The sequence below is a fragment of the Sorex araneus genome, chromosome 7, assembly GCF_027595985.1.
Source record: "Sorex araneus isolate mSorAra2 chromosome 7, mSorAra2.pri, whole genome shotgun sequence".
In the NCBI taxonomy this organism is placed as follows: Eukaryota; Metazoa; Chordata; class Mammalia; order Eulipotyphla; family Soricidae; genus Sorex; species Sorex araneus.
Genome location: NC_073308.1, coordinates 56,716,230 through 56,788,318, shown reverse-complemented (window position 1 = coordinate 56,788,318; position 72,089 = coordinate 56,716,230). Strand labels below are relative to the sequence as shown.

General features: G+C 38.0%; 1 protein-coding gene across 1 annotated transcript; it reads right to left on the bottom strand.

Annotated features, from left to right (window-relative positions):
- Positions 1 to 18,893: 18,893 nt before the first annotated feature.
- Positions 18,894 to 47,115, bottom strand: ASIC5 (acid sensing ion channel subunit family member 5). The gene is made up of 10 exons (XM_055144907.1): positions 47,076 to 47,115; positions 43,700 to 44,006; positions 36,221 to 36,458; positions 35,372 to 35,497; positions 32,830 to 32,979; positions 31,033 to 31,180; positions 28,029 to 28,085; positions 25,804 to 25,972; positions 20,809 to 20,900; positions 18,894 to 19,084 (listed from the first exon to the last, which is right to left on the bottom strand). The coding sequence occupies exons 1-10, from the start codon at positions 47,113 to 47,115 to the stop codon at positions 18,894 to 18,896; spliced, it is 1,518 nt and encodes a 505-aa protein (XP_055000882.1).
- Positions 47,116 to 72,089: the final 24,974 nt, after the last annotated feature.

The following is a 72,089-nucleotide window of genomic DNA, read 5'->3' as shown; positions in this document are numbered from 1 at the left end:
GTAAAACAGACTGGGGTCAGATTCTTGCAAGGAAGACACTTAGCCATTGTGCCATGTTCAGGACCCCAACTATACTTTTCAGTAAATAGTTTTGAACAGAGCATTTCTTTTTAACTTAAATATCATGGAATAAAGCAGAATCTAAATGGTGCCAAGAATTATAATCAAGGGAAATAAATACAGAGAGGGTTTTAGAAAAAATATTTAAGAAAAATGGAATTGGACCTTTTTGTAAGTTGCTAACTTTAACAACTTAATATTTTGAGATGATAAAGGACCTTGCATGTTCACTTGACAATTCTTTTGAAATTTTGCAGAAGAAGCAATTATAAAGCACTAAGCAATATCTATTATCTTTTGACAAAGCAAAGACTCTTTATAAAGTCTAGTTCATCATTCAGTATCCACCTACACCCCATTTCTCTTTTTCATTTGTATTCCTGTTAAAGATTGTTCTTTCCCTGTTGACTCAACCTACTATTTTTGTATTTGACAGGAATATTGCCAAACTAATAAGTATAAGAGAATTTATGCCAAGGGTAAAGTACTAGAAGTTTTGCATACCTGTGTACACAAGAAAAATGTCTTGACTTATGCTCAACTAAATGTTCCAGAAAGGTGAGAATTCATCAGATTTAAGAGGGAACAAATATTCCTACCATATTTTTTTTCTCTAAGTTTCTAAAGTTGATCCCTATTTATAATCTTTATGGCTTGAGATGCTTCTCATACAACCCTTTCCATTTATCAATATATAAATCTCCTTAAAAGGAGTTGTTTGAATGTGTTGTTATTATGTAAGTAATGAAAATTCTATTTATATTTTATTATTTATATTTTCATCTATTATATTTTAAAGAGCTAACTGATTCATAACACTATAAGGATTTCAGATATAAAAATACAGAACTTATCAAATGTCCATCACCAAAGATAATTTTCATTCATAACTTTCCAGTAAACAACTTGCCAAATTGGCCCGCTCACTTTTCCAGTCCCTCAGGTAACTACCATATTGTTCTTATATTCTAAAACTATTTCTTTTTGTATAAAAAAGGATGGAGTGATAGCACAGCCAGTAGAGCATTTGTCTTGCACGCAACCGTCGGGTTTGATTCCTCTGTCCCTCTCTAAAAGCCCAGCAAGCTACCGAGAATATCCTGCCCACATGGCAGAGCCTGTCAAACTACCATGGTGTATTTAATATGCCACAAACAGTAACAAGTCTAACAATAGAGACATTACTGATGCCTGCTCTAGCAAATTGATGAACAACAGAATCACAGTGCTACAGTGCTACAGTGCATAACTTTTTAAAATCACTATTAGTGGAACATAGTAGGATGAAAAGCAGAGACCAAGGCTGATAAGAGAAATTCGACCTACCCCATCTCCATAAACAGAGCACAATCAATATAATCAGATGGCAATTGGGGTACAATACTACCATCACTGAGCTTCCTTTTGTAACCCACAAAAGGTCTGAACAAGTTTTATGCGTATAATCTTTGCAGGGATCCAGGGAAAGACAGTTTAATTATCACCATCATGTACTTCAGGGAGTACATGAAGTAACCTGTCAAAAGTCAGAGAATGAGTGGGAAATCCACTAACTGTACACGGCAATGTGCTGCCAAAGTCTTTTCTCCTAAGCAATCTCCGGCATTTGAGATAAGCAATGTCATCAGCAAATGGGAGACTTCTGGTGTGGGTTTTAACACTAGTTCAAGTTCTTGTGGGACAGCAAGCCAGAATATGAGGAAGAGATGACAAATGATTCGGACTCTGAATGCTATCAATAACCCAGAACAGGATGTACAGACCTAGGGCAAGGGCAGGTAGCCAAAACAGGGCTAGAGAAGTTTTATTAGGTCATGGTACAATTAGATATAGCTCAGGATGAATGAATGATAAAGGATAGAGTTAAAGAGCATTTATGGAAAGTAGGGGATCAATGGATCTATTAGTAATTGGTTTATCTAAATATAGAAGGCTTATATTTTGCCCTGAAGCCCTGATTGCCCCTAGACTTTTCAGCATGTGGAATTGATAATTTAAATAGTAAACTCTGACTCAGTCTCAACCCAAGCAGGCTTGGAGATCTCAGCCACAGTTCCCATATACCTGGATTCCTCTGTTGGTTCCTTCATGAGTGAGGCTCATTCGAGCATGTGGAGTATGGCCTTGAGTATGGAACAAATAGAGACATTACTGACACCTGCTCAAGCAAATTGATGAACAACAGGACGATAGTGACACAGTGATACAGTAAACTCTGATGATTGGGAAAGAGAGAGACTTTAGTCCCATTAAGGCATTAAACTGTGAGCTAAACTGTGACCTCTTATACTTATCCACTAACACCTTTATTTTATTTATTGGTCATGCAATCTTTGTAGCTCATTTTTCCTTTTTAAAATGTCTAACAAGATCTTGCAGAACTTTAGAATGGATATGGATTTTTCTGCTTTTACAGCCTAAATCATGTCTTTGCTTTCCTAATACCCACTGCCATTCTTTCATATTTTTTTCAAGCATCTGTAAAAAGAATATCACAGACTGCATATCCACTGATTAGCCCCTCAGCCAACCCAGAGTTTGGCTACCATATAGGAGATTATGGTTGTCAATGCCATTGTCCTCAGGACGGGATATGTGTTGGGAAAGAAGTTATAATTTGATTCTTTGTAAATATACTTCCTTTCTGTCCTGATGTGGCTTTACTGAAGCAGTCTCCCATTCACAGACATGCACGTTCATTACTACTCTAGGTTGTGTCTTTTTGACAACTTTTCATTATACATTTAAAGGCTTGCATCAAAGGTATATAGTACGTAAGATGTAACAAATATTGGAAGAAATATTATTAATATTATCCTCTAGTTATGCATTTCACTTGCTGTACTTATTTACAGAAAGTCTCACATCAATCAGAGGGCTACTTTCATTGAGGAAAGTCTGTTTTCTCTTCATAAAGTCCCAATGTACATTAAATCTCTCTTGTCCTATTTAGAGGGGTTTTTTGTATTTTTGAATCTGGGAGAAAAAATGTCACTATATTATTAAAAATGAAATTTTATGGGCCATGGAGAGAGTACAGCAGGTGAGGCTCTTATCTTTTATGTAACTGACCCACGTTTGATTCCTGGCACCACAGAGAGTGATCCCTGAGCACAGAGTCAGACATACACCTTGATAACAAATGGTTGTGGCCTAAAATCGGGAAAAAACAGAAGAAAATAAAACTAATTTTTTTAGCAATAATTCTTACTTTTTGATGAAATATTATAGCGATATATAAGTAGATATCATTATTGAAAGGTATAAGTGTACTTCCGTATAAATGGTGACATTTGATAGAGTACATATTTAGAAAAAATTCTTGTATAAAAGGTTTATATTTTTATTATGGCTTAATATGCATATGAAATTATACCACTTTAGTAAAATGCTATTTTTAAGACATAGTGATTTTACTAGCTGGGTTTGAACCTGGGTTGGCTGCATCCATGGCAAGTACCCTACCTGTTGTACTATCGCTCTAGTTCCCAGCATATTTTTTTTTAATTTATTTATTTTTAATTAGAGAATCACCGTGAGGGTACAGTTACAGATTTATACACTTTTGTGCTTATACTTCCCTCATACAAAGTTCGGGAACCCATCCCTTCACCAGTGCCCATTCTCCACCACCCGTAAACCCAGTGTCCCTCCCACCCTCCCCAATCCCATCTCCCCCCAACCCCACCCTGCCACTGTGGCAAGGCATTCCCTTCTGTTTTCTCTCTCTAATTAGCTGTTGTGGTTTGCAATAAAGGTGTTGAGTGGCCGCTGTGCTCAGTCTCTAGCCCTCATTCAGCCCGCAACTCCCTTCCCCCACATGGCCTTCGACTACAATGTAGTTGGTGATCGCTTCTCTGAGTTGACCTTTCCCCGGAACGTGAGGCCAGCCTCGAAGCCATGGAGTCAACCTCCTGGTACTTATTTCTACAGTTCTTGGGTGTTAGTCTCCCACTCTGTTATTCTATATACCATAGATGAGTGCAATCTTTCTATGTCTGTCTCTCTCTTTCTGACTCATTTCACTCAGCATGAAACTTTTCATGCCCATCCACTTAACTACAAAATTCTTGACCTCCTTTTTTCTAACAGCTGCATAGTATTCCATTGTATAGATGTACCAAAGTTTCCTCAACTAGTCATCCGTTCTGGGGCATTCGGGTTTTTTCCAGATTCTGGCTATTGTAAACAGTGCTGCGATGAACATACATGTGCAGATGTTGTTTCGATTGTACATTTTTGCCTCTCTGGGATATATTCCCAGCAGTGGTATTGCTGGGTCAAATGGGAATTCAATATCTAATTTTTTGAGAGTCGTCCAAATTGTTTTCCAGAAGGGCTGAACCAGTCGGCATTCCCACCAGCAGTGAAGAAGGGTCCCTTTTTCCCCACATCCTCCCAGCATATTTTTAACAAAAAAAATTCATTATTTTCAAACACTTTTATCCAAAGCAAAAAGACAAAAAAGTATGACTTCTTGTGATTGCAACGACATCCAAGGGGGAAAGGAGAGGTGGAGGAGCCAAATTTCTCTCACATTATATGCTCCGAGGAAGACATTAGGTATATTTATAGTAATCTTAAGCTTATATATTCTGTATTAGAAGTTAGACAATTTATGTCTCCTATATTTTGTTCAGTATCATATATTAGAGTCTCTTGCCCCCTAGCCTGGCTATCTTCCCTGGGGCCCCTTGGAGGGGGAAGGCTGAGTTTCCCTCCCCCCCCCCCCCAAGCAGAGCACCGGCAGCCAAAGACCTCCGGAACCTAGCCAGAGTCATGCTCAAGGAAGCCATCCTCATGCATGAAGGAACCTTCAGAGCAACCGAGGTGTGCGGGACCCAGGGCAGAGATCTCCAAACCGGCTCGGATTGGGACTGGTCCTCCTCCACCCAGATCCCCCATTTTCCATTAGCTTGGCAGCCACACCCAGCAACTGCCCCCGTACAGTGTAATCCCATCAATGGCCAAGATCCAGAGACTAAAAAACATAGCTTCAAGAAGCGCATGGCCACATTAGTGGGTGCAAGACCTCTTACAGCCTAGTTCTCCCTCTCAGAGAACCTGGCAAGGTACCGAGAGCATCCTGCTCACATGGCAGAGTTTCGCAAGCTCTCCATGGCGTATTCCATATGCCAAATACAGTAACAATGATGTGTGTCATTCCCTTTACCCTGAAAGAGCCTCCAGTGCGGCACCACTGGGAAGAACGAGTAAGGCGGGTCTGCTAAAAATCTCAGGGCTTGGATGAATGGAGAAGTTACTGGCACCGGCTTGAGCAAATCAGTGATCAATAGGATGACAGTGATACAATGATACAGTGATCTCATATTAGCCTTTCTTCCATGACTTCCAAGTGTATCCTTAAGAATATCTTATGTTTGCACAAAATGTCATCTTGTGGATGGACCATGATTTTCTCAACCAGACCAGCAGCATGGTGAAGCATCAGCACTCAGTGAGAAGCTGAGTCCACAGTGAATGGTAAGATTTAGTCTCTTCTCTAGCATGGGTCAGTTACCTACTCAGAAAAACCCTACTACTAAAATGCAACCTCCTCATTCCTTCAGCACAATACTAGAGTCCCCTAAATGTGCCAAACTCAGGTCGAAGAACGTGAGCAGAACTTCAAAGAAAGGTTCTCAAATTTGTATAGTCCACCATCCCTTTTTCAGAAAAAAAAATCCACTCAATAACCCCACAGAACTTGACCTTCTTTAAATAAATAGACAAAAAGTGCCCATCACCTGCACCCAAGTCTACTACTGCCCTCCCTGGCTTATTTCATAACACCGCAGGAGACAGTAACACCCACTTTGGGGGACACGTTAATATGAGTTAAATGTGCAACGTTAATATGAATGGGCAACATTCAAAGTCTCTTGCCCCACCTTGCCCAATCCCTCCCCCAGGGTCCTGCATTTTACCAGGAGACAATAAATCAGAAATTAAACATAAAATTAAATTAAGTTGTAGAAGGTGATCTTTTCTGCAGGGCAGAAAGGAAAAAGAGCAAGGGGAACCAGGAGGCAAGGGATGAGAGTAGGATGGTAGCAACTTGAAAACAAACACTAGGACGGACTTGGTGAAATGCCAATGGTTAAATACATGAATGAAGTAAGGCAATCAATACAAATATTTGAAGGAAGACAGCTCATAGAGAGCACTGCCAGTACTTGAACCTGAGGCCTGAACAAGTACTGTTCCTTCCAGAACCCAAAAGGACAGAAAACCCGGACAATCAGGTCTGGCTTTCCACCTCTGTCCAGATCCTCTAATGATAAGAGAGGAACATAGAGGGCCAGAGAGATAGTATGGCCAGTACTCAAGTTTTCCTCTGACACTGCCAGAAGCATAGGCCGAGCCAAGAGTAAACCCTGAGATAGTTGGTCAGGGCCCCCGAACCAAAACCAACAAAGAAAGAAAATGCATGTCTTAGGTCATGTGAAACGGTTCATAGGACTGCTTAAGGCAACTAATAATTGTAATAAATGTTTACAGTAATAATTATAACATTATTGTTACCAAAAATTATGTTTTATGCTTTTTGCAACTTCCTATTTCCTCATTGTGGTATTTTTTAAAAATTTCCTTTTACTTGAAAAGGTGATGCGGGCCGAATACAGACTAGAGACTGAACACAATGGCCACTCAACACCTTTATTGCAAACCACAACACCTAATCAGAGAGAGAGAACAAAAGGGAATACCCTGCCATAGTGGCAGGGTGGGGTGGGGGGAGACGGGACTGGGGAGGGGGGGAGGGATGTTGGGTTTACGGGTGGTGGAGAATGGGCACTGGTGAAGGGATGGGTTATCGAACTTTGTATGGGGGAAACATGAGCACAAAGATGTATGGATCTGTAACTGTACCCTCACGATGACTCTCTAATTAAAAATAAACTAATAAAAAAAATTTCCTTTTACTTTTTATTTTTAGTTTCTTTGGATTTCATTTTATTTTTTTTTAAATTTTTTGTTAGTGAATCACTGTGGGGTATAGTTACAGATTTGCAAACTTTTGTGCTTGCGTTTCAGTCATACAATGATTGAATACCCATCCCTGCACCAGTGCACATTCTCCACCACCAATGATCCCAGTATCCCTCCCAGCACCCCCAATCCCTCCCCCCGCACCCCACCACTGTGGCAGGACATTCCTTTTTGTTCTCTCTTTCCTTTCGTGTGTTGTAGTTTGCACTAGAGGCATTGAGTGGCCATTGTGATCTATCTATAGTCTACATTCAGTTCGCATCTCCCAACCCGAGCTGGTTCTCCAAATACGCTTTACTTGGTGTTCCCTTCTCTATCTGAGCTGCCTTTCCCCCCAGCATTTGAGGCCTGCTTCCAAGCCTTGGAGTTAATCTCCTGGATCCTTATCTCTACTATTCTTGGGTGTTAGTCTCCTATTCTGTTACTCCACAGATGAGTGCAATCTTTCTATGTCTCTCCCTCTCTTTCTGATTCATTTCAATTAACATGATACTTTCTATGTTGATCCATTTATATGCAAATTTCATGACTTCATCTTTTCTAACAGCTGCATAGTATTCCATTGTGTAGATATACCAAAGTTTCTTTAACCAGTCATCTGTTTTTGGGCACTCGGGTTTTTTCCAGATGTTGGCTATTGTAAACAGTGTAGCAATGAGCATACAAGTGCAGATGTCATTTCTACTATACTCTTTTGCCTTTCCAGAATATATTCCCAAAAGTGGCATAGCTGGGTCAAATGAGAGTTGAATTTCTAATTTTTTGAGAATTGTCCATACTGTTTTCCAAAAGGGCTGAACCAGTTGGCATTCCCACCAGCAGTGAAGGAGAGTCCCTTTCTCCCCACACCCATGCCAACACCCATTGCTTTTGTTCTTTTGGATACGGGCCAGTCTTTGTGCTGTAAGATGATATCTCATTGTTGTTTTGATCTGCATCTCCCTGATGATTAGTGATGAAGAGCATTTTTTCATGTGCGTTTTGGCCATTCGAATATCTTCTTTGAGAAAGTTTCTGTTCATTTCATTGCCCTTTTTTCTGGTATGGTTGGGGCTTCTTGATGATATGATACTATATTTAGAGAACCCTAAAGACTCTACAAAGAGGGGCTGGAGCGATAGCACAGCGGATAGGGCGTTTGCCTTGCACGCGGCCGACCCGGGTTCGATTCCCAGCATCCCATATGGTCCCCTGAGCACCGCCAGGGGTAATTCCTGAGTGCAGAGCCAGGAGTAACCCTTGTGCATTGATGGGTGTGACCCAAAAAGAAGAAAAAAAAAGACTCTACAAAGAAACTCCTAGAAACAATCGACTTGTATAGCAAAGTTGCAGGCTATAAAATCAATACTCAAAAGTCCATGGCTTTCCTATACACAAATAATGAGAGAGAAGAAAGTGACATGAAAAAAGCAACACCATTCACAATCATGCCTCAGAAAATCAAGTACCTTAGAATCACCTTAACTAAGTTGGTAAAGGACCTCTAAAAAGAAAACTACAAAACTCTACTTCACAAAATGAAAGGGGACACAAGGAAATGGAATGATATCTGTTGCTCATGGATTGGGAGAATTGACATTGTTAAAATGGCAATACTCTAGAATAACAGTACATGTGGCTGACACCCAAAGATAGTAGATACAAGGGCCAGGAGGATTGCCCCATTGCTGTAAGACTGCTTTATGAACGGAGGGGAGAAGGCAGATGGAATAGAGAAGGGATCACTAAGAAAATGATGGCTGGAGGAATCAGTCGGGATGGGAGATGTATGCCGAAAGCAGATAATGAACCCAACATGATTACTTCTCAGTGTCTGTGTTGCAAGCCATAATGCCCAAAAGTAGAGAGAGAGTATGTGGAATATTGTCTGCCATGGAGGCAGGGGGAGGGTGGGAAAGGGGGAATATACCGGGGATATTGGTGGTGGGAAATGTGCACTGGTGGAGGGATGGGTGTTTGATCATTGTGAGATTGTAACCCAAACATGAAAGCTTGTAAGTATCTCACAGTGATTCAAAAAAATGGCAATACTCCCAAAGCATTGTACAAATTCAATGTGATCCCAATAAGGATACCCATGACAATTTTTAATTTCTTTTCATTTCCCATCTACTAAATAATAAACTTATTATTTAATAATTTAATCATATATGCCACAAATCACATTTATTCAGGGCATTTGAATGGTCACTAGTAGAGGTTATGATAGAATCACATACCGTGGCTGTTGTCTTCCTGCCATTCCTCATCCTTCATTCTCGTTTGGATATAGGAATTCTCATGAGGTCATTTTTATTCTTTATCAGGCTTAGAATAAATTTCTATTACCTTGAACCCCAAGGCAATAACTCACATGTTAATATTCACTGAATTTTTAAAAGAAGTCTAAGTTTCTAGTAGGCACCAGACTTTGGCAATGAGATCCCATAGATAAGTAATAGGGTAAATAATTTCTCCATTCAGTATTATTTCAAAAACAACCATTTGTTTCTTACTTAGTAGATGCATGCAATAATATTAAATGATGTTTTAATTTTTTAAGTTTTAAAATAATTTCTAAATGTTTAATGATTTTTAAAATGTTTTAAAATTAAAAAACTTAAAATATAAAACAGTTGTAAAATATAATTTTTTAAAATTTTAGTCATTTTAAAAGTTCCTTGTTTTGAGTATAACACCTTAATCTTTCTTCATAACAGGAAAAATTGCAATATATTATTATCTGTAAAGATCATTATTTACAGAAGAATAATCAGAACATAATGCACTGACTAATAGTTTTCTGAAGTACATTCTCACAATACTTCCCCACATTACCCCTTATTGCTCCTTTCATTACACATTAAATAACCCTGCAGTTTGGCCAAAATCTATGATAATTTCCTCTTAAATCAGAGTCATGCAACATATGCTTAATTATGATAAAAGGGATAAGCTTGAAGATGGATTCCTCACTCACTCTACTCTTTTACTATTATAGTCTCTAGAAGTTCTATTTTTCTAAGCTGAACCAAAGTGACATAAAATTTTAAACAAATGAAACTTATTTATGACAATAAGTACACAGAAATATGATCATATGCCTGTAAGTACTCATACTTTCCAAACAAAACATTACTATTAGATGGTAATAATATATATGTCAAGAACCTGGCAAGCTCCCCGTGGTGTATTCAATATGCCAAAAACAGTAATAATGATGGGTCTCATTCTCCTGACCCTGAAAGGGCTTCCAATGTGGCACTGTTGGGAGGGATGAGTAAAAAGAAGCTGCTAAAATCTCAGGGCTAGGACGAATGAAGATGTTACTGGTATCCCCTTGAGCAAATCAATGAACAATGGGATGCCAGTGGCACAGTGATCTGAAAAATAGTTACTAAGCTATACAAATTCTGAAGGTCTGAGGAAAAATAGTCTTTTCTAGACATATTATAGCAGGGTTTCTTAATTTTTTTTTTCACTTGTGACCCCTTTCCCCCAGCAATTGCAACAAACAGGAGTGCTGCCAAAAATACTTTGCATTCTTTACACAACTGATTTTTAACTGATTTTTTTGTCATTGAGTATTTAGAATTATTTTACGTTGCCAGTGGTTTCACAACACATAGTATACAAAATCAGGCTATGTGGTATCTAAATTTATATTCTACCCCATAATTTTCACTGAATTTTTACAGCAAAAATAAAGTACTTATGCTTATACTTCAGATTTAATATTAAGAAAAAAATTCAATAACATTTACTATCTTATACTAGACATTTACAATCTCACATGTTACAATGTAATTCTAAAAGTTCAGTAGAGCCCGAACTTTTTCTTTTTTGGGGGGAGGGTCACACCTGGCAATGCACAGGGGTCACTCCTGGCTCTGCACTCAGGAATTACCCCTGGCAGTGCTCAGGGGACCATATGGGATGCTGGGAATCAAACCTGGGTCGGCTGCGTGCAAGGCAAATGCCCTACCCGCTGTGCTATTACTCCAGCCCTGGGTCCGAACTTGTTCTGTTCTATTATTGGTTATAGAATTTGATAGCTATGCCACAGAGTAATTTGATAATTATAGAAAAATTTTGATTTATATAGCAAAATATCACAACAATATCACTTGAGGTACACAATGGAAAGAAAATGTTCAGAGTTTCATTGTAGTATCTTTATTATATAAAAAACTAAAATAATTAAATATGCATTTGCCAGGAAATGAGTAAATAAATTGTATTATAGTGATGGTTGTGTAACAATTATACTATGTCTTCATGTGTTAGCATGACTGTCCAGCAAGCATAAAACAAAAAAGCTGTTGTCAGATTTATGACACTTACGTGTCATAATATATGTCACTTAAATGGAGAGTATCAACCTGAGTAAAATAAATCAGAAGGAAAGAGACAGGCAGAGAATGATTGTACATATATATGTACACACAAACACACACATATAATATATATATACATACTATACATTATATGTGCATAATGGTATATATAATATATAGTATATTTATAATTAGTCTAACAGTACAAGACTTACAAGACTAAATATCCAAGGACAGTAAAAACAAGAGCCAGGAGGACTGGAGCTTTTCACAACTAGAGGGGGCCACTAGGATATAGAAGGGACCATGTGACAATGACAGTTGGAAATGCTGAAATGATCACTCAGGACAAGAGTGCTGAAAGTAGATAAAGGGACATACATGTTAACCTGTCAATACCTTTGTTACCCAGAAGGGGTGAGATAGATAGATAGATAGATAGATAGATAGATAGATAGATAGATAGATAGATAGATAGATAGATATTGAGAGAGAAAGAGACAGAGAGACACAGAAACAGAAAGACAGAGAGACAAAGATAGAAACAGAGAAATAGAGAGAGAGAGACAGAGAGAGCTGAAATGTCTCTGCCATAGAGGCAGGCTGGGGCAGGGGTTGGGGATCGGGTGGAGGGAATAAAACTGGGGAAACATTGGTGGTGGGAAATGCACACTGGTGAAGGAATTGGTATTGGAACATCCTATGACTGAAACTCAATCATGAACAACTTTGTAAATGTGGATCTCATGGTGACTCAGTTAAAAATAATAATAATGAAAAGAAAACACTCTTATATTTATCATTCTTCAGAAACACTACTAAAATAGAGTGCAGATGTGTCCTACCTCTCATAGGCCTTGATTTGATTCTCAGTTCTTTGGATCCGTCCCCAAATAAGCCGGCAATGAACAAAAGTCTCTCAAGTTTTCTATTTCTCTACCACGTGAGTGATTCATTCCTGTCCTTATTTCACTATTTGTTGTACCTTTTATAATGAAAAGTAATCTTGATAGTGAAATCGAATTATATGTTCTACTTCTTAAGACTTAATTTTATGTTTTCCTTTGACTAATCCAGCACCACGGATGACATCAATGGGAGTACTTAGAAAAGTCATGTTTTTATTGTAAGGAACATGCCTTATTTCAGCCTCAGATTACATGGTGTCCTAAATTTATGATTTGAATTAGGATTAATTCTTTGTGTCATGCAATCTGTGGAGTCTTAAACATCAAGTAAGATGTATATCATGGCAGTATGATGCGGAAGAGATTTACTATGGTAACTGCCCCTGTCTGTTTTGCCATATTTATTCCTCCCTGGACCAATTTCCTCCATAGGAAGAAATTTTTCATAGGCCTTTAATGAACAACTTTAGTGTGAACTTCAATGCGGTATGTTCCTCTGTCCCCGCTCCCGTGCTGCCAACACACTGCTGACACAGTTCCATTTCTCACTGAGTTCTGCTGAGTCATCATCTTTCTTTAATCATCTCTGTGACTGCAACTATTTGGAAAGCCAAAATTACTTGAAGCTTGTAACAGGATCAGTTTCCCTCAGAGCCCAGTAACAGGACACTAGGTGACTCTCAAAAAAATTATGTGTGGCTGCTGCAACCAGTGACTTAAGAGTTCTGAATTTCATGCCACTCTAGGCTATATACATCTAATTTATAATACTTCCAAAATGATTTGTGTTTTAATTAATGTAAAAGTATTCACGGTAGATGGAAATTGTGCTATTATAAGTGTTCTTACTTAGCATGACAAATTAACATTAGGCAAAGGGTACAGTTGATCAATTTTAGCTGTAGACAAACCACTAAGGACAAAGCTATTTGATTTTACATAATAAATGCATTTCAACTATGCACAGAGGTGATACTGCAAGATAATAATTTTCTTTCTTTTTTATTTTTATTTATTTATTTTTTCCCACCACCATTAAAGAAATGGTCTTTAGTTTGTATTTATTTGTTCATTTATTTGATATTTGGTACACACCTGGTTCTGCACTTAGGAATCACTCCTGGCAGTTCTCAGGAGATCATATAGGATGCCCTCGGATGGCCTGAAGGAAGGCAAGTGCCTTACCAGCCCAGCTGTACTATCTCTTCAGCCCCAATTATCATTTTCTTGCTTGCTTTTCAAATACATTTTTTTTTGCTTTAGAATATCTCTGCAATAAGGCCCTAGAGTGGTAATATAGATTGTAGGGTATTTACCTTGCACAAGGTTGACCCAGGGTTAGTACCCAGCATCCCACATGGTCCCCCAAGCCTGCCAGAAGCGCAGAGACAGGACTAAGCCCTGAGAACTTCCAGTTTAGCCCCCAAACCTAACCCCCACACAAATAAAAGAATATCTCCACTTTGGTAGCTAATGCTGTATCTTTCAACTTATACTTTTGACTTTTGCATATCAGCCTCCACACATTCTGGTTCTTCTCTAACCTCATTCCTTCTTAATAGGAAGGTGCCTTTATCATGGTGCACCAGCGTTTCAGTGTTGTATCACTTGAGGATGAAGCTTTTTTTTATTATTATCAAATCACCAACCTAGAATTTCTTGTACCTACAGTATTCCAAGGGCAAGTGATAGCACCTTGCTCATGGCCGACCGGGCAAATTACCGAGAGTATCTCACCCACATGCCAGAGCCTGGCAAGATACCCATGACATTTTTGATATGCCAAAAACAGTAACAAGTCTCAAAATGGATATGTTACTGGTGCCTGTTTGAGCAAATCGATGAGCAAGGGGATGACAGTGACAGTGATACAGTATTCCAAATGCTTCACATCTCTTTAATTTTTTCTTTAGGTTAGAGTTTCAGCTTTGACTTTCAAAACATACATGCTTGGTGTTTCCACCTTCATTTTCAAAGAGGTAACACATAAATTTAAATTCTGGGGAGTTCTTTGAGCACTTTACATAGCAACCTGTTGAAAAGTAATATTCACCCTAAATTGTCTCTTCCAGTCCATTGTGTTAAGAATGCAATTACGTGTTCCTTGCCTGTTTGAGCAAAGCAATAAAGATATCAAAGATTCATAGACAGTTGACTGTACTTCTCAGCAAGGAGATTCAACTTTATCTCACCTGCCTATTGGCACTTCAATGATGCATTTAGTAATAAAAGATAAAAACAAAGAGTCTCTTAAGGAAACACTATCTTTCCAACCACTGGGAAGTGGAATATTTGGGTATTTTTTGTTTGTTTGTTTTTACTTCCTGTGCCACACCTGGCAAGAACTAAACTCTACTTAGGGGTTACTGTAGCTCTATAATCAGGGATCAGGTCTTTCAAAGCTTGGGGGACCATATACATGGGATGCCATTGATTGAACCCAGGTAGCCCACTTGCAAGGCAGGTTTCCTACCCTCTGTATTATTGTCCCAAATACCCACCCCACAACACACAGGATTTTTTTGATAAAAATACAACCAACTTTGTTTGTTCAAATACCATTTTAAATTTTGCTTTGCTTTTTATTTTATTCCCTTTCCCTTCTTTCATCAGTGACTTTCCTTTCACAAGTGTGATTTAGAGAGTGAGTACTCTCTTTCTAGCTTTTCCCTGCTTCATTCAACTTCTTGATTTCAATAGAATTTGTCAAATTTTCAGTCATTAAACTGTACAATGCAAAGTCGTGGGATATAATTTATTTCCAAACTACTTTAGAACATTTATTACTTTCAGCCAAGTCTATTGTGTCAAATATCACTGTATCACTGTCATCCCATTTTTCATTATTTACTCAAGCAGGCACCAGTAACATCTCTATTACACTCAGCCCTGAGATTTTAGCAGCCTCTCCTTACTCATCTTTGCCAATGATTGGAGGCTCGTTCAGGATCAGGGGAATGAGACCTATTGTTACTGTTTTTGGCATATTGAATATGCCACGGGTAGCTTGCCAGGCTCTGCTGTGCGGGCAGGATACTCTCGGTAGCTTGCTGGGCTCTCTGAGAGGTATGTGTATATCTGTTACTGCATTTTGGATATGAATACACCATGAGGAGCTTGTCAGGCTCTCCCTAGTGGGCAATAGACTCTCGGTAGCTTGTCAGATTCTCCAAGAGGGAGAACTAGCCTATTAAATGTCGCCCGGCAGCTTCTGGGAGCTTGGTTTTATAGTCTCTGGATGTTGGCCGTTGCTGGAATTACACGGCGCCCGGTGCAGTCTCTGGGTGTGACTGCCTTAGCTACTGGAAAAAGGAGCTGGAGCGGGTAGAGCGTTTGCCTTGCACACAGCTGAACCAGGTTCGATTCCTCTGTCCCTCTGGGAGTACCTGGCAAGCTACCAAGAGTATCTCGCCCACATGGCAGAGCCTGGCAAGCTACCTGTGGCATATTCAATATGCCAAAAACAGTAACATGTCTCATAATGGAGACGTTACTGGTGCCCACTCAAGCAAATCGATGAGCAATGGGATGGCAGTGACAGTGATAGTGACATGTGTGTATGAGTATATCTATATACACAGCACATATCACAGGAGGTGTGTTATATATGTATACATACATACATACATACATAAATATAGGGTGCCAAATATATATAATAAAAATCTCATAAAGTCCCCAATACTGGTTTTTCTACAAAATAATTGATATATTATTTTAGGGGTCCTTAAGACCCTCATTACATTACTGTACTTTTTGCGATTTACTTGAAAATAATCATTTTTGTGGCACTTAGAGCCTGTGATATAGAAGCTAGGGTCTTTTGTCTGGGTTACTAAATATCAAGTTTAAATTGTTATTAACTCCTTTGGTGGAGCATTTTGGGCCACACCTGGTGTGCTCAGAGTCTGCTACTGGGAGAGGCCAGCGGGCCAGGCAGAGCGAGGGATGAAAGCCAGGCCTCCCAGATTCACTCTTTGTCTGGCCCGGCAATCTCCATGTTTAATTCACTAACAATTTGGTGGCATCAGTCCCTATTTGTGTTGTTTCTCTACATATATATTTAAAAGTTTGCTGCATAAGATAACTAAAGGTAAATTGGAGATTATTATGTAAAATCCTTTAAAAAATTTATAAATCTGAATTCATCAATGTCCCTCAATCAGAGAGTAACCCAGTTCATTTTGCTATTTGTCTTTTGATGTTCCACAATTTTCTCTTTTCTTGGTTTAGCCTTATATATTTAGAATAAGTAAAGGAATAAAGAACTTCAATATAAGAAGTGAAAAATCTATCCTTAATTAAGAATGAGAATCATACTTAGATATAGTTATAATTCTTTTCTACTATCAAGAGAAACATAGCTTTTCCAGAAATTATTTTGTTCAATGTCTTGGACTGAGGACAGAAAAAAAAATGATTTTAAAGTTTACATTGTACTATCATCATTAGTTTTCTATTTTTAATTATTCATTCTTTTTCTTCCCTTCTGCCCAGTTTCTCACTTTCATGTCACCATAAGAAATCTTTCTCATTTTTAATGAAAAGAGCTAATGTTTTTTATACTCTTCAAACCCAATACATACATACAATTGAACATTTTTTAAGACATGTGTACTTGTTCTATGTATATTCATATTCAATTCATATAAACCATGATGCCATAGCCTTTCTGCGTGTGATTGCATGAATAGGTTTTATTTCTCTCTCTCTTTTTTTAACCTCACACATTAAGATTCTTTTGGGGCATGTGTAATCCACAGGGTCTCTCTGCTGCTTTTTCTTTCTTGTGAGAATTCACAGCTTTGACCATGGTGTCCCGATTGGTGGATATGGAGATGTTGAACATAGGATGTGCGTCCCTGGGAGAATGTCTCTGGAATATTTTCCACCGGTTGGGATTTCTGGGACATTGTTATAGACATATTCCCACTGCGTCTGTGCACTGTCAGACTGCAGTGCCCTGGGCTTGGTAGCATGGCACTTACTTACACTTAGAATTGAAATCATTCTTAAAATTTCCAGTAAGTATTCTCTTGTGTCCTGAAAAGAAAGGAGTACCTGAGGAAATTTGGAGTGAGAAGTCTATGACTTGAGATTACTTCTAAAATTTGTTTGATAGAGTTCTGAACAGTCATGTCATTTATCCAATAGCCACAGAGGCTGAAGGGAGATTTTTTTTTTTTTTGCCTGGGGAAGGAATGAGAACAAATCCTCTCTAGGTTAAATAAATTCATAGATGCACTCTGTGGAATATACTAAAGATTTAACTTTATTTCCAATATTTCTATCTTTCATAGAAAATAGGAAGTTATGTTCCTCCAGAAGTCAGTTACCGAGGGATCACTCAGGACAGGAGATGTGTGCTGAAAGTAGATAAAGGACCAAACATGATGGCCTCTCATTATCTGCATTGCAAACCATAATGCACCAAAGTTCAGAAAGAGTAAGAAGGAAATTGTCTGCCATAGAGTTAGGGGACTGGAGCGATAACACAGTGGGTAGGGAGGGCCTTTGTCTTGGGCTGACCCGGGTTTGATTCCTCTACTCCTCTCGGAGAGCCCGGCAAGCTACCCAGAGTATCTCACCCTCACGGCAGAGCCTGACAAGCTACTCATGGTGTATTGGATATGCCAAAAACAATAACAACAAGTCTCACAATGGAGACGTTACTGGTGCCCGCTCGAGCAAATCAATGAACAACGGGAAGACAGGGCTACAGTGCAATGCTACAGAGCCAGGAGGTCAGGTCGGAGGTGGGGCAGTGTGAGGGATACTGGAGACATGATGGTGGAAAATGTACACTGGTGGAGGGATGGATGTTCAGTAATTTTATGACTAAAATTTAATCATGAAAGCTTTGTAACTGTATCTCATGGTGATTCAATTAAAAAAATAGAAGCTCTTGCATTGAAAAAGAAAAGTCAGTTACCTAATAGAACATTCAAGAGGAAAATAAAGGTATGTTCAGTTTCAGTAAAAATATTTTTTCAAAAATCTTTAAAGCACTAATTATATATAAATATATATTATTTCTTTCTGTTCTTTTTTGGGGGTTATAAGATGGTCTTAGGCGGTTCTCAGGGTTTGCTCCTACTTCTGTGCACAGGGATCACTGCTGGAAGTGCTCAAGGGACAACATGAAGTTTTGGCGACATGACAGGCCTTATCCCCCTGTACTATCTCTCCAGCCCTATGTACCTATGTATGATTTTTTTGATTAAAAAAGCATCCTATCTCCTCATATAGAGCTTATTAGGTCTAATTTACACATTAATAGTAAAGAATGTCTATTCTTTGATGTAAATATTCATAATACATTCAGTAATTTATTATATTATTATAATAATTTATTATTACATATATGAAATGTATGCTATTCCATCTTAAATGTCTAGATGCTGGTAAAAGAGTGGTGAAAAAGAAATAAGCAATTATCTCTATTATACATATAAATTAACATGTATATAAGTATAGGCAGAGATAAGGGTATGCATAGAAAGATACATTTTTACAAGGTTTTAGTTGAGTCCCCAAATTATAACAAAGTTATATAACAATGAATTAGTCACCAATAAAACTGAAGTTTTGTGAATTTATCTCACATGAATAAAAATCAGCATTCCTCTATCTTATTTGTACTTTTTAGCTGATTCTGAGGTGGGAGAGCCCCTTGGGTCATTTCAGGTATTTTTAGCAATAATAAAATGCATATCCAGTAGAGGTTAGTAAATACATATTCAATTATTTCTATAATTGTTATCATGCTGGCCCCACAAAATAGGCCCAGTTGACCGCCGATATCTGCTGTAAAAAAAAAAAAAAGAAAAAGGCAAATAAAGAAGAGGAATAAATTTATTTTTCCTTATAAAGTAAAAAAAATTACTAGAATTTAAATTATTTGGAGGGAAGAAGTTAATCATAACTGATATACATAGAGCTAATTGAATTGTTTTAATCTTTGGTGAAAATAAAGTAATTGCAATCACTTAATGGAACAACTTAGTATTTGTTGTAAATCATTACCAAAAAGAGAAAGAAACATTATCAAATATGTTCCAAAATTATAACTCAAAAATTTTGGACAATATTAAGTTAAGGAAAACCCATTCAATAACATATAGACAAATTCAAATTAATTAAGAGGAAAATAAAATTCAAATTTAAATAAATTAAGAGCAAAATAAAGGTATGTTCAGTTTTAGTAAAAATATAATTTCTCAAAAATCTGTAAAGCACTAATGATATATATTATTTCTTTCTGTTCTTTTTCGGGAGTTGGAAGACGTACAGAATGAAGAGCAGAAATGTGACAATTAGATGGCATTACAGGCAGTGATGTTTTCCTGACACAGAAATTTGTGAATGCAGTGTGCATTTTTCTAAGAATTTGTGGTATTATACTATATTTAGATATGTAAACATCATTGCCTTGTTTTTGAGGCATTTATAAACCTAAATTCCCTATTCTGTGTTTTTTCTGGTCCCCAAATCACAAACATATTTAATAAAATAGAATATAAAGCAGTATCATAAAGGATATGAACTAATGAATGTGATGGGTTTGCAAGATGTAAGATATTCGTTGGTGACTGAAACTCAATCATGAAAGCTTTGTAACTGTATCTCTATTCTGTGTGTTTTATAGTGGTAAAAAAATGCATAACAAAAATGTGCCATTTTAACTGTTTGTAAGTGCCTGTTTCAATACTATTAAGTATATTCACATAATTGTGCAACAATACCACCATCCACCTCCAAACATTTTCCTTTGACTGGATACCAAAACTGTATCCAGCAAACATTAACTGCCCATTGCTTACCCTGTTCGCCGGCCAATCTCCTGGCAAGACATCTGACACCCTATTTTTATTCCTTTAAATATGACCATCGTAGCATTGTTTTTCAAAAACAAATTCTACATCAAACTTATTTTCTCATTGTCCTAGGTCTTTTATTGGATCACGCTATGGTGATGAATATATTTCCTCTCTTCTCTGGGATTCAGCTCCCTGTGTCTGCCTGCTCTCTTTTTGTCTGACTCTGATACTCTTCTCTACCTTCTGTAAGATGCATTCTGATCAGTATGAGTCTAGGAAATGAGTCAAAGACTGAATGGTGAATTATCATGAGTAGTCAGTGGCTCTAACTCCAAGGCTAATTTTGTTTCCTCATAGCTCTTTCTAACCCGCTCTGGAGGAAGCTTTTTGTGGAGATCTGAGATGACTGTCAATCAACCCAGATGAAGGATTGATAATACATTCTACGACAATATCTTACTAAAGGGTAAATCAAAAGGGAAAAGAAGATGCTAAGTATGAGTATGGGATGAAGAATAGACTATCCTCTCTGGAAATCTGGGAGATTGCTGGAGGTGTATTTCAAAGAGTAGAAAAGTATCAGATTTACAGGCAGACACATGACAAAACAATTAATCATTTCCCATCACTTACAAGCTAAATCTTAAATGCAAAAAAATAAAGGTTTTTTGATATATATATTCTTTAATTTGATGAATAAACAGGACTTACCAAGTAACTCAGGCACACTCACAGCTTTTTGCTGCTGGGTAATTTTATAGTTTAAATCACTATAATTTATTTCAATATTCAGAAGATTCTCCCTGAACATAAGAAAAAGTTAATTTAGTTCTAAGTTGTCAGCATTATATCAAATTCCTATTTAACAGAAATAATATTCATATTTGATCAGGTATGACTCATATTGAAGTAGACACATTGGTGTATTCAATTCCAATAATAGCTTCCTTTGGAAAATGCCCTTGACATGTTGGATTTTAGAGAAAATGAGTTCCCTAGGATGGAATATATTTTTCTATGCTTCATTTATAAATATCTGCAAACTGTATTAAAAACAAATTTTTTGCTGAGTAGATTATTTCTGGACTTTCAAGTGTACATGTAATTTTAATTCAACTCTTGATTTTCCCCTTTATGACTTATGTAATCTGAGAGAAAAATACATGGTTTTCTTGGGAATTAGTAGCCTCTCTGATATCAGATTTTCTGATTTAAACTTTTAGAGCTGTGATAAAGAGAAATAAAGTGATGTGCACAAGGCATTGGCACGAAGCTGGCATATTTGAGTATTCAATACTTGGTGATCCCTTACTTTAAATGACTCATATATTAGTGTCTTCTTAGCTTCCTCTCTAGAAATATCTATATATGACAAAAAAGGAAAAACACTAGTTTAGTGTTAACTCTTTATGTAGTTTTGGGTAATGTCAATTTATTCCTGTATTCTAGTTGGATGTCAAATAAGTATTTTATATTGAATATGTTTTATCTAAGCTAAATACTTGGTACTTTTCCCTTTTATAGACATAAAAATAATATTCTACAGCTAGTTTAAAAGGGAATATTTGTTTACCTTAAAAATATGAACAGAATTGGACCACCTCTCACCACATACATTCTCTGCAATCACTCACCTAAATTTATCCAATAAATACAAGTGGTCTTTCTCTTTTGGTGTTAAGTACTCAGTCTTAATAGACTCATATATTCTGTTCTTCACACAAGAACCAACATTCCTTTTTTTTTTTTTTGCATCTTGCATGTCAAGCCACTCTTCTTAAAACTACAGAGACCTCATCATACACTTTTCAGAAAATTCCTCTGTGTGTGCTCTTTGATAAAATTCTATCACATCCCTCCTCACTCAACCTTTCTCAAATCATGCCCTGCCATTCTTGGCTTGTGTTTACTGCTTCCTGGGACACCAACCTACTTTCTGTTCTTTTAGCACGCGAAGTATACTATTAGTTTAGGACTTTCTTCTGCATTTGATTTTCCCTACATTTGGAATATTCATCTCCTATAAATGCCAATTAGCTCTTCTACCTCTCTAGATCAGCCTCTTTTCAACACATTGTCACAATATTTTTATGAGTTGCAAGATACTTTTTCAAGACTTATGAGCTCAAAATTATTTTGATGACATACTAACATATTATGTCAATTTTTCCCAGTGATAAATATTTCAGGAAAAAATAGTCACTTTTTTTCTTTTTTTGTCACACCCAGCGATGCAACAGGGGTTACTCCTGGCTCTGCACTCAGGAATTATTCCTGGCAGTGCTCTGGGGACCATATGGGATGCCGGGAATCTAACCCAGGTCAGCTATGTGCAAGGCAAACGCCCTACCTGTTGTACTATCACTCCAACCCCTAAAGTAGTCACTTTTTTGTTTTTGTTTTTGTTTTGGTGTTAACTAACATTCATCTGTGCCCAGAGCTTACTACTGATCCTATGCTCAAGAATCAGTTCTGGCAGTCATGGGGGTCTATATCTGGTGCCAGGGATTGAACTCAGTTCAGCGGCGTGCAAGGCAAGTGCCCAACCTACTCTACTATTGCTCCAGTCATATGCAATAGTTGCTTTTTATATGAATTTGTATTTTGCTAGAAAAGAGTTATAAGGTATGATCTTTTAGAGTATCATATTTGGTAAGTGTTTTCAATACACACACATTCACTAAAAGCCATGGATACATATTTTGTAGACCTGCATAACCTTATGAATTTTCCTAATGGCCTATAAAAATACTATTCTATATTTATGTAATTCAGTATGAAAATATATTATTAAATTTAGTGAGAATGAGGACTTTAATCTCATATCCCATGAAGCAAACCCAAGATAAGTATAATTAGCTGCCACTTGTCAAAGAAAATATTACTAATGTCAAAGAAAATATAACTGAAGTCAAGTTTGTATGCCTCTTTCCCAACTATATTTTTCTAACACCTGAATTTCTTCACATACTTCAATCAAGTAGCACCAAATAAGAGATTAGTGTAACATAAGAATACAATGGGACTATTCCATTGGAATACAAAGCCAGAGGAAATTTATAACACTCAAAATCAGTATCACTGTTCTTCCTAAATTTTTGTTGTAGAAAATAGCTACTGTTATAATTTTGTTCTTTGTTTCTGAGCCACTATTTGTCGTCACTTTTAACTTACACTACCATAGTTATGGCTGCTAATTTAAGAAAATGCAAAAATTAAAACCTTTTGTGAGTAATATGGCGAATATTGATTATTACAATTCGCACAAAAATTGGAGTGGGGTTTGGCCAAACCCAGTAGTGCTGAGGGGTTGCTTCTGTGTCTGTGCTTGGGGGTGAGAGGATGGGTCACTGCCACTGGTACCACATGCAGGGTAAGTGCCATAATCCTTAAATTGTCTCTCTCTTCCCCAACTCAGAAAAAGATAAGCTCATTGGACACTTGAGTGATTTTTAAGAGAACAAAAGAATTTAGAATTGGTGTTCCAAATGTTTGAATACCATGCTACAGGGTATTAATTGTTATTCTTCCAGGAAGGATGTGGAGTCACAATCTATGTGCCTGGTAAAATCTCTCCCTGGCTCTGCCCTTCAGACTCTCCTTCCACAGCCCTTAACACTGTTTGACATGACAGGGTAGATTTATTGTTGATCTCCACTCCAAGGGAAATAAGTGAAATAAGGTAGAGTTTTTGTCCTTTGCACAGAGAGAACCCGAAGGGCCAGGTGACCCTTGAGTCCTCACATGAAAGGCCCTTATTTCATATTAGCAAAGTGGACAATTGAAGGGACAAGAACAAAAAACAAAAAAATTGAGGAATGGCTAATTATTAACCTGTTCCTCTGATAAACTGGGGCAGAAAGCAGCTAGACAATGACTTTCAGACATCACCAATGTACATCATTAAGAGTGAATTCAATTAGCAATGTTTCCTGGAATTATGTAGTGTTCTTTCATAAATCTAAGGAGCATGGCTATAAACCACTTTCCTTATCATTTGCAATTTTAGAAATCAATATTCTTAATTCAAAATATGTCATTAATATGTTTACTTAATTTCCATTGGTTTAATCCTAGGTAACAAAAGAATGTCCTATGTTTAAGTAGGTCATCAGAGTTCACAGTAATATTTGCAAATAGTAAAGCAGTTGTCACAGTAAAAGAAATAATGAAGTTGTCTTGGACATTCAGAAATGTTAGTAGTTTTTCAATCATCATGTCTACCATTGTGCTCCTAATTTGCATGTACACTGATAATAGAGTTTAATTTCCCTAACACAGACTCATGATTGTTCCCAAATCAGCTATGTTTTTGAAAGAATTAAATCATATCCACCAAAACATTTTCTCCTCTCAGACAGGTAATTTGCCCAATAAGACAGGAACTTGGTCTTATTGATTCAGAGCTTCCTAGAAATAATAAAATTATTTAGAATTTAATTCCCAAAATATTTTTGCTGCAGGAGAGGTATATCTTGGAGTTAATAAAGATAAGGAAATCAAAGAAAAATCGAGTGTTTCTTTAATATAAAAAACTAAATAAAGATTTCCATTAGTTGGAGAGATACTAAAGCAGGAAGGGTATCTACCTGGCATGTACCAACCCAGGGTCTATCCCTGGCATCACATATGGTCCACCAAGTCCCATCAGGGCTGCTCCCAAGTACACAGCCAGGAGTAAGCCCTGAGAACAGTCAAGTGTGGCTCAAAATCAGAACAAAACAAAGCAACTTCCCAAAGATTCTTGAGAATTAGTACTGCATTAAGAAGTAATTGGTTTTGCATAAAACAATTGAGCAAGTTGAAAATGTGTTAAAAAAAACAACAGGTGGGGGAGAGGGCAGAGTTTGAACACCTAGTGGTGCCAAGGCTTACTCCTGGCTGTGCTCTCCAGAGTCATTCCTGGTGGCTCCAGGGGACCGTATGAAATGCTGGGGATCGAAACCCAGTTGTGCATGTGCAAGGCAAGCACCCTACCCACTGTACTATCACCCTGTCCAAAAAAAAAAAAAAATTAAACATTCACTTATATAGTAAAATCAGCCAACCTTAAATCAGCTCAAAGTTTCTTTTTTCTTTTTTCCTCCTTCCTTCCTTCCTTCCTTCCTTCCTTCCTTCCTTCCTTCCTTCCTTCCTTCCTTCCTTCCTTCCTTCCTTCCTTCCTTCCTTCCTTCCTCCCTTTCTCCTTTCCTCCCTTTCTCCCTTCCTTCCTCCCTTCCTTTTCTCTGTTTCTCTTTCTGTTTCTCTCTTTCTGTTTCTCTCTTTCTGTTTTTCTCTTTCTTTCTTTCTTTCTTTCTTTCTTTCTTTCTTTCTTTCTTTCTTTCTTTCTTTCTTTCTTTCTTTCTTTCTTTCTTTCTTTCTTTCTTTCTCTCTCTCTCTCTCTTTCTTTCTTTCTCTCTCTCTTTCTTTCTTTCTTTCTAAGTTCTTTTGGGACACACCTACTTGTGCTTAGGGATTACTCTTATTTCTGTTCTTAGGAATCACTCCTGACAGTGCTCAAAGAGATCTCATTCTATTTTTGTACAATTAGTTAATAGGGAGGCACAATCTGATCCATTTCTAAAATTTTAAGTTGTCATCACAAATTCAGTGGTATCAATCGTTATCCTTTTTGATCAGAACTTCATTTCCTGTGTCTTTCAAAGCTAAAGAAAATATTCACACCAATTGCAAATAAATTATAAAACAAAAAACAAAAAAGATTACCTGATGTATTCCTGACTTTGATTCAACTTCTTAGAAAAATACTTCAAGGCTCTCTTACTCGGAAAAGTAGAGTAAGAAATAGTAGTCGGGTACTCTGTTTCCTCACATGCAACAGGGCAGCTTGAATTATGCATTCCCACTGTACATAATCCCTTAATCTCAATGTAGTCTGAAATGAAAAAAAAATCAGGCCAGGATAATTAAACAAGAAAACAATTTCATATTTTAGAGGACAGAGCTTTTTAAAGCTTATAATTTCATTTCAATGCTAAACCTAGAAGTTAACAAGATCACTATTTTCTAAAAAATATTTAAATTTTATTCACACTTTAGTATAAATATGGCAAAGGTGATAGAATATAAAACATAGGTGTTATTCTCTTTGAATTTCTTGAGTCAGAGGATTCAGGTCTTTACTGAGAAGTCTTTTCCTGCGTCTGGCTCATTTTCTGCAACACCATAAGATATTTGGACAGGGAAATTATAGAAATTTATTTGTGCAAGTGTGCACTACTTGAAAGGTACTTTCAAACATAATCCTGTTGCTATGTCTGTGTTCAGAACTTTCTCCTGGCTCTATACTCAGAGATTACTCCTGGTGGGGGCGGGGAGGACCATATGGGGAACAGGGGTTCAAACCCTGGTCAGTCATGTGCAAGGCAAGCATCTGACCTGTTGTACCATATCTCCAATCCAGTACCTGCTAGTTTTATCAGTTTCAGCTCCTGTTTCCACAAAGTAGAACTGGCTTTAATGCTTTTGGGCTGTGTTAGGGTTAGTGATGGAGCAATTTCTTTGAAGCACATCTTGGTTTTACTTGCCAAGAACTCAGAGCCATCCCTCATCCCCAACTGAATACCTGTTTGTATCCTAAAAGTCAGTGTCTCAGGTTTAAAATAAACTTTATCTTGGGGTTGTTCCAGTCTAGGGCATTGTGGAGGTGGTGGTGGGGGGTGTTGCTGAATACGTAGGGTCTCTTTTCTCTGTGGACGCAATGGCTTCTAAATCAGCCCCTGTGATTTTCTCTCCTGTCTTCTCTGGCATGATTAGAAAATGTCTATTCATGCAAACGTGTGTTAGAAATGACTCATACAGCAGGTTGGAGTTTGTCTTCCTCTGCATGTCCCCTCCAAGGTCCAACCTCACTTTTCTTTGCTTCTCATTATTATTTTCCCCTCAGTTGTGTTATAACACAACAAAGGGTCTGTCCATGACCCATTCTTCACTGTTCTTCACATAGTAAACACTATGATTACCAGAAAATGGTATCAATTTTGGACTTGGTCTCTATAGTCTTAACTCCAACAGTTCTTCAGTGCATGCATTTGCATCTACCTACTAGTGTTTTTTTTAAGGCTAACGGGAACCACGGGCTGGCCCTATGCTCACACACATACTACTACACTCAATCTCCCATTCACACACTCTGTCACATAATGACACACAGAATTTTGTTCTCACACTCATTGTCACATCTATGTATTCATGCACCACACAGACACACATGAGCGCATACACACACACACACACACACACACACACACACACACACTTCTGACCCCATTAACTTACAACACTACCTGAAGAACTGTCCATATGATGGGATTTGTTTCCTCAAATTCCTCCGCCAGCCCCCATCAGGGGCCAAACATCAGATGCAATTTGGCATGAGGTTTTCAGTGTCATTTTAGGAAATATGAGATCATGATAAGATCATATATAAGATACAGGTAAAGAATGACAGAATAAAATGCTAGACTGTCAATATTCTTTACAGAAACACAGTGATCCCTTTTTTTAATCGCAATTTTGTGAGCATAATGATCCTAATTTTCATGTGATTTTTCTATTTTTTTGTTTGAACAAATTGCAAATAATGTTTTATTTATGCAGTTAGAAAAGCAGTACAAATAATGTACTGCTTGATTACTTGATTAAAATGCAAATCTTTAAAAAGAACATTTAAAAAATATACACCAGAACTCTATGGCTGTTTCATTGTCACTGTGAACATTTTGTTCAATGCATCTTAAGTTCAGTTTTGTTTTGTTTTATATGTCTATGAACACATTCCCTTAATTATAAAAACACTTCAAAAGTCCCTCTAAAATCCTATATTCTCCTTATCTGAGGGTTGCTTATATTATTACTAAATTTTTTATTTTATTCTGAGAAACCTTCATATTCATCATGAAAAGAAAAAACAAATTAAAGTAAGTACTTACCAAGTGTAGGAGAAACACAGTTATAAAACTTTTGTAGGTCACACTCTGTCCCATTTCCTTAAAAAAATGTAAATATAGTGACTTTATACTTTTTAAGGTATTATATTGACGAAAATATCTCTTTTACAGTCATTCACTCATCCATGCATTTATCTTTCTCTCTATTCTTCTGTACATTTATTATTTTGAAAAAAGACAAAATATAAAAAGCAAACATATATTCAATGGTAATATACATTGAAGGAGAAAATTGCAATGTTTTATTAATTTTTGCCGGGAACCAATGCCTGGGAACGGCCAGAAACCTATGCCTGGGCACCAATATGTCAGTACAAACTGACCTGTAACTAAGGAACAACGGCTTCTTGGGGAAAGGTTACAGAACAATGCCCAGGGTAACTGCCACCAGAGCCCACATCCAGTTTCGTTAAACGTTTGCGTTCTTTGCTCTTCTCCCATTCTGCCCACTTCCTCATATAATCAATTATAAAAGACTAGCTTGGGAGAAATAAAGTTGGAGCTTGCTCCCATTCTGTGTCTGCCTGTGTCTGCCTCTTTCTTCTTGTGTCTGTCTCCTTTTCACCCGCGCACCCTCCCCTGGCTACCCACGTTGACCAAGTCCTGCAGGACACAAAAATTTTTCATGTTCATTTATGTTTACTACAAAATTCTAAAAATATTTAAATTGGAAATAATTTCAAGATGTTGATAGCTTTGGGCCCCTAAAAAAGCACCCAATCTGCTGTTCTGCCACTCTGCACCCAGCCCCACATTTCTTATTGCTGCTTAAACTGATGTTTTATTAAGATTCCTTTTAACAATCACCAAGTTAAGATTAATCTACTACTTACCTATTAATCTTTAAGATTAATCTTGTCAGCTGTCTCTTGGAGACCACATTATCTTGGCATTAACCTTTATATTTTTCACTGTGTAACACAGTAAAGTTAAATCTATTTTAGTTTGATATATGGTTTGCTTTAAGATATGTGTCCTTGTTATAAATGTTCAACATTTTTCCTTATAAAGTGAAGAGTCTCTTGCCCCTGTGCCTGGCTGTCTTCACCGGGGCCCTTCGGAAGGGGTTGGTTGATTTTCCCTCCCCACCCTGAGCAGAGCTCCGGCAGCCAAAGACCTCTGGAACCCAGCCACAGCCATACTCAAAGCCCCTCTCCCCATGTTCAGATGAGCCTCTCACAAAGAACCGGTGGAGGAACCCAGGTGTGTAGGACCTAGGGCTGAGATCTCCATGAGGATCGGGACTAGGCCTCTTCCGCCCAGATTCCCCATTTTCCAGTAACTAGGCATTCACACCCAGAAACTGCCCCCATTGCTATGTAATCCCATCAACGTCGATCATCCAGAGACTATAAAACCAAGCTCCTGGAAGCAACATTTTATAGCCTAGTTCTCCCTCTCAGAGAACCTGGCAAGCTACAGAGAGTTTCCTGCTTGCATGGGAGAGCCTAGCAATCTCCCCTTGGTGTGGTGTATTCATATGCCAAAACCAGTAACAATAATGAGTCTCATTCCCCTGATCCTGAAAGCCTCCAATGAGGCACCATTGGGAAGGACGAGTAAAGAGAGGCTTCTAAAATCTCAGGACTAGGACGAATGGAGACCTTACTGAGACCGCTCAAGAAATTCTTCGATCAACGGGATGATGATGATGATAATAGCTTTAAAATACGAAATTGCTTTTATATTTATTGCGTAATTTTTTCCTTACTAAAAGCCTGTGTTATATAAATCATTTTACTGATTCTAAAAATATATTATATATATAGAAAAACTAATATAGATTTAAGTATGCATACAATCTCTGGTGAGCTGACTTTATAGCAATAGTAAAAGACAATTAAGTAGCAATATACCTGCTTACTGTGCACCTTTAGGTGAATAGTAAAATCAATATTGTCAGAACTGAGTTTAATCCTAGAATGTGTCTGAAACTTTTGAACTTGTACCGTATTATATTTTTTTCTATGGCTTTAAAACAAATAGTATCTGGAGTAAGTTAGTTCCATGTTTAGTTAATGGTTTGTCGGTAATCAAAGGATATTGTCCATTTATTACTTGTGTATACATTCAGGGACTGTAAGGAAGTACTTTTGATGAATAAATTCAAATATGAAATGAAGGAACTAAAAGAAAAATTTTTTCTTGAACATTCATTTAGTAAAATCTCTCCAAAATTTGCTTTACTCCTTGCAGTGATTTTTTTATCAATAATAATTTTATCAATATAATTTTATCGATATAACATAATTTGTTTATTAAATAATATTGGAATTAAAAAATAAAACTATTGTGCTTAAAAACTGATATTTGAGAGCATATTTTATAAATAATATATTGATATATTTTACTAATTCAATCAAAAACTAAATCTTAGATTCTTCACTTGTATATAGATTTAAAGGTATATGTGTATTATACTTTGGGTAGATTTCATCTTGTCCATTATATCTTCTATAATAGTCACTCGACTTGTGTTTTAATAGAAGCAAGAATTTTTAAATGACAAATACTTTTCTCCATCTATTAATTCAGACTTGTTTCAGTGATTTTAGAAAGATCATTAAAAAAATAACTCAGAGCCAGAATTAGCAGCTTTGTAAAATAATAGTTTTGGTGATATAACCTAATATGTTAGAAACTAAATATCAGGAAGTGATGATTCTGAAAAATTTCTGAGACTTACTTAACTAGGTACACAGCATTATAAGAACAGAGATATTTAATGAGTAATTTTCCATATTTGAAAACACCCAGTGTAAAATTTTTGAAGAACTGGAGAACTACCCCAAAGGATACCATTTCTTTCTCTTTTCCAGATCTGCTAATCTTAAAATTGTCCTTAAGGTTTCACTTGTTGAACATATGATTTCCAGAATGATTCCCCGAGACTGGAGAAACCAAGTTTAAGAGACGTCCCATCCCCATGTTTTAAGTTTAGCAAATCTAATATTTAATTAGTGGAAAGTTGCCATCCGTTATTTACCAGGAAGCAGAAAAGGTAAACATCCGCAGCGTGTTTTTATGTGCTGAGCTTTGCATTCCTTCAAGCACCCGGAAGTGCTGTAGGTGCTGAAGCTCCGCAGCTTGAGGTCAGGGTTGCATTCTCCCCAAGGGTATTCTTGATGAACTGTCTGAAGATAAACACTAGAGTCACGAGATTGAATGACAACGTTCATCCATTTTCCACCCACCCCCACTAAGAGAAGTTAGTTCAACTACAGCTTACTTTTCTACCCGAGCTCGCTGTTTTTTTTTTTTAATTTATTTTCTTCCCCTTTTTTGGGTGGGAGGCAACAGGGGGGAGTTTGGATGAAGAAGTGGGGGAGAAGGGGGGAGGGGCACGCTCAACAGGGTATTCAGGGTTTACTCCAGGCTCTAGGCTCTGGGATTATTCTGGCCATGCTCTAAGGACAGTACAGGTTGGCGGGATTGAAACCATTGTAGAATTTCTCCAGCCCTGTTTCTTCTCTGTTCTTTGCTTTTGAAGCTGGAACTGGAGTGATAGTACAGTGGGGAGGGCATTTGCCTTGCACATGGCCAACCTGGGTTCAACCCCCAGCACCCCATCTGGTCCCCTGAGCAATGCCCAGAGTGCAGTTGTTGCTGAAATTCTGCAGTCTGAGGTCAGGATTGCATTCTCCCCAAGGGTATCCTTGATGAACTGTCTGAAGATAAACCCTGAGCCCTGATCCAGGAATGAGTCCAAAGTACCACCTAATAAATAAATTAAGTGAATAAGGCTGATTGACTACATTTGCTCATATTACATTTGCTCATATCATTTATTTTTTTAGATTGAAGGTAAATTCAGTAGTGATTCTTTAATACATATCTCCAAACCTCTGAGCTTGTAGTGAATTGGTGAAATCAGACTTACTGTATAAAAATTTAACGATATAAAAAGCATATTTTTGTAAAAAATGTTTGTTAACCTATTCATCAGTCTTTCCACTAATTAGAAACTGAAATCATATGAAAAAAGATCCTTTATTGAGCGGGTATAATCTTTTGGTACTTTATATTATTTCCCTTAAGCTTCAGAATGATTTAAAATAGGAAGAGATTAATCCACCTCTGGCCAGGATGCAGAGAATATGGAGACTCGGGCTTATTAAGAACATTACAGAGTGAACAGCAGGCAAATGGAAACCTATCAAAGGTGTCTTTTGCCAAAATTCTCTTCCCTCATTTGAATTTCTTGCTCCCAAAATGTCTCGTGAAGAAAACACACAATTTAAGAATCTTTGGATACTACTGATCTTTATATTTTTAATGAAATGTAAAGTTTGGATATGTTAGACGTTATATACTGTACATACGCACTCACTGATTTTACTGTAAATGTGCCTTTTAATGGTCACTGTCACTGTCATTGTCATCCCGTTGCTCATCGATTTGCTCGAGTGGGCACTAGTAACATCTCCATTGTGAAACTTGTTGTTACTGTTTTAGCACAGCGGGTAGGGGTTTGCCTTGCATGCGGCTGACCCAGGTTGGATTCCTCTGTCCCTCTCGGAAAGCCCGTCAAGCTACCAAAAGTATCCCGACGCATGGCACAGCCTGGCAAGCTACCCATGGTGTATGTGATATGCCAAAAACAGTATCAATAAGTCTCTGCCTTTTAATTAGGGGGAAAAATCTGAAGCAAATCATATAATCTCTAGTAAGTTATAAACTTATGGAAAAAAGAGGGCTTCTCATGACAGGTATTTTCCAGTATGTAAGTACTCACCAATTCCTCACCTACTTCCCTCAGGCTCTATACTTTTTGACTGTTTACCTTCACTTGACGGATGGTCACCCGTGCATGCATTCCCACAGGTGATGCCAAGCCTAAGCCATGAAGCTGTGGCACCTTTTTAGGTGAATGAATAACGAAGATGATTCCAGCATCCACAAAACCAAGGGACTCCTCATCAGTGAATTCTTCCTGCAATACATTTTTCCTTCTTTAAAAACTGATATCAAATCCAAACACTCTTAAGATTGTTACATCATCTCGCAAAAGCATTTGCCTTATAAATAGTTTATATTAGCATTCTATCTTTTTTTCTTATGATATATTGGCTGTGATACTTAAACACCAACACAATTTCAAGAGTTGCCCACATTTAAGACTATGATGGTTATTCACAGATCACTGTTTTACATTAAAATTTTCTGTGGTGTAGCCTGTACCTATTAATTTTCTGATTTCTATTTTCTCCCTCTCTATTGGCCCTCTGGTTACCTTGTAAGTTCCTTTCTTTTAAAAAATTCGTGTGTTACTTTTTATTTTATAATTAAAATCTCTGGACTTATGGACTTATTTAAAATTTATTTTTTTCTCAGAAATAAAGGCTTACACTAATTCTATAACTGGTAATATTTTTTCTATAAATAAATGGTAGATGAAGAATTTTGAGATTAAACTTCTTGTGACTTTGTTATTAGAAATAATCTCAGATTAGAAGAGGAATGAAATTTGAAGCATCATGATTATTCTTCTGAAAAGTAATTGTGTATGTCAGTAACTGCCTGTATCATTATACTAAATAAACAATGTTGATATTCCATTTGGAATCAGGATTCTGTGTCTCCCAATACTGTAAAGGCTCTCAAAGAAATTCGTGGGGGTTGAGAAGACAGGAGGAGTTAGGGGCTAGGACATACTCCTGGTCTACATTCAGGAATCACTCTGGGTGGTTCTTGGAGAGTCATAGGGGGTGCTGAAGATAGAACAAGGATTCGAACTTGTGAATTTGAATGGCATTGCTGGTGTGCAAGGCAAGCATCTAAGCTCCTGTATTATTTCTCCAGCTCCTTAGAAAAACTTATGTGGCCAAAGATAGGTCAAGAGATTGAGTGCACGCAGAGCATGGCAGCAGGCCTGGCTTGATCCTCAGCACCACCCCCAGCATTATCAGACCCAGACTGGGTCTTGGTCTAGAGCACCAAACTGGTCATAAGTCCTGAACTCTGCCAGTTCTGGCCCAAAGGAATCCCTCTTTGAGAAAAAGAGAAAGAAAAGAAGAATTTAAAAAAAAATTAACTGCTTAGTGTGGAGATCTATTTCAGAACTGTTTAGAGAAATTCTAATTTGCAAATTTTATAATGTAATATTTGATTTATGTTTCCATCTTTATTGAGTTATTGTGACTTAAAATACTTTTAATAATAGTTTTATGCAGAGATCAGTTCAACCCTACACTCATCACAAGACCACTTGCTTCCCTCCATCGAGATCTCAAAGACCCAGCTAACCCCACCCTCACAATTGGTCCTGTGAACCAACCCTCTAATTCTATTGCCCTAGGCACTATAATTTAATATCTTAACTGACCAGAGGGTTGATATTTTAATAACTTAGAAATGTTTATCAAATGAGTTTACAAATTTGCAACATGCAAAGATTTGTTTTATAATAAAATAATACTGAGGAAGTTATGAAGCATACTTTAAGATAAATAATCTTGAAAGAAGCCAAAAGTTATGTAGTAGCACTGTCAAAGGGGTCCCTGGGGCTATCCCCTATGATTCTTAATCAGTTATCTTTTTTTTTATTGAGTCACCGTGAGAATAGTTTAACAAAGCCTTCATGTTTAAGTCTCAGTCATACAATGATCAAACATCCATCCCTTCACCAGTGCACATGTTCTACCACCAAGAACTCCAGTATACCCCCCATCCCACACATCTCCCTGCCTGTGTGGCTGATGATTTCCACTTTACTCTCTCTACTTTGATTACATTCAATTTTTCCACAAAGACCCACCATTATTATTTGGAATTTCCCCTCAACAATCAGACCTGCTGAAAAGGCATCATTAGATCCTATTGGACAGAGAGGTACAAGTTTGCAGTGATGAGACGTGTGGGGCCCTTCTCCCCACCCTGACTAGACCTTGAGTTGCCCCCGACAAATGGATCCACAGGTTCCTGAACGGCCATGATCCCAGAGGCACACAAACCAATCTCGGAACCCAGCGGTTTTCTCTGGACTTAATTACTAAAATACCAGAAATCCAAAATGATCATATGCTCTTAATTATCAGCAATAGAAATCAGTGATGCTTAATCATTCATTAGTGCAAGAGCCCGAGAATGTGGTTCTGCTCAGACTCTGAAGAGCAATGGACCACCAGCCATCCGAGTGATGTTTTGAGACTTCCAGGGCTATAGCTGGCAATGAGCGGGCTAGCCGGGTGGAAGACATGCAGTGTAGAGATCAAACAGGATAGGGAGCTGAAACCCTATAATTAAATGCACAGAAATTCCAAATGTTTTGAAATGTTCAGCCTTGTTTTTCATGAACCCTAACCAGTTTTAAGAAAATCCAATACCTGCTTGACATTGAAGATCAACTTTAAGCCTCTTCCAGAGGAACTCACTTTTACCCACTCTTGGATATTTTGATCATGATTAAAAGTAAAGCAATTTCCATACTCAGTGAAGACATGGGCAAAATCCTCCAATGAAAACAAAGAAAACAAAGAAAAAAATCATAATTAGTTGTATACTTTCATCATTATAGTTTATATTATAGTTTACATCAGAAAGAATTAACATTATCTGATGATTTACATATGTATTCTCCAGTAGGCTTCTTGTTATTTTTTAAAATAGGTGCGAATCAATTTGCATGTAATATTTTTTAATACTTTGGGAAACATATGCAATTTTTTATAGTAAAATTCCAGTGTCCTTGAATTTTTCTATGACCTCTGATGTAATGTCATAAAAACAAGATTCTTGGCAGCTTATTTATATTATTATAAATCATGTCAATGTTATCTTAGAATGTATTTTCTTAAGAGATTTGGGATAATTATTTTTTATTTTGGACCACACCCAGAAGTGCTCAAGACTTACTCCTGGCACAGGGGATTGTATGTGGTGCCAGAATTTGAACCTAAGTCAGCAGCATGCAAGGCAAACATCTTAACGCCATTACTCTTTCTTTGACCCTGTTGTTTGTTAACAAATGTAAAGCATTAAAATGTCCTCTGTGTAAAAATTATTTTTCTCTTGGAAAAACACTTCTTTTATCAATCCTCCTATTTGAAGGGAGTTGAGTTAATAGAATATGTGATATTTCTATTAGTTTCCTATGGAAGTAAGCTTTATCTTGGTATAATTGCTAATAAACTTTTATAATATTAGAGCTATTTGAAGAAGTATCAAATCATTACCTTTGGGCCACACGGCTTTCCAAAAAAGTCACAGTCCAATAAAGTGCTATTATTAAGATAAAAACCATTGTTTTTAACAAACTCTGTAATGCTGAAGTTTTGATGACTTGCAAGAAAATCAGTAATCTTTTTAGAGCCAGTGGAATTGGTGTTGATTTCCTGAAGATGGAGGACTTTGGACACAACTTTCCATAAGAAAAAAATAATACTAAATTTGGCTACAGCATGTGCTTGGAACCTATCAGTAAAAATGAAGGCAATATTTAGATTAGCAAACATTTCTTATATGTAAAGGACAGTGAACAAACATCTGAACTCTGTCAACTTTTCTGGCTTAATTCCTATACTCATGTTCATTATACATTGAAATAAAACGATTCCTAAGAAAGTCTTCACATTCTGTCAGTTGCTGTGTTTTTGTGCATACAGTGTCATTTGTCTACCTAGAGAAGCTTCTGAGCCTCAGCCTGGAAAACAAACAAACAAGTATATTTTCCATATTCAAGGTAGAGGAAACATAAGTCTTTGGGTTTTTTGTTTGTTTGTTTGTTTTTTGGTTTGGGGGCCACACCTGGTGGTACTCAGGGGGTTACTTCTGGCTCTGAACTCATGAATTATTCCTGGAGATGCTGAGGGGACCATTTGGGATGCCAGGAGTCAAACCCATTTGGCTGTGGGAAGGCAAGTGCCCTACCTGCTCTGCTATCACTCTGGTCCCAACATAATCAGTTCATATTTATAGGAGAAAATTTTCTAGGTTCAATACCTCTTTGTCAATACTTTGGAGCCACATCCAGCAGTTTGGGGGGCTTATTCCTGTCTCTGTGCTCAGGGATCACTCCTGGTGAAACTCAGAATATCGTATAGGGTGCCTGGGGTCAAACTGGTGTTGACCGTGTCAGGGAAAACTGTCCAACCCTCTGTATTGTTACTCTAGCCCTTGTGCTGTCATTATTGTGCTTCTGAACTGTGTCTGTTGGCTCTGCTGGAGCTACAATTTACTTTCCAACCCACACAGTTTTTTTATATGCAGCTGCTATCACCAGAAGTTCAAAGGTAAAGGCTATGAGTTCTTCCAGTTCCTATCCATTGTTGTTTTCTTTCATTGTTTTTCAGACCTCAGCTTCTCAGAGGGCAAGCTGATGAAGGTGCCAATTCCTCTTGCGGGTGACCTACTCTATCAATATGGCAGGAAGTAACTAAGGAGCAGCACATAGTGGCTTGTGTTCATTTCCCTCCCTTCACACATATATTCCTTTCTGATAGCAGATTTGCTAACTTCCAGCATTGCACACAAAGACACGTGGCTTATGAAGTGGGCTTAACCAGCTTCTATGATCCTTGATTCTGGGTCACTAAAATTGGTTTTGCTTCTTTTGTTAATTCCTCCTTGAAGCTGATATGTAACATAAATGTCTTCACTTTAGTGTGACTGTTTTTCCCCTCTTCTAATTGGTATAGATTTATATGAGCATCTCAAAATGTCAATTTGATGTATAAGTGATTGCTTCTCAACCATTTAATAGAGCGCATGAAATATGAGCCTAAATGTTCATTAAATAAATGTGTGGCTATTGTCAGTTCTTCTGACAATCAGAGTAGAAGTCTTCTAGTTGCTCCAAGTACTTGATTATTTTCCCATTTTGCTGAGAACCTTCTGCCTTATACCATGTGACCTCCTGTAGTCTCATACCTGACATTCCTTTCAAAACATGTCTGGTAGCTCAGAGCAAGATTGCAATGGCTACCAATACCTCTCTTGCAAGCATATGCTCCCAAATCCTCAGTGTCCCACATGTGTTAAGTATGAACATGTCAGATCTGCTATTTGAACCTGGCTACTCTGCTGCCTGTGATCACCAGTGTCACACATAGACACACACAAAGTACAACACCATTAGCCAGACAGTTTCAAATACAACAACAACAGCAAAGAAGGGGTGAAGGTCAAGTGGGGAGTGAATAAATAAAGACATTACTTTGTTTCATGGAACTGGAACCACATTAAAATAGCATGACTGGTATTTGCATATTTTGAATATTATAATCCTGAAAATAGGACAAACTTATCCAAATGATTCTTTTTCCCATACAAGCTACAGTAGACTCTCTTTCTTTTTTTTTTCTTTTTTGCTTCTTGGGTAACACCTGACAATGGTACAGGGGTTACACCTTGCTCTGCACTCAAGAACCACTCCTGGCGGTGCCCAAGGGACCATATGGGATACGGGGAATCAAACCCGGGTCGGCCGCTTGCAAGCAAATGCCCTACCTGCTGTGCTATCGCTCCATCCCCAGTAGACCCTTTCTTAATCAATAGAAGATAAGCACAAAAGAAAACAAAAATGGGCCAATACTCTCTGTCTGGTCCTTGACTGAGATCATTTCATTCTAAAGTGTTTCTTGATAATGTTAACAAAAGCAAAGTCAATTGGCTATGATCTACAGAGTTTGCAGATTCTTCACATGCCTGTGTGGAATTTTTGAGGTACTCCATTTTTCTCCTACACTCTAAACATGTGCAAGATTATTGGTGGATCTCAGTTGTCCCAAATTGGAGTGTGTGTGTGTGTGTGTGTGTGTGTGTGTGTGTGTGCATGGCTGTTGCGGGCAGGGTGTGAGGAGGGAAGTCCTGTGATGGAAGGAAACCTGTCAAGTTGGGTGTCATACACGTCCTGTGGATTGCCCTCCCCCGCATTAATTTGGTCTGAAAATTAATGAATGAATACATTCAGATAAATAATCTTTTCTTTTTACATATTTGGAATATTTAGAAGTTGGGCAATATATTTGAGCCAGAAATATACTATAGGAGCTAAACTCTTGTTTATATTATTTTCTGGTAAGCTCAGTTCATTCCATGTCATTTCTATGGTTGATGAATGTAGACATGTATTAATGTAGAAATGCAAAACTGCTTTCACACTTGGCTCCTAATAAATACCTTCTTTAACCTTTTCTGCTAAATGTCACCTGCTCAGCGTATTAGAGCCAAATAAACTTCTATTTTTTTTCTTTTTGGGTCATACCCAGTGATGCACAGGGGTCACTCCTGGCTCTGCACTCAGGAATTATCCCTGGCGGTGCTCAGGGGACCATATGGGATGCTTGGAATCGAACCCAGGTTGGTCTCGTTTAAGGCAAGTGCCCTACCTGCTGTGCTATCACTCCAGCCCCAGGAGCCAAATAAACTTCTTGACAACTTGTAAAGATAGTCTAAGCCTTGGTCATGTGTATTTATTACTCACCAAGGGGATCTGATTGCTCCCTGGGATCATTTGTAATTGTGTAAAACTTCCAGCCTATACAATACCACTACTGGGAATATACCCCAGAAAAGCAAAAAAGTATACCCGAAATGACATCTGCACTTATATGTTCATCACAGCACTGTTTACAATAGTCAGAATCTGGAAAAAACCCGAGTGCCTGATAACAGATGACTGGTTAAAGAAACTCTGGTGCATCTATACAGTGGAATACTATGCAGACGTTAGAAAAAATGAAGTCATGAACTTTGCATATAAGTGGATCAACATGGAAAGTATCATGCTAAGTGAAATGAGTCAGAAAGAGAGAGACAGACATAGAAAGATTGCACTCATCTGTGGAATATAGAATAATAGGCTAGGAGACTAATGTCCAAGAATAGTAGAAATAAGTACCAGTAGGTTGGCTCCATGACTTGGAAGCTGGTCTCACAGGCTGGGGAAAAAGGCAGCTCAGATAGAGAAGGGAACACCAAGTAAAATGTGATTGGAGATCCCGCCCGGGAAGGGAGATGTGTGCTGAAAGTAGACTAGAGACTGAACACAATGGCCACTCAATACCCCTATTGCAAACCACAACACCCAGTTGGAGAGAGAGAAATCAAAAGGGAGTACCCTGCCACAGAGGCAGGGTAGGGTGGGGGGGAGAATGGATTGGGGGGAGGGATACTGGGTTTATTGGTGATGGAGAATGGGCACTGGTGGAGGGATGTGTTTGTGAACATTGTATGAGGGAAAAAGAAGTTCTAACGTGTGAATCTGTATCTGTACCCTCATGGTGTTTCACTAATTAAAAAATAAAATAAATTTAAAAAAAAACAAAACTTCCAGCCTGCATCATAAATGTTTACTTAACCACAGTTTATCTAATAGCCTTACTGTTCTTGGTCAAAAGTGTTTCTAGGGCTCTTTTGAGAAGTCAAGTCTACTTGAACATCATATCTGGGAGAGGAGTGCAGAATTGGCCCTGAAATCAAGGGATGGACCTTTAGCCTGCTTTGCACTCAAGCTCTCAGATAACTGACAGCTGACTGAGGATCTTCCACTTTGGAATCCTGCTGAGGCTGAGCGTCATACTACCTCACTCAGTGCTCCCTGCCTCCTTCTCAAAACAATTAGACAGAGAAATGAAGGGATTCTCATATGTCATCTGTGTAGGCGGTATAAGTACAATAGATAAAAAGGTTAAAAGGCAGGGCGTTTTAAAATATTCTTTAAAAGTTTTTTTTTATCCTAATTATAGTTGAGACCATGAGGATAATTGAAGTAGGTGAATTAAACTTATTGGGGAAAAGTCTAACAAAATTTGAAATAAAGGAACTGAACTTGCTGTAAGACAAATTGTTCAGCCTAGTTCCAGACTGTTGTGCACTGTATTTTCGACTTTACTTTACACATTTAATATTGTCTTTCAAAAACTGCTTATTTATAATTTGTCTTACTCTTTTCCTTTTCTTTGTCCCCTCTTTTTTTGTTGTTTTTATGATTTTTTTGTTTGGTTTGGACACCACATCCAACAGTGCTCAGGGCAGATTTCATTCAGACCTTCTCAGGGGCCTTTGAATTTTATGACGTCAGTTGCAGAGGATGCAACCAGCCCCAGACATGGGCTTTGGTGGAAGTTGTTCGGCAGACTTACCCATCTTTGAACCTCCTGGCTAAGCCATTTGCTTTAAATAGCTATTTATTAAGGACATGCAATTTTAGCAGAAGATAACAAAATGTACTTCATTACTAACCTTTGCTATCAAGGTATAGGAGAGTCAATATCTCTTGAAATCCTGAAATTAAAGTATTTAATACACTTAGGAGAGTAACTGTTGGTTTATTGATAGTTCAATTTTGGGAGGTATTGCTGTAATTATTTCCCATAGCTGGTGCATCATTTAAATTGCTTCACATCCTGGCCAGCACTTGATGTCTTTTATGTTTTGATAATAGTCACTCTTATGGTGTAAGATGATGTCTAAGGGTAATATTGAGTTGTGTTTTCTGGTTCTTAATGGTATTTTATACATGATTGACCATTTGCTAATCTTCTTTGGAAAAAAGATCTACTAAAGTTATTCCCTAATACATTTTAAAATTGGGATAATAGGGTTTATGTTATTAAATTGTAGGAGTTTCTTAAATACATGGGAAATTATTTCTGAGAACTGCATTAAAAAATAAGTTTTAGGGGGTTGGAGTGCTGTATAGCAGGCAGGCATAACTCTTGCTTTGCATGCAGGTGTCCTGGGTTTGATTCCCAGCACTCCATGGGGTCCCCAGAGTCCCATCAGGAGTGATCCCTGAACTCAAGAGCCAGGAGTAAACCTTGAATAGTACCAGATGTAGCCCAAGAAAACAACAAAAATAAAAGTTTGACCATTTACAAGTACCTGTACATCTCCTTACACTGCCATTCTCAAAACGGTATGCACATTTTTTTAAAATAAAAGACACCACCAATGAATATTTGATTTTGCTAAAATACATGCCATTTAGTGGTGAGTGGGCACTGGTGGAGGGATAGGTAAACGATCACTGTATGAGTAAAAAGCAAACACAAAAGTTCATAAGTTTGTAACTGTACATCACAGTGATTCTCTAATAAACATTTTTAAAAAACACATGCCACTTAAATGAGTATACAAGAGTTTTTACTTTTTTTCTGGGAAGATATTTGTTTTCACTCTTTGAAACTCATCCAAGAATTATATAGACATTCTAAGTCTGATATGCACCTACCCAAGGAGCATCCAGAAATGAAATAAGTTTACATACCACCTCATATATTATTGCACTAAGTATGTAAAATGTATTATTTACCATTTTATATACCTTTATTTGAAGCTATAAAGTTTAGTGAAGGTCACAAAACTGATATTCAGTGAAATTTACACAAACCCCAGTCTCACTTTCAAGGTGAAAATCCCCCATGATCATAAGAAATTACTGGCTTTCCCTGAAGTTCCTCCAGGAGAATGTTGTTACTTCCAGAGCTGTCCTAACAGAGCAGATATGCAGCGTGATTGGGGAGCTGCAATTTCTAGAGGGAGCTGTCTTCGGAGACTCAATACAATAACAGGAGAGTGGGAACCAGGATCTGGTTCTTATAAACTCTTGACTCAGTGCATAGGGCACAGTGCCACGAAGCTGGCCCTGCCTTCATTTCATCAAAGATCTCATCCTATGAATAGACCAAAAACTTGTGGAATAGATATGCAAAGGAATAGCTGCTCTCAGGAAGAAGAAAATCCAGCAAGTTGAAGAAACATGGATGGAGCTAGAGGCAATCCTACTGAGTGAACCCAGTCAGAAAGAATGGAACAGACACAGAATGATCTCGTTCATACACAGGAAGGGAGTACGAAGGGCCAAAGGTAATTCAAAAGAACTGATCCACACAATTGAGGTCGTGTGTGTAAGGAGAAGTTTGAAAGGGAGGGACATGGTGGTCCTCGGGGGAAGGGGATGGGGCAGAGGTGATGGGTGTGGTGTCGGAATTATGTACGTGTGACACCACCAATAACAGTGTTGTAAATCGCAGTACCTCAAAAAAAAAGTTTAGATGAAGTTCAGAATAAATAAATATCTCATCCTAGCGCTGGACAGAGTTCAGGGTAAGGTGATTGCCTTTCATGCAGCAGACCTAGCCTCAATCCCAGCACTGCATTAAGGTCCTCTGAGCACGTCCCTTGAGCCAGGAGTGACCCCTGAGCACTGCCAGCTGTGACCAAACCTTACCATCCACTATCTCATCTGGTATGTATGAGAATTTTATATCTCCGTAGTTTTCCACAGTCTTTCTTCAAATTCCTCCTCTCCATGTAGAAATTGCCTGGTCCTTCTTTAGTGTTCACTTCTGTACTACTCAAGGTGAAATCCCTCTTCCCCTCTTTTCTCCAAATCCCCCCCCTCTCTTTTTCATTGCATATTCTTTAAACTGCAGAGATCTAAATTTGAAGTACAGAAATATAGAAATATTTAACCCTAGAGTTGGTGCATTGCCTAGGAAATATTTGTGAAGTGAAGGAAAAAATGCTGGAAAATAAGTGAAAGCAACATCATTTTCCCTCCTTCCTTCATTAATATTGTGCTTTGATGTACAAAGTAAGAATTCTTGTGATTTTTCCATGGGGGACACATCAGATACTGAACTTGTCAATCAACAAAGGTTAAAACAGCAAAGTTGTGGAGACTGTACTATTAAAAGTGCACTGCTTACCTGTTCAAATTACAAAACGTCACAGCCGGAAAGTCAATATTTTCTACATACTGAACCTCCATAGATGTTGTGGTTGGCCACTTGAAGTAGTTGACAAAGCGAGAGTAGATTTGCCATACCAGGAGTGAAACTGAGCCCAGAACCACCAGCAACCAGAGCGCCTTGCGGACTCTGCCCCGGTTCCGAACAATGTTATGGACCCCGTGAAAGGACGTGGAGATGGCAAAGTCATGGTCAAACTTCTTCCGGTCTGTGGGAGACGGCAGTGGATTCTTAGATAGATAAAGCTTGATCTTTTCCAAGAGACCTTCAGGTTGTAACCATCGGATAATGAAATAAAGGCAATGCGTTAAGAAACTTTCAGATGTTCTCTATAAAACAAATCAACTCATAATGTTTATACCAATTTATATGTGAAACACTCAACATTTATCTTTCGTTATGGGTTCTATTTGGAAATTATAGTCCTGTGCATTGTAGGGGGCTAATACAACTATGCTAATGCTTCCAGAGAAAATCTGCTGTTCATGAAAAATTTACTGGTGCCAGCATTGACATATGAAATTTTAAAGTCAATCCACCTTAAATGTGGAGTGTAAAACAAGTTGTGTTTGTCTTTAGTAGCTTTAGTGCTTCTTTAATATTCTCTGGAGATGAGACGGGGGAGTGTACCCGGGGTTCTCAGGGGTCAGGCCAGCAGTGCTGGGGGACCATGCCTGGATCAAACCGGATTCACAGTTTGTAAGAAAGCGCCTTACCACCTCACTATCTCTCTAGCCCCGATCTTTCTTTTTGCTCTTAATTTCATCTCAGAGAGTTTTGTTTTCTTAAATTTTTTTTAAATTATTTTATTATTATTGAGGTAAAATGCTACGCCAAAAGCACAAATTAACATAGCAAAATCACTGTACATAACGACCACCATAGAGACCAACACCCTCCTCCACTAGATTACTTCTAGTTCACCCTTTCAAGTCTCCCTTGTAAAGAGCAAAATCAGTGTAATTCTTCAGAGAATCTCAAGTAGGGGTTAAAAACAACCTGTTTTTCTACCAATCTCCATCCTTTATAGTAGTATATTGTCTGGCTGAATGTAACTTTTATTGATTCAAATATTTTGATACAATTTACTTTAGTTGATTATTTCATCAAAATGTAAAAGTTGCACTATTAGTTAAGGAATCTATTTACTACTTCTTTATAAAGTGATTGCACCCTTTCAAATGCATTAATACTTATTCAAATGATGTTTATTTGGTTGATGAGATATTAGTTGATATGAACTAGGAAAGCTAATCCTCAATGGTATGGCGATACAGAACTCAGTCAGAATTTTATGTTAATTTAATTTGGTTTAATTTTTTTCCATAGAATTTTTTTTAACTGTGAGAGAACTGCCATACCTATGTTCAGAGAATGCAATGACCTTAGGAAAGGAAATGTTTGCCTTTGGTCCTTATAATCAGTGTGTGTTTTACTTTTGCCATATTTCTTAAGTGCTTTTGTTCTTCTGTAGAATAGAAGCAATAGCATCTGCCGTGTGAGTTTATTCTGAGTATCAGTAATATTATACCCAGGGACAACTTGGCACATAACCAGCCCAAGATAAGAACTCAATTAATAATGGCAACATTTATTATTCTCCTGACTTATTATTGATATGACAAATGGTCAATTATCTAAGCATATTAAAACATTATTTAAAATTCTCATTTGAGAAATGGCTTCTTCTTAATGGCCTTATATAAGCCTCTGAATAGGTGATTAACTTTGCTTCAAGTCAGGAGGTATTATTTTTGTTAGCTAATTAGTGTTAATTCGCTTATAAAATTTTTTGAGTGCCAGGGGCCCAGATAGATAGTGTGGGGTTAAGATGCTTGCCTTGCACATGGCCAGCATTGGCTTAATCTCTGGCATTACATAGGGTAGTGAGCACTGAGCACTGCCTGAATGATACCTAATCTCACAACCAAGAGTGATTCCAAAACAAACATACAAATGACTTTAATTGTTGTTAGTATTTTATTACATAATATTTATGTGTCATAGAAAACAGCAGTGATAAACAAAAGAGACCTATGATCTATGATTAAAGAGGTTTAATTTCATTTGCAAAATATTAGGACACAGTTAAAAATTATATCATAATCATATTCAGAGACTATATCCTAAGAGAAAATCTGCAGTAATCCCAATGCACTATTGTTTTTAATATCAAGTCAGGTTATATATATATATATGTATATAATATATATATTAGTTGGATAACATAGAAACTGGGATAATCCTCCGAAAATCAGAAATAAAAGGCAATATTTTATTATGACTATTATTGTTATTAGAAAAACTCATTTAGTCATGCTTTATTGCTTATTATTTAGCCACAAGTGAAAAACCCACATGAAACACAGTTCTAATAGAAGACAGCACAGGCTCTGGGCAAGTGGCACCAGACCCATTAGAGATGCCAAAACTACTAGAAGAAGAATAAACGAGCACCCAATTACTAGTCAAGCCAGGTATTTCTGGTATTACCATAAAAAATACATTTCAAGTTTATGTATCAAAAAATCAACTCATAAGTACCATGACAATTGTTATGACTAGACTGCCTTTTCTAGGCTGTTTGCTTAAGGTGTTGAAAGAATCATTAAAAGTACTATTATTTTAGATGAAGAGTGAGAACCAATTTGATATCTCATTGTGAGGGATATTAGAATCAACTTTAAAGATGGCCCAATGTGGCTGGAACAATAGCACAGCGGGTAGGGCGTTTGCCTTGCACGCGGCCAACCCAGCTTCAATTCCCAGCATCCCATATAGTCCCCTGAGCACTGCTAGGAGCAATTCCTGAGTGCAAAGCCAGGAGTATCCCCTGAGCATCGCCGGGTGTGACCTAAAAAGCAAAAACAAAAACAAAAAAAGGGCCCAAGATCCTACAAATCAGAAAATGCTTCCCTTCATGACTCCCTAGATGATTACATAGTACATACTATGTAATCATGGCAAATAGCCTGGAATTGAACATCGGTCTTCATAGGAGCATTTACAGCAGGATCAAATGAGTTTTATGCATTTAAAAAGGCAAAAACTACAGGCAGATAATTAACAAAAATCAACAGAACAAAGCACAAGAAAACAAACTTCTCATGGTACATTTGGACATAGAGTATTATTTTAAATCCATTTTTTACTGTCTCATAGAGATCATTCTTTTCTTAAATGTCAGCAATATATTATTTACATTGTCTCCAATTTTACTGGAACTAAAATTTCCCAAATTAAACATAAAATTCCCCCACCAGGTTACCTTTTTCTGCTTTCTATTTTATACATAGAAATTGTCATTGTTCTAAAGATTTTACTTCTTACCCACCTTTCTCAGTATAGAATTTTGATTTCTCAGCTTGTTCCATTGGTAACTTGAGCCAGCAAACGTTCTTGGGGTCTATCCAATTTTCACTAATAGTCATACTCATTTTGTGACCTTTATATACAGCAATTGAGGTTGTAAAATGTGAGGGCAATTTAAGTGTTTGTGTTGCTATGTTTTGCCTCATCAGGCACATAATTTGCAAACCAAAAAATTCTAGCTGAAGGAGGTAGAGGACTTTGTGGAGTGATATAAAAACATCACAGAATGAAACCTCAAAAATAATATTAAGAAATCACTGTTTCAGAACTAAATAAAAACACTCTGCAAATATCTGATTTTAGAATACCCCCTATTCTTTAGGATTACACTCAGGTGATCTCATTGAACAGTCTCCTTAGATTTTATTTCTGCCCCACATTTTATAAAATTTGAATAAAAAATGCTGTTGGAAAGAAATCTGGAGGGTAATATCGTTTCCTGATTGAAGCTTCTTTCGTAACAGACAATGCTATTTTTAACACAACTAAGAACTAATGCATATAACAAAACAAGATACCACAAAAAAGTTCCTGAAGACTAATTTTTTAAAGAATATAGATTCAAGAGAGCAAGAGAACAATTTGTTCAGATTAGCTATTTAGAATAGTTATTGTATTTTAGTAAATAAAGTACAGGAGAATGTATTGTGTATAGATAGCACCATCTCTCGATATCAAGGAAGAATTGCATGTATCACTGCTTTGACTCTATTAGAACTGCCATGCTAATATTTTACAAATATAAAACTCCCAAATGGCATGATTAAATGTTTATGCATATGTTTACTTAGAAATTCAATTTTATAAATTGCAATTATCCATTATGGGGAAAACCAAGAAATCCTAAGGGATGTAAATGATGTCTAGTTAACAAGTTAAAGGTTTGGGGGATGAGAATAGCTACTATGACGTATGGATTTCTTCATTAAAGATGTCTTCTCTGGGGTTAAATTATGAGTTTTCATCTTTCAAAATTTAATTACTCTGGGAGGAGTAACTGCTGCCTTATCTTGTCATCTTTCTTTATCTGCTACCTTTCCATCTTTCCATCTTTCCATAGGATTTTGTGGGCACATTTTGAGGGACAAGTTGGTATATTGTACAACATATAGTATGAAACAGAGGCTAATATACCAGATAAATACACTGGAAATTCCAAGGACAGAGACATTGTGTGACTTAAGTTTGGGAGTAGACTTGTCGGAAGTTGAGTTAGTAAAGGAAGATCAGGCTAGGTTTGGGGTGCATATATGCGAGATAAGTATGAGGGAGATTGAGAGCAGATGAAGAGTCTTCTAGAGTGCATTGTTATGCAGTTTCTCTTCTGCATAACAATCAAGGGTCAGGCATAAGTAGACATTTTCTGAGAATTGACTGAACATATGCATCCCCATTTCATTTGTCTTTCTTATTTTCTTCAACCATTAGTTACTTTACAAAAATGCCTTTTTGGAGAGAGAGAGAGAGAGATAGAGAGAGAGAGAGAGAGAGAGAGAGAGAGAGAGAGAGAGAGAGAGAAAGAGAGAGAGAGAGAGAGGAGGCAGCCTGGAAAGGTAAATGATTGTGTTGCCTGCACCTTACTGGAAATACAGTGAATAAAATCATTCCTATTTTCATTTGTTTAAGCTAGCTCCTCTCTTCTGCTCTACTGTAAAACCATGACTGGTTACACTCAGCTGACATCTCTTTCCCTCTCTTCAGCTTTATTTTATAGTAGCCATGGCTGAGGTGTTTCCCAGAGGTGCTCAGGAGGTTTGAGGCTCTTCCTGGTGATTGCATTGATCTGAAGTTCAGTGAGAGGGGCCTAGAGGTGTGGTTCTCCTCAGACCTTTTGGTGAAGGGCTTTACGTTGACCACCCATGGTGTTCTGGAATTCTCCAGAGCAACTGCTCTCAGTGCTCAGAGACCTGCAGGCTTCCACAAAACTCAGAAGAGTTTTGCTTGGACAATAATTTATACAGATTAGTAAATCAAATAAAGATAATTAGAGAAAAAAAGTAGAAAGCAATTTGGTGGTGCTTTACTTTGAGAAATTTGGTTTCTGATATCATGTACTAGAATTGGGTGTCTGCTTAGTGAGATCCAAGACTTTCTCACACTCAACCATTGGTTCATTTTGTGGGTGGTTTTCTGTTTGTCACACCATTTCAACCATGTCATCAGAAAAACAATATTTGTTTAAACACCACTGTGCTTTTTTTCCTCATTATATTGAAGATGCTTCTGTTAATTGGTCAGGGTAGGGGGAATTGCTTAACTTGTTAACACTCTTGCTTAACTTGTAGGTCCCAGAAGTTGCAAAACTTCTGTGTTCTCACAGAACATGACATAGTGGGCTAAGGTTGCCGGAACTGGATCAAATATACCAAACATTTTACCAATAATTTTAAGTTTGTCAGTTTTCTCTACTCTTGTCTCATCAGTTTGTGCAACATAACATTTGGGAGAAATTTACCTATTTTACCTCTATTTAGAAAACAAACATTTAATTCTTATTATTTCCAGACCATCAGGAATTATTCTAGATGAGAATTATAAAATGTGGGCTGGTGTTTCTCTCAACATAACAGCCCAAAGATTACAACATTTTTTTCTTTTTAAATAACATTTCACAGTCACAAATACTGAAGGACAACATAATATAAACTATATAAATATTTTCTTATGAGGACTCTATGTACAACTGTGGGATAGGGCCCTCACTTCCCCAACACCAAATTCATGTCCACTCCAATTGCCAATGATAAATGATCTGGATTGAGTCTTTGTGGAGATGTTAGTTAAGAAACTCAAGATAAATTTAAACTGAACCCTAGATGAGTTGATGCTGTCCTAATAGAGAATGGGGAAAAAAAATTGTATAGAGAGACACAGAGAAAAACTATCTTTATACAATTGGAATTAGAAATCAAAGTTATGCTATTATGACATGTCAAGAGAATGTAGAGATCATCAGAAGCTGGAAGAAGAGAAAAAGACTCTAGAAGGGTCAGGACCCTGAACATTGATTTAGAACTTTTGGAGAATATTGAGGAAAAAATATTTTGGTTATCTTCTGTCTGGATTTTCTTGGGGAGAAGCATATCTGAAGGGCTTGAAAGACCAAATAGAATTCTGGAGATTGAACTTGGGCCAGCAGTATGCAAAACAAGTGCCCTACCTGCTGTATTCTTGTCAGAGGAAATAAGTTAGACATTAACTTAGCATTCTTTAAAGAGTTATGAGGATCCTTGGTAATAATAAGAACTTTAAGAACTTTAAGTCTGATTATATAACCAAATTTTTCTACATATAATAAAGTAGGACTGGAGCGATAGCACAACTGGTAGGGCGTTTGCCTTGCATGCAGCCGACAGGGGTTTGATTCCTCCGTCTCTCTCAGAGAGCCTGGCAAGCTACCTAGAGTATCCTGCCCACACCGCAGAGCCTGGCAAGCTACCTGTGGCATATTTGATATGCCAAGAATAGTAACAAGTCTCACAATGGAGACATTACTGGTGCCTGCACGAGCAAATCAATGAACAATGGGACGACAATGCTACAGTGCTATAGTGCTATACTAAAGTAAATCAATGAAGGTAATAATCAGCATAACACTATGAAAATTTTTTGACAATCCAGATGAATGCTAGAGTAAATGCTGCTACTTTTGTGTAAGCAGTATTAAAAATGGCAAAAAGTAATTCATGAACAAACATGTCAAAAGATAATACCAAAAGTTTTGTAAAAGTTTTAGTAAACCAAGAAATATGTTTACATTGTAGTGGAATTCGGCATTAAATTCCCAGATGATTAGGTTCATTCAACAAAGATAAATTTACTTATCTGGGGTATAATTTGGAAGTTGCTTCCTACTGTGTAGGATTCATTAATGAGTAAAACAATAATCATCTTTGAGAAGCTACTAGTTTAATGGGTGACAATAAGAAAACTGCTAAGTTTCCTTCTGCGTCACTAAATTCAATGGAATAGGGTGGGGGGAAAGGAAGCAAAATATGGCAGAAGGGCTGGAGCAATAATACAATGGGTAGATGCTTGCTGTGCATACTTTAGTTGAACCTCACAGCATCTCATCTCACTCCAGGCACAAGCACTTCTGGGAGTGATCCCTGAGAGGAGCCAGGAGTAAGACCTGAGCAGAGGTATGGTCCCAAAACAAACAAAACAAAGCAACAACAATAAAATGTGACAAGATTAAGAATCCTGAGTCAGGGTGAATGGCAAGGATTTGTAAAATTTGGGTACTTGATACTGGTATACTTAGGAAAGTGAAATTTGACCAAATACCTTCAAGAGAGCAAAAGGATTCAAGATACTCTTCATACCTGGAACCAATAACTTGGGCAGAATCTATTTGCTTTTGAAGATACACAAAGAAGGTGCTATACTGGTCAATAGTAGGAGACAGAGGAGAAAGAGAGATTGATTAAAGATTAGAATAATGACATAATTATTATAAAAGAAAATGTCAGGGCAAATAATGCCTGGCTTCTAAATCATTGCCAAGATTTTGCCTTTCACCGTATTAAAATGGAGATGCCATTACTTTAAAAAATGTGATGTAATCTAATTTACATGTACTCTTTATTAAGCATTAAGAACAGAGTGTCTGGAAACTCCAAATGAACTGGATGCACCAGAGAGGTAGTACAGTGGGTATTACCCTGCCTTGTACTATTTTGCCTTTTACAAAGCAGATACACTTGCCTTGCATATGGCTGACCTAGGTGGGATTCTTGGCATAACATTCTCCATATGTTGAGGTTTGTGAATCCCCCTGCACTCTCTTCCCATCCAGCCGTGCGCTCCCCAAAGGCTACTGCCAGACCAGTCCTGCGGGGAGCATCTGCCTTCACCTCTAACCCCAGTGTCTGTGCCTGCGCAAGGCAACCACCACCGCTGTTCTTCTCAATAGGTCTGTGGGCCGGGGCATTAACATCTGGATTGGCTGGGGTTGTGGCCTCCACCAAAGGGGATGTGGCCCCATCATAAGTGGGCGTGGCCTTCCATGGGGCCTCAGTTATATTTCCCATGCTCAGCTCAATCGACTCACATACCAACCTTTATTATCTAATTCTGTGGCAAACGTTCTGGCTACCTCAAACACAATACGGCAATAATCTTCTGGCCTACTCCAATTCCACCAAAAGACCAGTGTATAAAGAAGTTGTACAAAGCCCAATATGAAAGAACATCTCCTCCAATGCTTCACTAGATGCCTATCATAAGTCACAGAATAATGTCCAAGAGGAAAGGTGTACTCTAGATGAGGAGAAGGTTGACCACGGTCGACCGAGCTCATTCAGAATTCCTTCCTGCAATATGAGGGAACAGTGCCAGTGAACTTAAAGGTTTTATCTCTATATATCCACAACAACATGAAGAAACAGCGCAAATCTCCACTACAGTAGAGGACAAAGAAAAGAGTCCCAAATCCTCAACAGGGGTTACCCACAAATATGATCTGTCCAGCAAAGAATTCCGAGACGAAATGCTAAGGATGTTCAAGGAACTCAAAGAATCAATAGAACAGACGTACAAAAAAATTAAAGGAAGAAATGAAAGAAATGGGGGAACAGATAGCTGAGAAAATACAGAAAGAAATGAGAGCAGAAATAAGAAAGCTACAAAAAAGACATGTCACAAATGAAGGATTCAATAGATCAAATTAAAAACTCAGTAGGTGCCCTCAACAGTAGAATGTCTACAGCTGAAGACAGAATCAGCGAAATTGAAGATGAGCTGCAAAAATTATACAGGCAACAACAATGGGAAAAGACATGAAAATAGCTCTAAGGCAAATCAGAGATCTAGGAGATGACTCCAAGAGGAACAACATTAGAATTACCAGAGTACTGGAGGACAGGAAGGCAACACCAATGAAATAACCACAGTTAAAGAAATCATCACTGAAAAGTTCCCAGAGTTAGAGAATGCAAGCATCCAGATGCAAGGAGCCAGAAAGGTGCCAGCTAAAAGAAACCCTAATAAAAACACTCCAAGGCATATCATAATCAGAATGATGGATTCCGCAGATAGAGACACAATACTGAAAGCAGCAAGGGTAAAGAAAGAAATCACATACAAAGGAGCACTCCTTAGATTTACAGCAGACTTATCAGAGGAAACTCTCCAAGCAAAGACAATGGTGGGATATAGTGAAAAATCTCAATGAAATGAATGCCTCACCAAGAATACTTTATCCAGCCAAACTCTCACTCAAACTCAATGGAACGATACACCATTTTATAGATAATCAACAGCTCAGGAACTTCATAGACTCAAAACCAAACTTAAAAGAAGGACTAAAAGGGCTCCTGTAAGATAAGAAAGAAAACACCCATAAGTGCAACAAACCCTTATAGAAAGATGGCACAAAACCCCATGACAATAATCTCTCTCAGTGTCAATGGTCTAAATGCACCTATCAAGAGACACAGAGTGGCAAAATTAACCCAGAAACTGAAACCAACCTTATGCTGCCTACAAGAACCATATGAACAATCAGAACAAACACAGACTCAAAGTTAAAGAATGGAAAACAATCTTGCAAGCAAACGACTCCCTCAAAAAGGCTGGGCTGGCCATATTAGTATCTGACAACATAGATTTCAGGTTGATACAGATCAGAAAGGACAGTGAAGGCCATTTTCTATTTATCAAGTGTTATGTACAACAGGAAGAAATCACACTATCAAATGTATATGCACCTAATGAGGGACCAGATAAACAATTAAAACAACTGCTAACAGATTTTAAGGAGGACATCACTAGCAATACAATAGTTGTTGGAGACTACTGCCTTGTTACCTCTGGAAAGATCAACAAGAACAAAAATCAGCAAGGAAACACTGGCCCTGAGGGAAGAAATAGAAGAGAGAGGGCTAACAGACCTATACAGGGCCTTACATCCCAAAAGAAAGAATACACATTCTTTTCCAGTGCACACGGAACATTTTCTAAAGTAGACCATACGCTGAGTCACAAAACATACCTCAATAGAATCAAGAAGATAGAAATTGTATCAACTATTTTTTCAGACCACAATGCACTGAAGATAGAAGCTAATTACAGATGCAGAGAACCAAATCAAACACCTGGAAATTAAACAACTCAATGTTGAACAATGAGTGGGTCAGGAAGGAAGTCAAAGAAGAGATCAAAAGATACCTGGAAACAAATGAGAATGAAGACACGAGCTACCAAAACCTATGGGACGCAGCTAAAGCTGTGTTAAGAGGAAAATTTATAGCTTCGCAAGCATTCCTCAGGAAGGAAGAAAGGGCCTACATAGATAACTTGACACAGCTCAAGACCTTCGAAAGATCAACAAAGGGAACCACAACCCAACCAAAGGAAAGAAATAATAACGTTTAGAGCAGAAATTAATGACATAGAAATCAAAAAAAACAATCCAAAAGGTCAATGAAATCAAGAGCTGGTTCTTTGAGAAAATAAACAAGATTGATTGAGAAAATAAACAAGTCACTAACAAGACTAACAAAGAAGGAGAGATATAACCCTAATAAACCAAATCAGAAATGAAAAGGGGTCATGACAACAGAAACTAACAAAAATTCAAAAGATCATCAGAGACTACTTTGAGAATCTGTATGCCACGAAAGAAGAGAACCTAAAAGAAATGGATGAATTCCTGGATTTCTATCATTGCCCAAGACTGAACCAAGAAGACTTGAAATATCTGAATAGACCCATCAATATCAAGGAAATTGAAACTGTAATCAAAAGTCTCCTGAAAAACAAAAGCCCAGGCTCAGATGGATTCACTAGCGAATTCAACCAAACATTTAAAGAGGACCTGTTACCAGGTCTCCTCAAGCTTTTCCAGGAAATTGAAGAAACAGGAACTCTCCCAACCAGTTTCAATGAGGCACATATCTCCCTAATACCAAAAGCAAACAAAGACACCACTAACAAGGGAAACTACAGTTCAATATCTCTGATGAACAGGGATGTGAATATCTTCAACAGAATACTAGCAAATAGAATCCAACAACTCATCAAAAAGATCATACACTACGACCAAGTGGGATTCATCCCAGGGATGCAAGGTTGGCTTAACATTCAGAAATCAATCAACATAATCCATCATATCAACAAAAGCAAGGATAAAAACCATATGATCATTTCAATAGATGCATAGAAAGCTTTTGATAAGATCCAACACCCATTTATGATGAAAACTCTCACCAAAATGGGTTTAGAAGGAACGTTCCTCAAGATAGTCAAAGCCATCTACCACAAACCCATTGCAAGCATTATTCTCAATGGAGTAAAAACGAAGGGCCTTTCCTCTAAGATCAGGGACAAGACAAGGATGGCAATTCTTAACACTTATGTTTAACATAGTACTGGAAGTACTTGCAGTAGCAATTAGGCAAGAGAAAGACATTATGGGCATTCAGATAGGAAAGGAAGAAATCAAGCTCTCACTATTCACAGATGATATAATACTATACCTAGAAAAACCTAAAACCTCTGCCAAGAAACTCCTAGAAATAATAGACTTGTACAGTGAAGTCACAGGCTATAAAACCAATAACCAAAAATCCGTGGCCTTCCTATACGCAAATAACGAGATACAGGAAAGTGACATTTAAAAAAAAATACCATTCACAATCATGCCCCAGGAAATCAAGTACCTTGGAATCAGCCTAACTAAGGAGGTCAAGGATCTCTACAAAGAAAACTATGAAACACTAACCTACGAAATAAAAGAGGACACCGAGGAAATGGAAACATATTCCCTGCTCATGGATAGGAAGAATTAACATTGTCAAAATGGCAATACTCCCCAAAGCACTATACAGATTCAATGTGATCCCTATAAGGGTACTCATGAAAAACTTCAAAGAAATGGAGCTCCTGAAATTCATATGGAACAATAAATGCCCACGAATATCTAAAGCATTCTTAAGAAAAAGACGATGGGAGGCATCACCCTCCCCAACCTCAAACTCTACTACAAAGCGGTAATAATCAAAACAGCATGGTACTGGAACAAAGGCAGAGCCTCAGACAAATGGAACAGGGTGAAATATCCCTACACACAACCCCAAACATATGAACATCTAATCTTTGATAAGGGAGCAAGAAATGTAAAGTGGAGCAAGGAAAGCCTCTTTAACAAATGGTGCTGCCATAACTGGACAACCACATGCAAAAAAAATGGGTTTAGAATTCGACCTAACACCATGTACAAAAACCAGATCAAAATGGATTAAAGACCTCAACATCAGACCAGAATCCATAAGGTACATTGAAGACAAGATTAGCAAAACCCTCCACAACATTGAACCTAATGGTATATTCAAAGGTGATATGCCACTGACCGACTAAGTGGAAACAGATAAACAAACGGTACTATATTAAACTAAGAAGCTACTGCACTGCAAAAGATACAGTGACCAAAATACAAAGACAATCTACGGAATGGGAAAGAATATTCACCCAACACTCATCAGATAGGGGGTTGATATCAAGGATATACAAGGCACTGGTTGGAATCTAGAAGAAGAAAACACCGAACCCCATCAAAAAATGGGACAATAATGGGGCCATAGCGATAGCACAGTGGGTAGGGCATTTGCCTTGCACGCGGCTGACCGGGTTCGATCCCCGGCATCCTATATGGTTCCCTGAGCACCGCCAGAAGTAATTCCTCAGTGCAAAGCTAGGAGTAACCCCTGAGCATCGCTGGGTGTGACCCAAAAAGAAAAAAAAATAACAATTGGGGCAATGAAATGAACAGAAACTTTCTCAAGGAAGAGATACAAATGGCAAAAAGGCACATGAAAAAATGCTCTTCATCACTAATCATGAGAGAGATGCAGACCAAAACAACTATGATATACCACCTCACACCACAGAGACTGACACACATCCAAAAGAACAAAAGCGACCGCTGTTGGCGTGGATGTGGGAAGAAAGGGACCCTACCACACTGCTGGTGGGAATGCAGACTGGTTCAGCCCATTTGGAAAACAGTATGGATGCTTCTCAAAAACTTAGAAATTGAGCTTCATTTGACCCAACAATACCACTCCTGGGAATATATCCCGGAGAGGCAAAAAAGTATAGTCGAAATGACATCTGCACTCGAATGATCATTGCAGCACTGTTTACAGTAGCCAGAATCTGGAAAAAAAAACCCGAGTGCCCGAGAACACATGACTGGTTTAAAAAACTTTGGTACATCTACACAATGGAATATATGCAGCTGTTAGAAAAGATGAAGTCATGACCTTTGCATATAAGTGGATCAATATGGAAAGTATCATGCTAAGAGAAATGAGTCAGAAAGAGAGAGGCAGACATAGAAAAATCGCACTCATCTGTGGAACATAAAGTAACAAGATGGGAGACTGGCACCCAAGAATAGAAGATATAAGTACCAGGAGGTTGACTACCCGGCTGGCCTCACACGCTGGAGGAAGGGGCAGGTCAGATAGAGAAGGGAACAGCAGGTAAAGTGTGGTTTGAGGACCTGCTGGGGATGGGAGATGCGTACTGAAAATAGACTATAGACCAAACTCTATGGCCACTCAGTGCCTCTATTGCAAACCCCAACACCCAAAAGGAGAGAGAGAACAAAAGGGAATGCCCTGCCACAGAGGTTGGGTGAGGTGGTGGTGGGGGAGAGTGGGAAGAATACTGGGATCATCAGTGGTGGAGAATAGGCACTGGTGGAGGGATGGGTACTCAAGCATTGTATGACTGAAACACAAGCACAAAAAATTGTAAGTCTGTAAAAAAATTTTAAAAAATTATTCTCCATATGTTAACCCACACCCAGCAGGAGTAGTCCCTGAGCTAAGACCAGGAGTAAGCCCCATGCCTGGTGTAGGGAGAATATGAAAGCAAGAATATAAAATAAAATTAAGAAATGCTAAAAGTTTACAAAGAGTTTTGTGATTCTTCATTATATTTTAAAAGGCAAATCCAAATAAGATTTTATTACAGAATGCATGTGGTTTTTGAGAAAGACATGGTATTTTTTACCTGAGCAACCAAAATAATAGAATTAGAATTTAGTAAGATAAAAATAAATATATGTGGGATCTTGTGGAAGGGGAGAGATTAAGAAAGGTTAACAGGGACTGTAACAATAGTACAGTGGGTGGGGCATTTGCCTTGCACGCGGCTGAATTGGGTTCGATTCCCAGCGTCCCATATGGTCCTCTGAGCACTGCCAGGGGTGATTCCTGAGTGCAGAGCTAGGAATAACCCCTGAGCATTGCCAGCTGTGACCCCAAAAGATAAAAATATAAAAGGTTAACAAAGTTCTAGACTAGGCAGAAAGGTTGAATGGGATTTGTTATGTGAGTCTGGTACTCAGAAAGGAGAATTGGCCAGGATCAGTAGCAAATAAATCATATTTTTTGTTTCTGTTTCTTTGTTTTTGAGCCACACTTTACTCAAGACTTATCTTTGGTTCTAGACTCAAGGTTAATTCATGGAAGCCCTCAGAGGTGTTACACTTGTCATTTCGAGGAATACCTCATACGTGGTGCCAGGGATAACACCATGGTCAGCCTCATGCATATCAAGTGCCCTACCTGCTGTACTACTTCTTTGATCCTGAATTGTATTTTTAAACACTAGATTGTGACCCAAGTAAATCATTGTACAGAAGAAAGGGTGATTGAGTACTTATCCTTTAATCTTCAGTGCAAATGTAATGGGAAAGGGAAGAGACATTGATAATAAATTGATCAGCGATCAGAGAAAAATCAAGACAATGAGATGTAAGATGTACTTAACTCCAAGTGAGGAAAGTTATTCAGAAAGAAAGAGTTTTCAGCTTTGCCCAGTGGTGCCAATGATTCAAAGGAGGCCTAAATTTAACTGTTAAATTTAAAAATTCATTATATTAGAGAAGTATGAGCAAATATTTAGAGGTTCCTGAAAGAATTTATGAGACATTTGAGACAGAGCATATAAACATCTGTCTTGAGGAATTTTATGCTTCAGGGAAAAAATAAACTAGTTATGACATGCAAAATGCTATCAATAATTTTTAGTGTTTTAGAAATAACTGCATGCCTGTTTTTATAAATGCAACAAACTTAAGAGTAAAAAACATGAAAAAAGGGGGCCTAAGTTTTGAAACTAGTTTCTTTAACCAAAATGGGTGAATGTGGAAGACACAAACGAAGAGATGGATAGACCATTTGGTGATAAAGGGCTGAACCAGTGTGTGTTTGAGTAAAGTCTAGGAGGTGAGAGAAGTCAAATGGAAGTATTCCTTTCATTGTTTAGTTTTTAGTTATAATAAGATAAAAAATTATCAACTAGAATTAATAGAAGAGAAAGGAAGACCATGGAAAATATGCAATGTGGCAAAAGGGTATAGGAGGAACTTCCAGCATTGTAGTGCCCCTTAAAGTCTGTGGGTATAATTTAAAATGAATCCAGTAGTGTTGCTCTAATACTGGACATGTTTTTTAGTTGTAAGTGAGAGAATGGAAATTATTAACAGTAGACAAATCTTTGCCCGGTATTAGTTTACAGAAATGAAAATTCTGGGTTTGGAGGTAGTTGAGGGCTAGCAAAAGAGGTTAATCTGGGAGTAACAGAAGATGAAGGGTCAGAGGCGATAGATGTCTCTGTAGAGTGGAGGTGAAAAATCTATATAGAGCTAAACCACTAGAGTCAGCACTCCTAGAAGCACAGGACCTGAGCTATCATTGTATCACTGTCATCCCATTGATCATTGATTTGCTCCAGCGGGCACCAGTAACGTCTCCATTGTGAGACTTGTTACTTTTTTTGGCATATCGAATATGCCACGGGTAGCTTGCCAGGCCCTGCCGTACGGGTGAGATACTCTCAGTAGCTTGCTGGGATCTCCGAGAGGGGTGAACCTAAACTATAATAAATTTTAAAATGTGCATGTGAAAAAGACAGGTTGTGTGGTGGAGGCAATCTGGGGTCTTCGTTGAAAGGACACAAACACGAGTGGTGGGATTGAAGTTGGCGCTTTACCCAAAATTATTCTCAACATCTTTGTAAATTGGGGTGTCTATATTTTTATCTTTTACATGTAAATAAGAAGAAACAGGGTAGAAAATAATTTCAATGAGTGATTTCATTTAACCAAATAAATAACTATAATTTAGACTCGTAATCCACAAAATGTTCAGGAGACATTTTCTATTCTTTTAGCACGATGTTTTTGAAGACCGAGGTATAGCTTGTACTCATATTAGTTTGGGAAACAAATATTAAGTCCAGAAATTACATGTCACCAGTGATGAGGACATTGGTGGTGCAGGTCTGGTTTTTATGGGTGCAGAAGTGATTGCCAGAGGGAGACTGAAAGTCAAGGTGCTTAATAGAGGATTCTTCAGGGAACTCAATGGCCAGGTTGTTGGTTGGATTATAAGCAATTGCTGAAAATTTGTATATCAGTAGTAGAAAATTTAAAGAAAATGACAGTGAGAAGTGTGTGTGCATAATTAAAGTGTACAAATGTTGATAAGTGACTATTGTCACAACTAAAGATTTTCACCAATGTGTGACCTCCAGTGACCATAATGTGAGCACTCGGTCAAGTTTGCCTGTGACCCTCAGTTATCAAATCAGCACCAGTAACTGTGCAAGATAGGACAGCCACAAATAAGCAAAAGTCCAACTCTAGATGTTCTTTCTGTCCTCTGAGAGGTTTCTCTGAAAAGAGGAAATTTCTTTCCAGGGATGACTTTAAATGTTTGTAATCTTTTTTAAAAGTAGTGATTAATGGTTAAGATTCTCTTTAGGTCTACAGGGCCTTTATGGTATTTAGTTTTACTTCCCAAGGCCACTCATGTTTGAAAAAGCCTGCCCCCGCATTCTCGGGGAGGCTGAACCTACAATGGCTTGCTTACAGCTTTGGGGATATGAAAGTGTCTTTATTGAAGTTGAAGAATTGTTAGGAACTGTAAAATATGTAGAGATTTATACTCCTCAACTAGAGTAAAGAAAATTTGACTAAAACTATTGCATAAAAAAATCATGTGTTTTTTTGGGGAACGTGATTATTGGGGGAGGATATGACTTAAGTTAATGATTATCTAGAAGGTAGAAAACTTTCACATTTTTCAGCTTGGTACATTATTGGCTGAAAAAAGAAAAAAGTTTGTTTTGATAAGTAAAAAAGTCAAAGAGCTTGAGGTCTCCCCATGAGTTTCTTTAAACTGATACAAGCTCTTCACTGAAGACAACTTAGGGTTTCCAAGAGATCTTGAAATGAACGAGATGATGCTATTGCACATGTGGGTAGGGATGTGAAGTGCTGAGTTAGTATAAAGGACAACCACAGGGAAAGCAGTAAATAATGAAGTAAAATGAAATAGGTCACCCACAATTCGCCCTTCTTTTCATTAAAATTATTTTGTGTGGAAGGCAATTACACAGGATACAGAGAAAAACCTTCCTCTTCTGGGCCTATGCACAGGAAATAACTTCCTCTCTCCTCCCCTTCCCTCCCCTTCCCTCCCCTTCCCTCCCCTTCCCTCCCCTTCCCTCCCCTTCCCTCCCCTTCCCTCCCCTTCCCTCCCCTTCCCTCCCCTTCCCTTCCCTTCCCTTCCCTTCCCTTCCCTTCCCTTCCTCCCTCCCCTTCCCTTCCCTTCCTACCTTCTTCCCTTCCTACCTTCCTTCCTTCCTTCCTTCCTTTCTTTCTTTCTTTCTTTCTTTCTTTCTTTCTTTCTTTCTTTCTTTCTTTCTTTCTTTCTTTCTTTCTTTCTTTCTTTCTTTCTTTCTTTCTCTTTCTTTCTTTCTTTCTTTCTTTCTTTCTTTCTTTCTTTCTTTCTTTCTTTCTTTCTTTCTTCCTTTCCATCTTTCCTTCCTTCCTTCCTTCCTTCTTTCCTTTCTTTCTTTCTTTCTTTCTTTCTTTCTTTCTTTCTTTCTTTCTTTCTTTCTTTCTTTCTTTCTTTCTTTCTTTCTTTCTTTCTTTCTTTCTTTCTTTCTTTCTTTCTTTCTTTCTTCTTTCTTTCCTTCCTTCCTTCCTTCCTTCCTTCCTTCCTTCCTTTCTTTCTTTCTTTCTTTCTTTCTTTCTTTCTTTCTTTCTTTCTTTCTTTCTTTCTTTCTTTCTTTCCTTCCTTCCTTCCTTCCTTCCTTCCTTCCTTCCTTCCTTCCTTCCTTCCTTTCTTTCTTTCTTTCTTTCTTTCTTTCTTTCTTTCTTTCTTTCTTTCTTTCTTTCTTTCTTTCTTTTTTCTTTCTCTCTTTCGTCACACTCTCTTGGTGTTCATGACTTACTCCTAGCTCTGTAAGCAAACCATTGTGGGTTCAGCCTCCCTTAGAATGAACAAGCAGGCTTTTTCAAAAATGAGTGGCTTTAGAAAGTAGAACTAAATACCATAAAGGCCCTGTGGACCGAAAGAGAATTTTAGCCACTAAACACTACTTTTTTAAAAAGAAAAAAAAAACATTACAAACATTTAGAGTCATCCCTCAAAAGAAATTTCTTCTTTTCAGAGAAACCTCTCAGAGCACAGACAGAACATCTAGAGCTGGACTTTTTTGTTTGTTTGTTTATGGTTGTCCTGTCTTACACATTTATTGATGCTGTTATGATAACTGAGGGTCACAGGCCAACTTGACTGGAGTCCTAGCTCCTGGAAATGCTTGCGGGTTGGGGCAGGACCCTACTTGATACCAGTAATCAAACCTCTGTGGGCCATGTGCAAGGAAAGAGCCCCCATCTTCTGTATTATCTCTCCAGATCAACATAAGTTATTTTGCTGAAAACAAATGCACCCCTGAAACAGCACAAGAATACAGCAAACAAATCTTGTTCAATTAGCACAGCATTTTAGTTAACTTTTCATGATTTACTTTTCCTCCTTCAATCCAAATATTTTTGTCTTCTAACATTTTCCACAATTTTTTCCTCCTTTACTAAAAAGCATAAAAGTTGCCTTTGGTACTGGAGGAATATTTCAGTGGTTAAGGTACTTGCCTTGAGCACAACAGAAACAGATAATCCCAGCGTCCCCTATGGTATCCCAAGTCCTCTCAGGAATGATCCCTAAGCACTAGGATAAGAGTAATTCCTGAGCACTTGATGTGACACCAAAACAAATAAAGTTGCCTCCTCTGGGTACTTGTTTAGTTTTTCATTCTCTTATGACGAGTGCCAAGAACATGGCAGAAATTCCATCAAATATGTATATTTTTCTTCTCTTATTTATTCTTGCCAATTTACTTTTCAGAAATGGTCAGAGATCACTACTGTGCCTTTTAATCTACTCCAGCAATTGTATATATTTGCTGGATGCAAAATGAAAACCTGCTGTCAGCATGACAAACATGTTCTCAGGCTGGAGAATGGTGCTGTCTAAAAGAAAGCTGAGACCTATTGGTCCAAGTGTGTTTGCAGTGCTGCCGAGAACATGCTATTGACGTGTGAAATGGTCTTAGCAATCGATAAAAGAGCAAGGTTCTTCCCATTTAGTGAAATGAAATCCTTTGGTTGGTTCGTGACAGCACCAAGAGTTTATAGGCCTGTGGCTCTTTTACAACTGCGTTTTAATATTGTCTGCCATGGAGCCAGGGGGTGTGTGGGGAAAAAGGGTTATACCCGGGATATTGGTGGTGGGGAATGTGCACTCGTGAAGGGATGGGTGTTTGATCATTGCATGATTGTAACCCAAACATGAAAGCGTGTAACTATCTCACAGTAATTCAATAAAATTCAAAAAAATAAATAAATGAAATAACAAAGCAATATTATCTCAAAAAATGCCTTTTAGCCTGAGGAGACAAAGTTTTTGTTTAAAATCAGTCACAATTCCTTCAAAGTTGACTTTTACAGAAGTGTAAAGGGCTAGATAGATAGCACATAGGCAATGCGATTGCCTTGTTGTGGCCCACCTAGGTTCTATGCCCTGACACTCCATAAATCCCACCAGGAGTGATTCCCTGAATACAGAGCCAGGAGTACATCCTGAGTATCTCCAGGCATTGCCCACAAAAGTGTTTTAATGCATCTGTTTTTTTAAGGTCTTTTTTTACATTCTGTGGCTCACTGATTATAACAAGTAGGTGATGCTTTTTCAATCAGTTGGAAATAATACCAAGGAAATGAACTGCTTTTAATTTGTTCACTAAAGGAGGGATGCATAACACAATATAGAGATTAGTGATTCTAATGGAATTAAAGTGTTGCTTTCCAAATGCACATGCTAAAATCTGAGCAGTCTAGTAAGACACAACAAGCTTCCCTGTCTCTCTGCCATGTGAAGACCAATGATAAAGATGAGTCTTAGCAGATAACAAACGTACCAGTATATTGGACATCTCACTTTCAGAATAGTGAGAAATAAATGCTCATAATTTGTAAGCTACCTAGATTTTAGCATTTTGTTTTGGTCGTCTGAGTAGATAAGATTGCAATTGAAATCAAACTCAAGATTTTGCTCTTATTTCTACACTTACTGGCTATAATGACCACAAAGTCACTTAAATCTCTAAAGTGCTTTCCATCCTACTGTATAGTCATTACAAAAGCAACTCACTTAATTGTTCAGGGAATTTAATAAGATAACATGTCTGTTATGTGGTAAGGTCAATACATATTAGTAATTTTGTATTATAGCTGAGTCTATTTTGTCAATTAGGGAAGACTTGCATAACTTTTCTACTTAAAACTTTATCAATAGTTATAACTCCAAAGTTTATTCTTAATTGTACATTAAAATTATGCCTCAACTTTTTCAGTCCCCAAAATTTCAGGCAGCTTAATAGTTTTGTTCATCTAAACACATTATTGGGAAAACCTCTTGTTATAATCAATTTGATTATGTAGCATCATTAAGTGAGATTCACAACTTTATAGTCTTTTCCCTGAATAAGACATAATATAGTGCTCTCTGAAGAATATAAAATTTGTCCTCTGGATGTGAAACAAATCAAACACTTTTCAGATAGTTATTATGAACAATAGACATTCTGAATCATAGAAATTAACTTCAGTATGGGTGATGGTGTTAGGGGAAAATTATGATGAAATTGAATTTCAAGCAAATCTTAAAGAACTAAAGAAAATGTTATATTTCCCATGTTATCTAACATAACATAAAAACATTTCACAAAGTTAGATTTATTATTTGTGGCAGTAAAGGGCATCAGAAAACAAATGAGCCCAAATTTCCCCTTTGTCTAATATGAGGGACTTCTAATTTGCCAATGAAAACATTGCCTTCTGCCTCTTGGCAACAATGATAATATCCATTCACCAATCACTAATTGTTGTTAAATTGCTGTGCTTCTTGAATTTCACTTATTGTATGATGATCTATGCCAGAAAAGAGACAATCAGCAGAATGATGTAAGGATTCTGAGGAGAGGAAGACAGTGTAGGGTTTCCATTATAAGACTTCCCAATTTGTATGCTTATTTTCTGCACTCATTGATAAATTTCTATGTATCTTCATATTAAAATTACCTAATTTGATGATATACTACACTGTCGTCTCGTTGCTCATCGATTTGCTCCAGTGGGCACCAGTAACGTCTCTATTGTGAGACTTGTTACTGTTTTTGGCATATTGAATACGGCATGGGTAGTTTGCCTGGCTCTGCTCTGCGGGTGGGATACTCTCAGTAGCTTGCTGGGCTCTCTGAGAGGGGCAGAAGAATCGAACCTGGGTCCGCCACGTGCAAGGCAAACACCCTACCCGCTGAGCCCCTAAATTGAAATAAACAAAATGAAGCTTTTATAGTTAGTCAAGTTGAAAATTGCCAGAAACTGAGCAGCTAAGCAAACATGTTCATAAAAGAACTGACAAGAAAGAAATAATGGAATAATGCTATTGAGAAACCAATGTTAATTCTTCAGTGAATTAACCAGTGAATTAACTGAGGCTTTCTCGTAGTTTCAGAGACATCACTGCTGTGTCTTGTTTATTTAGGTTTCTCAGTTTGGTTTTTATGGCAGGCATGGTTGAGTGACACAATGACAAAAAAAGCTGGATGTGTTATTCCAGGTGCCAGAGCACACACTCTGGGTTTAAACGCAACCCTGTGGCCGCCAAAATCCCTGGAGTCCCTCACAACAACTAAAAACCACAAAAGAATATATAATAATAGTACTAACAGTAACAATAATTATAACGTTCTTTCAAAAACAGTTAAACAGCAACTAGTTTTACATGAACGAGCTGGAAATTTCTGCTGACAGCACCAGTCCAAGAACCAGGGGTTGAAAACCACTTAGCAATCTCCTTAACATTAGAACAAAAGACTTTTCGCTTTATCTTCTCACCAGGACTGCGTCTCTGGAATCACTGATTTATTTTCATTTATTTCAATGAAACAGTAAATTGTGTGCTGATTAAAATCCATCTTTGCCATAGTTAGTAGAAAACTTAAAAGTCAAAGTTGCCATTCTCTACAGACTTGTCCATATTCTTGTCCATTGAAAGAATCTCATTTGTTGGAGCCAAAGTGCACCTGCCTATCATGCTGCTGACTGGCTTTCATCAGGGCACCCTGTATATTCCACTCAGCCCTCCTAAGAGTGATCCTGAGTACAGAGCCAACAGTTAGTCACAAGCACTTCCAGATGTAGCCCCCATTTTAAGAAAGCAAACAAAAACAGAAGAATCTCCTTTCATTCCAAGCTTTATCTTATCTTTCCTACATCCATTTTTGTTTTGCTCTGTTCTCTTTATCTACTTAGTTTTATTTTGCTTTCAGATTTAGTGAATGCATATCATAAATTTCTATAATATGATTTTGGAGGGCCAGAGAGATTATAAGCTAAGTAAAGTGCTCTCCTTATATGCATTGAGCCCGGGTTCTATGCTCATGGTCTTTGGAGAGCACCACAAAGAGTGATCCCAGAGTGCAGAGCAATCCCTGAGCACTTCTGGTTGCAAAAGCCAAAGGAAAAAGAAAGTTTTCTTATTCTTTTAAAACACAGATAGTATAAATTAATAGCTATATTTTATCAAACTAACAATGTGTGTGTGAGTGTGTGCATGTGTGTATATTTAATTAACTGGACCAAGTAATTGAGGAGAATAATTATTGCATTCTTGGAGTCAGAAGACTTGTAAATAGCTACTTACAGGAATCTTCTTTAAGTAGGTTTTGCATTATGTGATGTTTTGCAGATGTCTGCACTTATTTCCTGATTTATAAAAATCATTGATTAGAAATGAAAGTCCAGGGGGCTGGAGCAATAGCACAGCGGGTAGGGCGTTTGCCTTGCACGTGGCCGACCCGGGTTCGATTCCCAGCATCCCATATGGTCCCCTGAGCACCGCCAGGGGTAATTCCTGAGTGCAGAGCCAGGAGTAACCCCAGTGCATCGCCTCCGGGTGTGATCCAAAAAGCAAAAAAAAGAAAAAAAAAGAAATGAAAGTCCAAGACAAATATTGCAAACCAACTAGCTTTGATAGGGAGGCATAATGGAATTTCAAGTCCCAGCTGGATAAAAAGTTAAATGAGATGGGCCAGCTTCAGTCAGCCATGCACTGAAAGCTGGGCTAGTCTATTGTGTGTGAGCAACCTAAGATGGCTAATCAACTGGTGGTCATGGAAATAGATGTCTCTGATAGATCTGTTTTTCTTTGTATTGTTGGCATGCCAAATGGGAGTACGGGAAGTTAGAGTTTCATTTTATCAAGACTCTTGCTAAGAGCACTGTCCAGAATGATAGTGCAATGGATAGGGTGCCTGCCTTACACTTGGTTAGCCCAGATTAGATCCATAGCATCCCAGGAGGCCCCCCAGGCCTGCAGTGAATGATCTCTGAGAACAGAGCCAGGAGCAAGTCCTGAGCATCACTGGGTGTGGCCCAACTCCCAAACAAACAAACACAGCTCTTTCTAAGAGCATTTTCAATAACTTTGAATATCTGAAGTAGAATGGGTAGTTCGAAAAAATGTAATAGAATTCCATAATATTTAAGTCTTTTAAATTTCTGTAATTGCACAGGAAAGGATGAAAAATAATTATTTATCATTAATTATAGGGGGAATGCATTAGTTTGAGTATGTTAACTGACTACATGCACTGCTCGTGGAAAGAGTGTTTCCACGTGGGCTGGAGAAATAGTATAGGACTGCCTTGTATTGCGGTCAATGAATAACTGAGTTTGATCTCTCATCCTCACATGGGTCCCCAAGCCTCTCCAGAAGTGAACCCTGATCACTGTTGTGTAAAAGAAGAAAAAAAAACTAGTGTTTGAGCACAATAAGCTTAATTTAGGAGTCTTCCCTGGACCTTTCAAGATATCTGCAATTGTTCTAGGCAAATGAGACAAGAATATAAGTGAGTTTAATAAGTGTATGACTATTTACACTAAGCAAAGTCCAAGTGCTATCACTGCACTCTGTTGCAAGAGATGTTTCACAATTGTATGAACAGACAAATTTGCTGGCAGAATTGGGGCTCTATGGCCCTGAATTTATAGCAAACAAAACCCAGTCCTGCACAGAAACCATGTAAACAGTTGCACTTTGGTTTATCACAGTTTCACCATCATTTTGACATTGATCTATGAATATAAATTCATCATCTATGTGTGTAAGTTTATGTATTCTTAAAAATGGGCTTCAAAGTTAGAATTCTCCATGAGGAAGAACATCCTTTTACCTATCTCTGCACAGGATCTGGGCATGGTTCCTTTCTTGTGACAATTTGAGCTTTGTGTCACTCTCTTAGTGGAACACTAGACAAATGGTTGCAAGGAATGATTTAAAGTCATTACACTTCCTACTATTCTCTCTTATTTTATTTATGATTTGTGTTCTGAACTAAAAAGAGTAATTATATATAGAGATAGATAGATAGATAGATTTAACTTATTTCATTTTCATGTTACATGTCCAGGTCTGCTCAGGGTCCGAGTTACCCCAGTAGTAGGGCCCGCCAAAGCTTGGCTGTGCCTCTCTGCCCGATGGATGTGGGGCGTCTGTCACCCCAGTGACTCATGCAGGTTCAGAGCGGAATGGACCTGGCCACCGACAACGAGCAGGACGGTGCACAAAGCTGAGGCTCTGTCCACCCGGCCTTGGCCTGCGTGTTTCCTGTTTAAGTACGTTCGTACAACTCGTGTGTGAAATGAACATGGGTTGGTGTGCACACCTGTGTGTGTATGTGTGTATGTGTGTGTGGTGCTACAGGAACTCAGTGGTCCTTCTCATGGATTTTAAAGTGAATCTCCCCCAACCCTCGATTATCAAAGTAATATAGACCTATTTGAGAAAATTTGATAGTAGGCAAAACTATAAAAGAAAGAAAATAATTAATTGACTGGTTTATACGTGGTTCAGCTACGGCAGAGCCTGGCAAGCTACCCATGGTGTACTTGATATGCCAGAAACAGTAACAACGATGGTCCTCATTCCCTTGATCCTGAAAGAACCTCCAATATGCCATCGGGCTACACTAGCAGGGGACAGGGACTGATAGAGACATTACTGGCACCCGCTCAAGCAAATCGATGAACAATAGGATGACAGTGACAGTGATACAGTGATACTTTTTCTGTCACTAGGGAAAATCATTCCTTGAAGGGATCTATATCTTCATTATTTTAACCCAGGTCCCACACCACAACTTGGAACTGGTTACCATGCTCAACATCGCCAACAGTTTTAAGCACAAATTTGAAATGTAATATATAAACATAGCAATTGTTAAGTTTGCTTATATCTTGGCATACTATTTTATAGGATTTTGAGGGACCAGAAAAAATTGTACAGTGGATAGGATGCTTGCTTACCACAGATTGAAAAAGAAAATATATACAATGCTTGCCTAGACAAAATACAGACCATTCCTAGAGCCAGGGAGTCAACATGCCAGTCACATCTTCCACCACCAGTAGAGTGGGAGATACTCTACTCTGCCTGGGAATCAGAGAAAACCTGCGGGTAGATGCTATTTCAAATATGTGTAAAAGAATGAGTAAAGTCCTAGTGATAGAGTAACAGGTCACTCAGTAGGAAGAATGTGGGAGATTCTAAAACTGGATAGATAACACAATATTTTGCAAGGAAGGCATGTGAAATAAAATTTAAAAATTGCACTATCTACTTATGTAAGATATGACAGTTTTGGTTATTGTGCTAATTAAATATAGACATTATGCAGATTCTGTTGAACATCTTAAGTGAAGTATTTGTGGGGGTATAAGAATTTGCTTTTCTTTTCACATAGTAGACTTCTCTATGTGAACCATCTTCATATATTTTTTTCTGGTTCACAACCCATTTGGATCTGAGAAACGGTCCTCCACATTACTTATGTTCTTAGAACACCACCAAGAAAGATATCTCAGCACAAATGCAGTAGTAAGCCCTGAGCACAATTGTGTGACCCCAAAATAATAATAATAATAAACCAACAAACAAACATGAGGATCTCTCTTAAATAGTAAGTTTATGGTGAGGAAACATCTAAGGGACAGCTCCTGGTGACGCTGATAATGACAGATAAGATACTGAATATAATGAAAATTATGAAACTGCAATGAGAACTCAGACTCTGAAACCAACCTGAAGGTTAACCAGATAAGGGAGGGAGAGTTTTTCTTTTGTATGACCCTAGTCAGCTGGGATAGGGGCCCACCAGATGAACAGGAGAGCATAGAAGTCGACACATGAAGGCCACATGGAATGGGCAAGAGATAATGACATAGACTTTTGGGGGGAGCACCTGAGAGCTAGGAAAGATGCTTTATATTTTTTTTTCCTTTTGTAGACTATAATCCACTCAGAAAACAAAGGAAAGACCCTCTCAGCCAAAGGGGCTCCAAGTCACTTTCTCTTTCAATGTGGGGTCCTTAGCACTGAGCCTCTAATAAACTCACTTTTCTATCCTGAGCTCTCTCTGTTCATTCACAGCTCATGCCAAGCATTTGGAGGCTCCACCAAGAACCAAGTGCGCTGGTTCAGCCTCTTTTCCTTTCACCTTTGATGTGTCTGAACGTGTGAGTGACTGACCAGAGAGTGATAGAATAAGGCTCCAATGACTTCAGCTACAGGGTCTGAGTAGGCTCCAACCCGTGAAGGTGACTTGCCCTGTAAGGGAGCAACATGGCAGGGGGCTCATACCAGCATTCCAGTGCCAAGGGAATCTTAAGACCCCGCCAGGGTTCCTGCTGGGTGAGCACCAGATAATTACTCATCTCCTCTCACCCGTTCTGTTCAGTCTGCCAAAAAAAGCCAATTCATCAGACACTCCAGGACTGGATCAGGATTACTCAAGTAATATTAGTGGGGGTTAAAAATTCTGGGAGATCTCGTCTGTTATTTGGGGACTTAAAATGGGAAATGCTGGATGTGGCAGAAGTTCCGGGAGGTCCGATTACCTCTGGATATTTTGAGCTTTTGGTCCCCAAAGGCCAATGCTCTGTTTCTCTATTTCTTGTATTTCACTTGGCTGCCTAATTGTCATTCTCGTGCACAGTGAGAGGCCAATACAGTAGGGGTTCCAGTCCCCTCAGGAGAGGCTAAGGTGAGAGATGTAGAGAAAAGTTTTGCCAAAGAACTATCCTGTTTTAAGATTTTCTTCTCTTTCTCTTAGATTATTGCTGGCACTGAGGAAATATGAGCGATTCTATTTCTATGCCCTAAAACTCTATTTCCCTTTGGGTTGCCTATTAAAACACTGGAAGAGTTTCTAATTAGTTTAAATAAGGAGAGTCTTGCTGACCTTTGTAACACCATATTGCCTGCGTATAAACTAGAGCATGGGGAAAGATGGCCAGTGACAGCCTGCATTATAAGACCTTTTTTGCAGTTGTATCTTTGTGCAGGAAACAAAAGAATAGGATAATCAAACCAGAGGAGGCAGGAAAACACAGGATCATATGATTAACATGTGTCATTAAGGCAACCTATCCCAATGTCTGATAAGAAAATTCTCTCTGCCTCAGAACTCAGAAAGCCAAAAGCAGTAACATTTGACAGACTTATAACAACTTTGTCATCATTTAATTTACTGGCTTTATATTAAC

Bases quoted from the DNA above. Each gene is read 5' to 3' on its own strand.
- ASIC5 (XM_055144907.1), bottom strand. From the start codon at position 47,115: ATGGAACAAGCTGAGAAATCAAAATTCTATACTGAGAAAG. The intron at 35,498-36,220 runs GTAATGATTTGA...TTTTCATTGGAG, and splicing joins GAAAGCCGTGTGGCCCAAAG to GATTTTGCCCATGTCTTCAC. The intron at 28,086-31,032 runs GTAAATAACGGA...CATTTTTTTAAG, and splicing joins TTTACCTTTTCTGCTTCCTG to GAAATGGGACAGAGTGTGAC.